At 46.7% G+C, this 72,089-nt stretch overlaps 3 protein-coding genes across 4 annotated transcripts; 1 reads left to right on the top strand and 2 right to left on the bottom strand.

Annotated features, from left to right (window-relative positions):
- Positions 1-14,364: 14,364 nt before the first annotated feature.
- On the top strand, positions 14,365-19,407 carry LOC122371149 (nose resistant to fluoxetine protein 6-like). The gene is made up of 2 exons (XM_043347281.1): positions 14,365-14,672; positions 16,595-19,407. The coding sequence occupies exons 1-2, from the start codon at positions 14,405-14,407 to the stop codon at positions 18,853-18,855; spliced, it is 2,529 nt and encodes an 842-aa protein (XP_043203216.1). The 5' UTR covers positions 14,365-14,404; the 3' UTR covers positions 18,856-19,407.
- Positions 19,408-33,587: 14,180 nt separating this feature from the next.
- Positions 33,588-60,536, bottom strand: LOC122371150 (sodium-dependent dopamine transporter-like). Of its 2 annotated transcripts, none has more exons than XM_043347282.1 (12): positions 60,360-60,536; positions 49,801-49,965; positions 49,250-49,583; positions 45,572-45,705; positions 44,878-45,017; positions 44,066-44,169; positions 42,866-42,990; positions 40,784-40,896; positions 39,337-39,477; positions 38,002-38,202; positions 37,386-37,556; positions 33,588-35,108 (listed from the first exon to the last, which is right to left on the bottom strand). In XM_043347282.1, the coding sequence occupies exons 1-12, from the start codon at positions 60,481-60,483 to the stop codon at positions 35,010-35,012; spliced, it is 1,851 nt and encodes a 616-aa protein (XP_043203217.1). In that variant the 5' UTR covers positions 60,484-60,536; the 3' UTR covers positions 33,588-35,009. The 2 variants fall into 2 exon arrangements, with proteins under 2 accessions (XP_043203217.1, XP_043203218.1); XM_043347283.1 differs by lacking the exon at positions 60,360-60,536 and adding an exon at positions 53,803-54,170.
- Positions 60,537-66,272: 5,736 nt separating this feature from the next.
- On the bottom strand, positions 66,273-70,404 carry LOC122371144. The gene has a single exon (XM_043347275.1). It carries the CDS (start codon positions 70,347-70,349, stop codon positions 66,486-66,488), a length of 3,864 nt encoding a protein of 1,287 aa, XP_043203210.1. The 5' UTR covers positions 70,350-70,404; the 3' UTR covers positions 66,273-66,485.
- Between the last annotated feature and the right edge of the window lie 1,685 nt (positions 70,405-72,089).

Genomic DNA, 72,089 nt, shown 5'->3' with positions numbered 1-72,089 from the left:
TGGAATTGAACAATGATATGAATGAATTCCATGGGTAGGGTTTTTGAAAATTCTGAAATTTTTTGAAAGAAATTCGGCATTAAGTGAGAAATACAGAAAAACCACAAATTAAGTTATACGAAAAGCACCCCTACCTGCAACTTAACATGGTTGAAGTTATAAAAAATTTGCAACCAAATCTACCGTAACTATCGTTTTACTTATGGGCTAATCACATTTTACATGAAGACATTATAGTTAGCGGTAGTGACAATTGTGTAACCCGATGTCTCAGAATCCCGATGATACCCACCTCGTCAAATCTCAACGTATACCGATGATTGTGATGCCAAGGCCCAAAAAACAGGTGATGTGATGCATCCTAAAGACTTATCGCCATCTGCCTAAGGTGTATCAAACGTTCGACCTGAGGAACACCGATAAATCGGCCATGGGTTCATGGTACTTTTAGCAACAAGCAATATTTACACATTGTAATTTAATACGACCATCCAGTTTGTGACCATACCTATTAGTTACCTTTATGAATAGTATGTGCAATGTGCATAGAATGTGTTTCATCAGTCACTGAAGTGGTCGGTAATCGACCCATGTCTACTCTGGTTGACCATAAGCACCATTGAAGGTTATTTATCATACATACTTACTGTTGGGTGAGCCTTCAGTATGCGTACTTGATGCAGTGCGGTAACCGGCCATTCGATACAACATGCAGTGATCTAGGAAAATCGGTTTAAAATCACAACCGTTTGACCTTTTTCTGTTATTTCTTCACAGGTTGTTGTGCAATGGAACAAACGATCATGCATATCATTCATTCAACCATTTTGAAAACTGTTTTCCCTTTTTTAATGCATTACGATGCGTTTAATGTAGTAGCGAGCGTGTCTCAAATAGCCCCACAACTTTCAACCTATCTGTTTGACGCCGCCAGATATAAACACAACGACTTTATTTGAAAATTTCACTATCGTTTACATAGAAATAGTCCTAGATAGTCATCCTGTGATTTTTAGAGCTTAGGATCACATCATATTATGACAGCCCTAGCATAAAGTAATGCAATTTTTAGCAGACCGAAATGCTATATCCAGCGAAAAACGAAAAAAATTTGATTATAAGGGTTATATAACTGTAGTTGAAAGAAATACTTTTGCCAGAAGTATCCAAATTTAATTTCCAATCGCATGGCATTAAAAGAATTATCCCTAGCTTGACCAATTTTCTTCAATTTCCTTGCAACTAAAACTGTCTCAAATAGCCCCACACTATGGGGCTATTTGAAACAGGCTTCACTAAGAAAAATAACTTTATTTATGGTTACTAGCTGAACCAAAATTGACTTATCTGAAAGCGGTTACCGAGAACTACGTTTTTGCAATTTACATGGTATAGGAAATATCAACCGTTTTGAAGGGAGAGGCCAAAAACAGTAAAATCCGTTTCAAATAGCCCCACTTTACGGTACCTATATAGTTAGGGATCGGTTAATGGGGTGCCGTGCAAAAGTCAGTTGGGACCCATCTTGCACGTGCACTGCACACGTGCAGGGTGCCGCTTCCAGATCTTGAGAACGGCTGGGCCGATTGTGCTCAAATTTGGCACATCGCTAGTGACCGGTTAGTAGGGTGCCGTGCACAAGTCAGTTGGAGGTACCCCTCGAAATTTCGCACGTGCAAGGCCCACCCTCCCGCTCGCTCCGTTAGTCGCCCCTAGAGGCGTTATGGTATTGTTAAGTTGAAATGGTGTGGAGACGTTTCATGACCTGAGATGACCCGTCAGGGGGATAAAAGGGGTCACAAGTACAATTGTACGGCTCAGTGTGTCATGTTCAACTGTGTCCCGATGTGTGAGGGTGTTTTCGGCCAAAAGAAGAGAATTTCATCTTCACCCATTGACTTATAATGGAGAGGTCCCAAAATTGACCTGACTTTAGGTCACCATTATTAAAATTCCGAGAGACGCAAATTGTTGGTACTGATTTCCTCATGCAATAGCCTGAGTTTCAAACTGCTGGGATATTAACTGTAGGAATGACTAAATCAAAAGTGTTTTTTTTTCTAAGAGGCATGGCCACTTAACTTGACCTGGTGACCTGAGCTTATGTGACCTGGGGGCAAAAATTATACACGTGATGCGAAATTGATGGATCATAAGCTATACAAAGCTGTCTTCTTTTTAGCAAAAAGTTGGCAGGTGTGGCCAAAAATGTCCCCTCCCCCCCCCCCCCCACACACACACACACAGTCGCGGGTGAATGTTGATTTCGAACTGATAAATAAACTTATTAGAAATACTCATTCCCTTGTTAAGTTTTACCTATTTTTACTTGTAAATATGACGAAATTGTAGATATTGACGAAATTCTCCTCCGCCGGAAAGCTTTTTGCCATCGTTCTGCTAAGGGGTTTTGTCATAGTTGGTCATTGAGAGCCGGTCCCTCACGGGTTTTCGCGATTGCTTGGAATGCGCTGGCCATAGGAAGCTGATAGGTGACATGCCTGGCCACATTTTATGACACCAACTGTATTTTTCGGTCAAGTCAAGTCACTGACCTTTGACGTCATAAGCGAACATCTGCATGGTCATAAAATGCTGCAACTTTGCAGTGCCCTTCTTGATCCAGGGGATCATTCACTGGAGATTCGGTAACCTCCTGAGTCCTCAAAGTTGCATATACCAGATTTTTCCTAAGTGTCACCTGAGTTCGGTAACGTGTTTTCTGATGCTTCTCCGTTTCATTGTTGACCTTACGTGACATCATATACGACTTTTTAATCGATTTGGATCAATCAATTTTGACTATCATATGCAGCTTCCCTGAAGTCATCTGAACTATTTACAAATAATTTCCTATCAAACTGACCAAGCAAGTCGTGACAAGCCACCAATGGACTCAGGAAGACCGGCTAAATCAAATTATATGTGACATCATGAAATTATTCGACTAAATTCGTGACCGTGAGGTTGTGACCTGATCTTGACCTGAGGGCTGAGGCTGACACCCAAAATTAGACATTTCCTTACAATAAATAGGGGAGACCCGGGAGGTATGGGCCCCCTGGAGGTATGGGCCATCGCAGTTTTGAAGAAGTGTTGCGTGTTTTTACACATTTGACGGCGTTAACTGGTAGCAGCCATTCCATTATACAACCCACGTGATTTTCAAAATCTTCCTCAATCTTCTTTGGCAATGAGCGGTGATAAACTGTTTTTGCCCTCTTCGAGTTAAATACGGTACATACAGAAAATTCATGATAAATTTGAACCAGGCTCGTTTTATGATGTCAGACCATCGCTAACATAAAGTTTAAAGTATGGAAATTATGACTGGATAGACAATTTGAAGCTTTCTAGCAAGATTATGAGCTGAGATGCTACGAACATTCTGGCGTCCTAACCGGGAGGTTCGGACCACCCACCCCGTTGATCCTAAATAAATAAAAAAAAATGCTTTCATTGAATGTCCCAGTCAATAGGTTTTAGTTTTGTCGCGCAAGGTCGAAAATTTAGTTTCAAATTTCATTCGAACAGAAAAAAATATTATTCATCTTATTTCATGGTGCATGATTGAGTTAACCAAAATACATATGTGCCCAAGTGACCTTCATGAAGTAAGCTGTTGGCTGCTTATGCGGTCCCTGGGCTCTAAGAGAGATCAAGGTAGATAACAGCAACGAGTATTGTTCTCATTATCGAGAAAAGAATATGCAACATGGCGTCGGCCCATACCTCCCGAGCCATGGCCCATACCTCCCGGTGTATTTTGATGGATCGAAAAAGCACATGATGTATTGAAAGTTATTTCGAGACAAAATAGTTGATCCCCGATGCCTAATATCAGGCACACGTTGCAAGCGGAAGGCAATTTCACGTACACAGAGTGAAAAACCGGGTCTAGCCACTGCCCACTGGAAGAAAATTGTCTTTTCACAAAACCGGCCCATACCTCCCGGGTCTCCCCTATATATTTTTCGACGCGCCCAGTCATAACAAATACGATGGTGCCAAAATTGGGGCTCCTGAATCATTATAAGTAATCGATAAATAAAAACCGAACCCCTGCCTTGGGGCGTTTGACCTGAAATTAGAGGTCAGTGATTGGTCTGAGAGGTTGAAGTCGGGTGTCATTCGCTGCATCTCAAGATGGCTCACGTGCTCGTTTTTTCTGCAAAAGGCAAATTTCCTTAAAATTTGTGATGACCTCTAGATGACCTCAGGTCAACCGAATTTTCAAAACTGGGATCAATGATCGCACTCAGTGAGCTAAGCATATCTTGCAAGTTTGAATCAAATCAATGAAGAACTCTAGTTTTCATGAACAAAATAGTGCATTGTTAGTGCTATTCTGACAATGTACCGGTTTTTGTGACATTGTGACCTGACCTCAGGTCACTGGAACCTAAAACTCCCAGATCAAGTGACAAATAGATGCCCCAAGTCGTGTCTGAAATTTGGTAGCGCTATCTGCCATAGCACTCACGCTATCAACGAAAAACTCTGGCATTCAGTTGGCGCTAAACTAGTCCAAATTTGTCCTGACCTTGTACCGGTTTTTTGTGACCTAGTGACCTGACCCGAAAAGACTGAGACCTGAAATTTTCAGGATAGGTGCTAAAAGCTTGCCACAGAGGGTATGCCAAATTTGGCCCCTCGCCGGGCGAGGGTTAAGGGAGAAACGGCGAGCGACGTCAACCAACTACATAGGAAAAGGTGAGAGAATTATTCCAACAAATGAATCTTTCTCTCCCCAAGGCTCACTCGGCCGGGGCATTTGTAGAGGACTGATAGTCCCGAGACTTGGGGAGCCTGCTCAGTGCTCACTGCTCAGTGGATTTGAGTGGAATATGCACTGTGCGTGTGTGAAGGGTGGAAAGATTAGGTAACGAAAATGGATGGAGCCAACTCATTAGGAGACTGCTTTTAAAGTTCTGACCAATTAAAAAAACATAATTCTATGATCGGTGCACCACTGCTTGGTATGAATCTGTGTCTCAGTCCATATAGAAAATCTGGGTTTGGTGTCACTTTCAAAGGGACACTTTTGGTAACGTTGGTGAAGTGTGTAGGGTGGGTATATGAACCCATCTGTCGGGTCGCCCCTTCCAATGAGTGGCACTTGGCAGAAAAAGCTCTTTATGAAGTGGGCCCGGGTCGCTAAACCGGTCTGCTATAATGCCGTCATCTTTATCACCTGTTCCGTAAAGACTAGCCGCACTTCTAAGGCGTCATCTATAGACAGCTCACGTTCACAAAATCGTACCTAGACGGCGCTAGTGCTGGGTATTGTCTACCCACAGCCGATCGCCCGATCTCCTATCGAGGGATTCGAGGGATTGACTCTGGAAGTTTTACGGAACGAGCTCGATGACTATTCCGGGAATGCTAACGGACCGTATGCTCACAGCTGTTCGTATCGGGCGTATCACTTTTTGGCGCGTTTTGCACAAATTGTTCTGATACAACTTGTCCGGCTCACCCTAATCGCCCTAGTCCCTAACCTATAAGGTAGGGTGGGTGGGGCAAAGCGCCCACCCTAACTTTCCAGCCTCAGTATTTCATTATCTTACAAATTTGAAGAGCAGCACTCGTTGCTTAAAATGGAAGCCGAAAAAGAGTATAAAAGTGTTGTAAAACGACACTCTTTTCAGAGGTTTGAGTCGAAGTGGGGCACTGTCGCGAACATTGTTTCAGGAACAGGGCCCTAAAACTAACGGCATATTCTTCCCGGAACCTTCTCCCATCCTACCCACAAGTCTACGTGCATGCGAGGCATCCCGGTCGTCGTGGGCCTCCGGCTGGGGCCCGGCGGCTGGCGCGGCGTTGCGACTGTCACCCGGTAGCTTCTCGGTCCTGCCCGCTCGTCGTGGGGGTGCCCGGTGGTGCTGCCGCCCGCTCCGCCGGCAGTGCCTTCGCTCTTTTTTTCTTGCTATTTTTCTTCTTCTTTTTGTTTCTATTATATATGGCGTTTTTCGTTTCCTGCGATACCTGTTAGAGTTGGCTGGAGCTGCCGGGAGCGCGCGAGGGGCACGAGTGTGCGACGTGCTGTGGCCTGTTACGTACATGTGTTTGTGTATGGTTGTCGTGACTCGTGTGAATTATGAAATAAATTGAGAAAAAGAAAAAAATTGAAGAGCAGTCAGGTAGCTGCTCTTCAAATTTGATCTAGGTAATGATCTAGGTAATGATAATGATAGGTAATGATCTAATAGCTTATTACCTTAGCTTTCTTCGAATAACGCATCAGAAACGTGTGGCATGCACAGTTTTTGAGATATGCCGTCCGATTTGAGAGGACTACAGTTCGGGCGTTTTGCCCCACCCGTGGGGCATAATGCCCATATGAGTGGGGCATAACGCCCAGTCCTGAACGTTTCATCACAATTTTGATACTCTGGCAAAATAATGTAGCATTCATCCATTCCTCATTGCGTTAGACCTCCACTAGACAGATTGCATCATTAAAAACATCTTAACCCTCGCCCGCACATGGGGGGGGGGGGGTGGTTGCCACCCCCCAGATAGTCTTTCTGCTCTGCACTCAACATTTTTAGAGCTAGAAGGCTGATTTTTCGTATACCTGCTCCTCTATCCTTTCTTGATGTCCACTGAAAATTTCATGTTTCTGTGGTTTTTGGTTTCGGAGATATGACCTTGTTTTTCAGGTCATGTCATGACCCAAATGGCCAATTCTCAACATCTTGCGTTGGCTATGGGCCTTGTGAGCTTTTAACACCTTGATTTCGGCCTTTTATACCAATCCTACCTCCCACCTATCATGAAACATGTTGTTCGACGATGTACAGAGGTCAAGGTCAGGGTCAAGGTCAACCTAGGTCATCTAAGATAATTGCGTTTTAGGCAAGCTGAATTTACTTTTTTTAAATTTTTTGACTACATTTTTGGTAAAAGCTTCTCAGATCATGATTTCATGTAATATGGACACATAAACAATCGGTGCACACATCAGTATAAACACAGACACACACAGACATACAAACACATATTATTGACCTTGACCTAACTTGACCTGAGATGACCTCAGCAGCAAAAACCTGGTCGGGTAGTGTGACAAAGAGGTTCTAGCTGGCTTGGCACCAGAAAACGGCATCGTCATCGGTATATGACAAGCAGCGCGCTTGATATCCAACGGTGACCTAAAACAGCAACATTTTTTAGTTTGACCTGACCTGGAAGGTCAATGACTGACCTGAGAAGGTAAAACTGGGTATCATTGGATTCGTCTCTTCCCAAAGAATCTTTTTGGTCCTTACCGCTAAGCTCTATCTCCAACAGGAACGAAATGGCGCGGGGGGTGGCAACCCCTCCCCCCATGTGCGTTCTAGGATGGGAAAATGGCATGTGCGGGCGAGGGTTAAACACTGCTGTCGCCACCCCAGCCCTTATTCAGTCAACGCAGCTCACTGCCTTGAGGAGCAGAGATCAAGTCTTGCAAATAAATCGTTCTAGGACAATCCTAACCAGCAAATTTAATATTTAAGAACAATCCTGAGCATTAGAATCGTACCCGTCCTCACTTTGAGCCCAAAATGCTCGCAATTGCCCGTGCTGTATAATTCCCATTGGCCCATGATGGGCGCTTTGCCCCACACCAAAGTGGACGTATTACCGCAACAGCATATTCAAAACAAAATTTACCAAAATTAAGCCTGTCACAATGGTGTTGCAAGCAAATAAATGCTCAAGCCTCAAAGCATAACTTCAATCTGCAGGTTCGAAATAGCTAAATTGTATTGCCTTCTTCAATCTCTATCACTTATCAGACAAAAATTTAGCGCTAATAAAGTCTGTACGAGTCTCGTAATTCGTTAAAAAAACGTCAGAAATATACCAATTTTTATCTTACATCCAGAAAATCCCACTTATGGAACCAAAAAAAGGGAGTACAAGCAGATTCTTGCGTGTTCTTGAAAATGGCTGTCAAGAATTCTTGGAAAAGTCGAGCATTTCACAAAAAAAGACAGGTGGGCTTTTTATCTATTATTATCAAGTGTATTATCAAGTATCAAGTAGTATTATCAAGTGTAGAAAGTTTAGTTCATTCACCCGGTGAAGTGGCGCGCAACTTACGCTATGACTTATGCTGTCATGACAAATTAATAATGCGTCACTCGTAAAACCGAGTAGCCCATAAAAGGCTCTCGTGCCCCGATTGACGACAAATGCTATTTTTGCCCAGCCGAACATGAGTCACTCCTACACGTCAGCTAGGCTAACTACGTGAAACGTATTGCCTCTTCTAATGCAGATAAGGGATATCAGAGCCTGTGACGTATGGTGCAATGCTCTTGAGTCAAGAGCATTGCACCATACGTCACAGCAAGCTCGTGCATGTAGGTATGCGTAAAAAATTGTGCTCAGCCTATGCAGCGAAAGCACTGTTCACTTAATAACCTGAATTTTCATGCCCTGCAGTGGTGGAGGATGAATAGAACACCCATTCTAACTCCGCTCAGACCGCGCATAGCAACACGCGGGATAGGCGACGTAAACCTTCGCCCAAGTTGGGAGAGAGGGGGCATATGTTACCATGTACTGTCGCGTTTTTTGCGTTTGAATAAAAAAAAAACTGGGGCGCGTAGCGCCGCGACGCTTGGGGTAGCTTTTTGAACATCAATTTTGGACAATTGTGAAATTTTGGACCCCAGGTCATGTCAGGTCTGGTCACCAGGTCAAGTTAACTGACCAAGCCTAAAAAAGTTTGCAATCATGTCCAGCCTGCAGTATTTGTCAGAGAGGTTTTGAACTTTGTGGATTGGATGATGTTATGGGCACCTATAATTTGTATACCTATCTCGGATTTTATATCCTAAGATCAGGACAGTGGCGTGACCTTTCCATTACAAGTCAATGGAGAAAAATGAAAATGCCTCTAGATCCGTGTGTACGCATAGGAACAGTCCAAATATTTCAGAATCACAATGATTTGGACTACCCGTGACGACCAAGGTGTCTTTTTTGCTGATAGCCTCTAGAAAGGTCATCCGAGGTCATTTGAGGCTCCAAACAGATTTTTGTCAATAACTCTCGATTGGAAAGAGATAGAACGCTGAGGATGGCTTCATTGTGTTTGTCTTCTCGAGACGCATCGAAGGATGTGCAATGTGCAACATGACCTATTTGGGTCACCACGTGACCTTGACCTGAGGTCGAAATTTGACCTTGACCTTTCCAGGTAAAAAATATATGTTTCGAAGCGACTAAAGGAAAGAAACACGATAGTGCCATTGCCAATTATTCATCTTTGCTGGTTCAAAAGTTATTCGTTAAAAAGTTTTATCCAAAAACAGCGGTTTTCACAATATTTGTCCTATGGAGGCTTAACCGTTGACCTGAGGTCAATTTTGATGATACCTTATCAAAAGCAGAGTTCAAAAGCTATCGATTGCTTTTCCATGCCTTTTCTAGCTAACATAGTTACTGAGATAACGGCATGTTTTCTGAAAAATGTAATGACATTTGGCAAATTTTGACCTTTGATGACCTCTGGTGACCCCAATATTGCTCTAAGATGAAAATGGCCGAAATACTTTCAAACGCACCGTTAGGCGGCACGGGCGGACATCGATAGCAGCGCCTCTATCGGTCACTAGGGAAAGCTTGGCTGTAGGCGACGAAATACCGGCTGAGTTGTCACACGTTGAATAGGTTTATAGACATCCGTCTTGTGAAAAAGTTGAACTTTTGCCTTCAATATTTCTACAGGCAATTTTAGAAGTGTCTTCACATAGATTACAAAACCATTTAGATTATTCTATTCACTTCAAGCCTTTCCTATTGTTCTTGACGAGATGCGGGAACTATTTCTAATTAGTGTTTTTAGCTTAGTAAAAGAACATATTATGCAAACGATGAAAAAAGCATAAATGAAAGATTTTATATGCAATTTTCTCTAACAATTAATGGTAAATTATCTACATATCAAGGAAAAGATGCATGCTAACTGATAATTTAAAGTTCTTGGGGCCAGTTGTTTTCCTCTTTTCTTACGTCGCCCCAATGGCCGCGAATACACTAGTGATAACGCCTATCGCGCATTGAGAGCTATCGACTGCTTTTTACCGCGTCTTTCTAGCCCTCTTAAGAGGTGGGTGGTAACATATGACCCCCCCCCCCCCCCCACTATGGCGAAGTTGGCTGAGACCGCCACTGGGCCGTGGGTTAAGGCGGCGGCGTTTGAAAGAGCGTAAAAAATCATATAAAATCTGCTCCGGTCATTTCTGAGGTGATGTCACCACAGTTTATGCAAGGTTAACCCGCGCCCCGCTGGGGGGGGGGCAGAATCTGCCCCCCTCCCGTTTTTCGCCAATAACTTCTAAACGCGTAACGCCAGCAACGTCAAACTTTCAGTACCTTATTATACATCAATTTGACACGTTCCCTGAAAATTTGAGCGAAATCCGTCGGAAATTTTTTGAGAAATTGACGTTTTAGCGACGTCATGTTCGCCATTTTCGCCTCAAAAACGGTAAAATTTCAAACGCCGCTAACATCTTCATTTTTTAAGGAATCAAGACGTAACAAAAAAGGTTATACGTGATGCTACTTTGTCTATCAAATGGCTATCTCGGTTTTTGAAAATTTTGGATTTTGGCCCAATTTTTTTTCTTCAAAAAACTGACTTTTTTGGGAAAATAACTATAAAATCCAAAATTTTGAGTTTATCGAAAAAACCGGAATATATGTCAGAGAAGTGGTCTATGTGCACCTACATACCAATTTTTAGAAGAATCGGTTCAAAAATGTGGGAGTTATTCAAAATTTTATGACGTCACGACATACAAAAATTTTGAAAAATGATTTTTTTTGGAAGTTCTAGACCTCGTACGGGAACAAAAATAGCACCATTCGATTCGCCGTGAAAAACTGCATCAGATAGACACCTTTTTAGGCCTTAACAACCAACTTCAAAATTTGACCTCACTTGACCTGACCTTGACCTGACCTCGACCTGAAATTCATCCAGAAGTGGTCCATATCACTTATTGATTGTGCCTTTTGAGTTCTATGAGTAAAATGACCCATAAAACATGTGTCGCACATGCCCTTTCCTATATTTTGTTTTTGGTGACCTGACCTGACCTGACCTGACCTTGACCTTGACCTTTGAATGACATTGTATGCAACGAATATTGTTTTGGTAGTCTAAGGACACGTTTTGGGCAATCAGGCACAGTCCATTCTTCGGCAACTACGGTGCAAGGCCGATACTGTAGAAGCTTGCATTTTGTACCCTTGACCTGACCTTGACCTGACCTCTGACCTACTTAAGCAAAAAATTTTGGGCTCTTAAGATCCGCCTTGTTAAGAGCTTTCGATTGCCGTTTTCCCCGTCTTTCTACGACCATCGGTTCGGAAGTTAGACAGGGGGGGGGGGGCAGAATCTGCCCCCCCCCCCCCCAGCAGGGCGCGTATGGCTGAATAGCCCAGCGGGGCGCGGGTTAAATTTAGAATATTTGACAATATCAACAAATCAGAGCATTGCTCAAATAAGCATTGAGCATTCAAATAAGCATTCAAATAAGCAAATAAGCTCAAATAAGCATTAGGGCTACAGAGCCACTAACTAGAAATGGCACCCGGTAGCTCTTTTTAATTCCTTCCGCCACGTGTCTTCAGATTTGATGTAAGGTCAACGGGCAAAGGGCAAAGACTCCGAAGTGCAGCACTTCAAAATTGATGTTTTGAGGAAAACGCGGTTTCCCACAAAAACTAATTAAAGCTTACTAAGTCATTGCTTTTACGGTCAACACGTACCCCTCGTCGAGACATGTCGAATAAACTATTATTTGACATTACCCGGCAGGCGGTGGGCCTCCCGGTCACCTTCCGCGCGGTGGGGGGGGGGGGGAGGGGGGCATTTTTTGCCCCCCCCCCGTATCTCCGAAACTACCAGACGGATCCGTAAAATTCAAACGGCGTTCGATAGCCCTGTCAAATTTGTTGAAAAAAAAATCAAATTTCATTGACCTCAAGGTCACTGATGACGTCACAGGTCAGGTCAAAGATAAAATGTTTCACCGTTCACGGGTCTTCTTGGGAATGCACTATAACACCGAGTAAAACGCTTTTTGTCGAAAATCAGCGATAGGGCGTCAGTTGACTAGTATAGTACACATGATGCTATTAGAGGTCACTGATAATACCAGGTTAGGTCACAGGTCAGGTCACCAAAGGTCAGCACATGGACCCAACTTTACTAAGGTTGTGCGATGCATGTTTTATGGCCAATTTTTCATTTCCAACTCTATGGTGTTGGTTATAAGGCCATCAGGTACGGTTTAGGTCACTTTCTGGTGGAGGTCAGGTCAAGGTCAGGTAAAAATGGTCAAATTTCAAAGTTGATAGTTTTGCACAAAATTGGTATTGATTCGATGCAACTCGTCACGGGGAGCCTAATGGTGGTCTTTGTTTTGCGCCACGAGGTCTAGAGTGGCTAAAAATTGAGTTTGAAACGTCATCGTCATCAATTTTGAACAGTTTTTCGCTATAACTTGGCCAAAACAGAGGTATCGATCTCAAATTTGATATGTGCATGAAAAGCGATAGGGACGATCACATATATTTCTTTTGTTGAAGTTCAAAAAACTTTTGGATTTTTTGGCTGTTAAATTCAAAAACTCCATTTTTTATTTTTGGGGGTCAAAATCCAAAAAAATTGAAAATCCGAGATAGCAGTCTTGTAGCCCTGTTAATTCTACACCTTTTATGTCCTAAATATTTTTCTGTATCTCTAAAGCTGTAGGCCTGACAGCTCTTTCCGCGAAACCTTTTTTTGGGTCGAAAATGGCAGAAATGGCGTCACTCCGACGGCATTAGCGGCCAACCTATCATCATAGCCTTTAGAAAAATGTTGGTCACAATGAGCAATAGCTGTTCACGGGAGGGTACTGAAATTTTGGTGACGATCGGCGAAGCAGTTCTGGAGATATCGAAAAACTAAAGGGGGGCAAAAAAATCCCCCCTCCCCCACCGCCTGGAAGGTTAACCCTCGGTCGTATGCGGGAGGGGGTCGAACGGACCCCCTCCTTTCGGTTTTTCGCAAATAACTCGCGCAAAAAGCGGCCGATCGCGACGAACTTTTCAGTACCCTCGTGTTAATCAATTTTACACTTACCCTTAAAATTTCATGACCCTGACCCAAATGACCATTGACCTGTGACCTACTTTTCGAGACCATGTTTGGCCGGAATCGCGATTCGGCGTATGTGGGCTCGCATAAGCCGCGCGTTTGCAGTCTTTTCGTGGTTTCATGCCTTCAAACATGATATATAATGTAGCTCCCATGCATTAGGGTGGGTGTCAAGGTCACCTGAAAGTCAGGCCAGGTCATTGGCCTATGATGACCTCGCTTTTATTTTTCGAGTTTTACATGTTTCCATGCTAGTTTTTTTAGCGGAATTCAAATTTAGCAACCATATGAACATTTACGAAGTAGTTTTGGTGCCTTCGTAACGTATCATGTTACGAAGCTGTCGGAGGTGGTTGACACCTAACAGGTCCGACGTTCTAACAGGTCCCAATTTTCCCGACTTTTGGGTCATTGGACCTGGAAGGTCAACCGATGACCTAGGACCTAGGACCTTGTTAGCGACAGAGGGCTCTCTGTCGACCTTGGAAGGTCCTTTTACCTCCCTGTTCCCTGTTCGTCTCTTGGGCTCAATGGGCCCTCTGGTTGTCTCAGAGGGCCTCTAGTTGCCTCCAAGGGGCTTTCTTAGCATCATATGGTTCCTGGTGACCTAGAAAAGGTCCTTTTTAGCTTGAACAAAGCTTGTTGATAAGTGGCCAAACGGGCCCTCGAAGCCATTTTGATTTTTCAAATAGAAAACATAGAAAATATGCACCAGGGGGATGCCAGGATCCAGAAGATCCCCCTTGGATGCGCCACTGATGTGTTGCCGTAGGCATTCCGTATCTGAGGCTGGCCCTGGTCGCATAAAGTATACATTCTTGGGCCAGCGTCACACGTCATAACTTTACGGACCCAAGAAACAAAAACCACACGCCAATGTAACGGAGACCTGTTACCATGTAGCTACGATAACTTCTTTCAGAAAAGCTCATTATTACTACCGAAGGAATGCTCGATGAATGTTTGTGAAATGAAGACAGCATCTGAACTTTAAATTTACATGAGAAAAAAAGAGCCGAAGCTTAACAATGCCTAAATTTTATCACATTTGATGGAAGCTCCATCAGCCCTAATGTCTATTCCCAGAACAAGCGCGTGCGAACGAAGATAACGAAGGTACCAACAAGTGCTGCGAGATATCGCGCTGTCTCCTCCCATACTGCGTTATGATAACAGAAAAAAAACTGTGTAAAAAGCGCGGTGACGCCTCTCGCCCGGTCACTAGCGGCAGTGCCGGGAGCAGCGGCAGACATGACGGCAGCAGCCAGCACCGCACGGCCTCGGAGCCTGCTGCTCCTGCTGGCACCACTGCTGCTGGCCTCCCTCCTGACGCCCAGTCTGGCCGTCTCAGACCACGGGGTACCTCAGACCACAGTCCCAGTCGGCGCCGACTGGGACTGGGAGTTCCTGAACCTGTGGCCCAGACTGCTGCACATCCGTCGCCAGTTTGACCGCGACGGATTTCCGCTGCAGACGGACGGAGAGCCACCAGCGGTGACAGGCACCGGCAATAAGTCAGGTGAGGCTTCATTAGGCAGTTTGTGTGCTGATATTTTAGTCAGTGAGTCGGTGCGGCTTGAGAATAAGTCAGGTGGGATTTTAATAGCCAGTTACTTAATGCTGAGTCGTGCTCAGTACATTTTTATTTTTTAACACGCGCACCGACGGGGGGGCGGATATCAGCCCCCCCCCCCTGAGGTTTTTCGCGAATAGCGGGAAAACCGCGTACGCGCCGCGAAATTTGGTACGACTATTCTCTCATCAATTTTACACATGGTGTGCAAGTTTGAACCTCCTAACTTTTAAGGTCAGGTCACCAGGTCACTTTGAATGACCCAACCTCAAGTCACTTTTTTGCAACTTTGTCACCGTGCCAGAGCTACAGTAGATGTCGGAGGCCTTTGAAAGTCGCAGGATGTTATAAGGTCATCAATAGCTACAATTTGTATATCTCGGAATTTTGATGTCGGTGACCTAAGGTCAGGTCAATTTCGCGACCTCCCCATTTTAAGTCAATGGGGGGAAAATCAACTTCCTGTTTTTACCACTAAAACGGGTCGGAATGGCCCCATATACCATACATGACTTCATATACGATCAACCTTCACTACCTTGAGGTCAGTTTTGCTGTTGGGCAGCTGTAAGGTCATGTGACGTCATCAAAGGTTACCAAAGGTTTTTTGCCAATAACTCCGTACAGGAACAAGATACAGCCGCGCGGATGGGATGGTCTCATTGTGTTCAGCTCGTCAAGACGCATCGAATGATATACATGATGACCTCGAGGTCACGTGACCTGAGGTTAATCTTTGACCTTGACCTTTCGAGGTCAACATACATATCATTCGATGCGGATTGACGAGAGGATCACGATGATGCTCTTAGTTTGTTCCGATCTTGACTAATTCGAAAGTTATTCGAGAAAAACTCTCCATATCTAGCGCCGCCATTTTGACTTTTTGACCCCTGTGACGTCATATTTGACCTGACCTGAAAATGACCTTTGTAAAAATTGTAGACCTTGTCCGTGCGTATCCGATGCCGTTTACCGCTTGTCGCTATCTTGCTTCGTTCTTGAGATCTCAGGGGGGCGTTCATCCGCCCCCCCCCCCCGTCAGTACGAAGTTGGCGCAGACCCCCGTCGGTGCGAGTGTTAAAGGAAACATTCCACAACTTTCTAGCTTGAGCTGCAACTAACACAAGGGCTTTTACGGCCCAGCGATCACCCTAGGCAAAGATAGTCCATTTTTCGTTCCGAAATCATTCTCTTACAAAGGAATTTTTTACTTGCGGAAGAATGCCAGGAATGCAGCCGCCTGTGGTCGAGACCAGCCTCAGCCAATCAGAGCGCAGTTGATTTGAACTAGGGAAAATAATTGATCAAAGCGTAATAAGCTTCTGCTGTAAGTTGTAACGCTATCTTGCCTCTTTTAAAGATGGAAATAATTATTTGAAAATATTTGAAATTCCTTTCTACAAATAGTTAATATTTTGTTTTCTTATCATTTTAAGCATAAACAATAATAAAACTCTTGCAAAAAAACTGATTCAAGGAGGGTGGCATATTTCCTCCATTCATGCAATTTGTATTAGAGTCCAGACGTTGCACACAAAAACCAACGGCACTGTCGTGTTTTGATCGAATGTTTGTGTTCGACAGCTAAAAGCACTTAAATAAAATTGCGTTTTCAATTTGAAATAAATCTGAGTTCCCGCACGTTCTTGCAAAAGCTTTGTAAATCAGTTCCGGATGTACAGTTTTATTCAGTACATATGTAACTTAACGGTGTAGTTTCATTTCTAAGCCAAGTTCCTTACTGGAATTTTTAAGAAGGCTGGATGTCGAGTTACGAAATGGGTAAGTGTTGGTTTGACCTGAGACAAGAAATTTCCTGTTACTTGTCCGTACTGTAAGAATCATCCCATGCCGTTTGTTCACAGGTGTGCTGAGGACACTAGAGCTGGAAGATGAGGACGGCGGCTACCAGACAGCAGCCGTCGCCCACCGGCGCCCTCACAGTGACGGGCCCACACCGCGAGACGAGGCCGTCGCCCGCACGCTCGGACCGCTTATAACACCGATCGCCAACACCCAGCTCAGTGCCGAATGCTACAGAGACAGCCAGAAGTATATCCAAAGCATCTTCACTGAGCTGTGGGCGCTGCGCATGTTTGACGCTACTGGAAAGCTACCGGACGGTGTACTGATCGGCAACGTGTTTCCGTGGGGAAACTGGGATGAGTGTCTGAACACGACGGCGCACTACACCACAACCAATCCCATCACTAAAGAAAAAACTGAGCACAGTTTTGCTGGGAAATATTGTACAGTATATCTTTTCAAAATTACAAAAGAACAACTTTCTGACAGACCTTCAGCACCTTCAAGAGGTCGCGTCGGCTTAGCACCTCTTATTCCACTCATTCAAACACCGTTCCAGCCCACGGTAGGCGTTTGCATACCTTCTAGTTGTTCAAGTACGGAGCTGATGATTGGCCTTAATGGGGCATTGATTAGCCAGGGAGTTGCTGCTTACATCAATGATGACATGTGCTACACGCAAGACCAGAAGACTGAACTCTCCCCGGAAGCTATCGTCATGATAACCATTCTATCGATAGTCGGATTTTTTATGTTGGTGGGAACAGTATTTGACGTGCTGATGTCCAAGTTTGCCGATTGGACACCTAGTGTTTGGGTGAAACGCATGCCTGTCACGCTTCGCAAGGTCTTCACTGCTTTCTCAGTGTACACAAACGGACGGAAACTGCTAGACACTTCATCCACCAAGGAAACCTTGGGCTGCTTGCACGGGATTCGCTTCTTCTCCATGACGTGGGTCATTCTGGGACACACGTACTTCTTCTGTGTGTTTTTTGAACATCAGAATACCTTAAAGCTGTACACGTACTACGGAGATTGGTTTTTCCAAACTATTGGCAATGCCACGGTATCCGTTGACTCCTTTTTCTTTCTGAGCGGACTCCTCGTGGCATACATAGCCATGCGCAACATCGAAAGAGCGCACGGTAAGCTGAACATAGTGATGTACTACGTTCACCGGTACATCAGACTCACGCCAGTCATGATGGCCATAATCGGTTGCGTGGCCACGCTGGAAATGTATCTAGGTTCAGGACCCTGGTGGAGCTTTGCGTCTTCCGAAGACAGTGGTGCTCAACTCTGCCGTGAGAACTGGTGGAAAAACATGCTTTACATCAACAACCTGGTAGACATGAACCGACAGTGTATCAGTCAGACCTGGTACCTCGCTAACGACATGCAAATGTTCCTGTTCTCGCCTCTTGTGCTCCTTCCGCTCTACCATTGGCCTGTGTTTGGACAACTGTGGATCATCTTTCTCGTCTGCTTCTTCACTGGCATCAATGCCATGGTAACAGCTATCCACAAGCTGGGCCCTAGTAGTTCGCTGCCGGGTGGCGACGATTTAAATCTTCGCTACATGAAGCCCTGGACGCGGGCAGGTCCTTACCTGGTCGGACTCTACATGGGCTGGATTCTACACAAAATCCGCGGCCGCAAGATCGTTCTTCCGGCGCCCGTGGTGGCCATCGGTTGGCTGACTTCGTCGCTCACAGCCTGTCTGATCGTGTATGGGCTCTACGGCCAGCCGGCTGTGCCGCCCCAGACGACCAACATCATCTACCCCATGCTCAACCGCACTGCCTGGAGCGTCTGCCTGGCCTGGGTGGTGTTCGCTTGTGTCACTGGCTACGGCGGTGTTGTCAACTCCATACTGTCGTGGAAGGCGCTCATTCCGCTCAGCCGCCTCACATACACGTCATACCTCGTCTCCATAGACGTGCAGGTCGTCTACTGGCTGGGTAACAAGGCGCCGCAATACTTGGATCACCTGGTGATCGTGTACCAGTTCCTTGGGTCGTTGCCAGTCATATTCACCGTCGCCACAATGTTCTCGCTGGCGTTCGAGTCTCCAATGCTGGCTTTGGAGAAGTTGATATTTCCTCAACCGTCTCAAGCGGCACCAGCTGCAGCCGCCTCCAAAGGACCGACTGCCGACGACGCGCTGCTGAAGACCACTGAGCCGGGACCGGTGAGAGGGCTGGAGCACGTCAACAAGGCCTTCGAAGGGGAGGGAGACGGCCCGCCAGCGTCAGCCGAGCTGCATCATGACGAGCCTGGTACCGCGGCCACTGCAGGAACTGAGGTGAAGGGGTGATGTTGGACCTCGTGTTGGTTAGAGTTAATTACAGGCAAGAGTAAGGCAAATATTTTAAGGTTCAGTGGTCGTGTATCAGGCTTCTGGCCTTTGTCTGACAGAATATGGATTAGGACCAATAGAGACAGAGAACTTATATTGTGATTATTGCATAGGATACGTGTGGCTGTGTCCAATTTTCATGTACTGACGTACCGTTTAGTCCAACGGCTTCAAGAATGGCTAGAGGCTTTCTGGAGATTGCTTTCGTTAGCATGGTCGCTTTACGGTAGACGTTCCTTGTGCACTTGTAATCTTGAGCGTTGCCATAGCTGGAGAGAAATACAACAATGACTTATTATGATATCATCAAGGTGAAAATAAATACTAAACTGAACTTGTAAATAACTCGAGATTTAGTTCTGAACGTCCAGCGGATGTGCAGTGGAAACTGTGGTGTAGGTGATGACAATGTACACTGTATAGGGTGTCCCAAAAGTTAAGGTTATCATTTGTTTTGATCACATCTCCGAAAATGTGCGATGGATAGAAATAAAAAAGATATCATATGAAGGGACAGTTTGTAAAATTTGATTGTGATATAACCTTGGCCGGCCGAGGGGGAGGGTGAGTGCCCCCTCCCTAGATTTTTTCGCGATAGCTCGGAACACGCCAGAGATAGAAAGCTGAAACCTGGCATGACCTGGTGACCTGGCAGACCTGGTGAATCGAATGATATGCGATATGACCTCTTTCAACCAACTTCGCGACTTGATAGGCTCTGACCTGACCTTGGTCCGAGGAGGTTAGCACTTTAAGTTGACCTCAGCCGAACAAAAAGTAGTTAGAATATGTCTGAAAAGTAGGTACTGCCGTCTGCCTATGCCTTGCTCTCCAATTTTAGAAAATTCAGTTAAAATGTAGGAGGCATTCAAATTTTAATGACGTCAAGAGGCAACAAAGAAAAAAGTATTTTTGAAGCTCTACATAGAGCTCGAACGCGAGCGGGAGCGAAAATTGAACCATTGGATCCGTTGTAAAATAAACAGAATCAGCTATACAACTTAAAGGGTTTTAACCCTCGCCGGCCGAGGAGGGGGGCCGGTGCCGCCGCCCCCTCCCACCCCCCCACCCCCCCAAGGGGTTTTCGCGATAGCACTCAACACACTGGTGATAGAGAACTGAAACTTGGCATACCTGACTTGTGATCCAAGCCACATCTTGTGACACAAACCTGCATTTTTAGGTCAGGTCAAGTCACTGTTCTGTGACAGCACAAGTGAACCTCTGCACGGTCTTCAGAGGTCGCAACTTCGCAACCCCCTGAGTACCAGAGGAGCTTTCACAGGGAGATGAAACTTTCGGGATGCAGCATCCTCGAGAGGTGTCACAACTTGTATATCTCGGAGTTTTCCTAAACGTCACATGAGGTCAGGTCGGTCACTTAACCTCACCATCATACTCGTAAGTCTGGGGAAACATGAAAACTGCTATTTTAGCGCCGGGAACGATCTCAAAATATTTCAAGCAGTAAGCGCAAGGAATCGTGAAATCCTGCACTCCTTGCAAGTTCCGATGCTTCACTGTTGCATTGTTGACCTTGCGTGACGTCATTTATGACGTCACTTGGGTCACAACAGTTTTCGTCAATAACTCCCGATCAAATTGAGATAGCGAGTAGGGAAAGCCACCAATGGACTCAGGAAGACCTGCCGAATCTAATGGTATGCGAAATACTCTCCTTCGATCAACTTCGTGGCCTGGGGGGCGCTCACCTGACCTTGTGACCCGAGGTCAAGACCTCAAGTTGACCTCACCCAAACAAAATGCATACCATTCGACGCGCCTGAGCGAGGGGAACACGATGATGCCAGTCACGACTCTGCGACCGTTTTTTTTTTTTGCGAAATTATCTATGAAAAACTGAACCCGTGCCCTCGGTCACCTGGCCTGACCTCAGAGGTCACCGGTTGACCTGAGGCCTTAAAATCGGGTACTAGTCGCTGCGTCTCGTAACGGCGCACATGCTCGTTTTCCGAAACGCTCTAGCTCCATCAGGGACGAAACGGCGAAGGGGGTCGCACCAACCCCCCTCGGCCGGTGCGTATGTAGAAAACCAACAGGTCCGGCGAGGGTTAACTCTCGCCACCATCAGTTCGTCGCCAACCCTTCCAACCATCGGTTCGTAAGTTAGACGGAGGCAGAATCCCTCCCTCCCGGGAATGCGTATGGCTGAATATTATAAGGCAGGTCGGCTCCAACTCCGACCCAGACTCCTGCTCCGGGTCACTGTTTCAAAATAGGGTCAACGCTCCGACACCTTTTGTGGTAGCCAGCTGAAATTATCAGTAAAGTAATGGACTCTCCTTTCCGGTATCGAATATATTCGAATGCATTTGTAATAATTTGTTTATTATTTACATCATCATCCATGTAGCCATAGCGCCATTAAAGAAACAACATTGCAATTGAAATGAGTAATAACTGACTGAAGGGCACTACGGAAAGTCAAGTTTCGAAGTGAACTATTTGGGGTCAGACGTTGCCCAGGGGTCATTGTATACCACGGTCCAATAGCTGATGGATATCGCCGATGAATCCAAAGGTCAAGGTGATGTGTGCCTCTTACCTTTATCAGATGAGACGATTATAGTTTACGCAGCTGAAGTTGATAGGGGTGACTCATGGTCAGCATAGATAATATCAGACGTCAATCGAAGCACTAGAACCTTTTTCAGAGATCACGTGTAAAGATGTTGTTATGTCATATGTGTGACCTTTGAAAGGCCTTCACATTCACAAATCAATTTATCATGACGCTATGAACACATGAGCTGTATGTAATAATGCATTATATGCTTTGGTAATTGTCCTCAACAGCTCGCTCATTAAACTATGCATTATATTACTCCTCGCCATATACATTCTACGTCCGTTGTCTAAGGCCTGCCGCAAATATTTATAAAAATGAAACGGTGGTGATAGCCTGTCTCTTAAAGGGACCCTCCCACCTTCAAAAAAGTTAATGAATTGGCATGAAAGTGATGTCGCTCGGTTCAGAAAGTGCAAAAACGAATATCTACCAAATTTCATCGAAAAATATTCACCGGTTTTCAAGATAGGTATTAGACATCTACTTTTGTTTACTTTTTGGGATCTCCGCTGTTCCTAGCGACTTTATTTGAAAGTGCGGCATTTGTTGCGCGCAAAGCAGCATATACCACCGCGTGCTATAAAACGTTTTAGTCAAACATTTAACGGACGTTCGAAAGCCTGATGACGTCATCAGATTTCCGTAATGGTTAAGAGATAGGGACCACGCTGGTCCCACCCTGCAAGTAAAGGGAAGAAATTTCTTGAACACCATAAAGCTGCGGGGGTTGCGACCAGGATAAATGGTGGTTTCTGAGCCTGGCCGCAAACTTGGCTATCTCAACTCAAAACTAATGTTGAGGTGGGAGGGTCCCTTTAATATCTCAACCTTTCCCCATGCATCGTGAAAATCCCGGGGGCTCAAAGTCGTGGACACCAGTAGCCTTTCTCATAAAGCTTTGTCTAGTAAAAAGTAATAGTAAAAAGCACGATTTTACTGTTGACCAGTAAAATTTTGTTTCATAAAGCAAAAATTACTTTTACCTGGAGTTGCAAATTTACTAGGTTACTATAGCGCAGTTTTACTGGTGACCAGTAGGAAGATCCTGGGTTGTGTTTCATAAAAGCACGTGCCGTAGTAAAAAAGTCGAATGACGTTTGCTTTCGTTCTGTCAATAGGGTTGGGACCTATCTGCATGCTCTGTATGTTTTGGTAAAATAAAAAAGCTCAGAATTTTTAATGATTTAATTTAAAATCACTTTGTTATAAAAATGCCTAGTTAGTTCAGAAATTAATTATTTGTGGCTGAAAACAACTTGCTTCTGATTGGTCCGGCTAATCATGACGTCACATGTAGGTATATAACTGTCTGTATATTTGGCGCAGTTGAGACATACATTTTCTATGTATTTTCCTATGGTAAATCGGAGTGATTGGTCGTGTTTTCAGTGTCTCTTTATTTTGCGCTGGTATTGCGTGGCTAAGAAGTTTTATCAAGAATGGCATATACTAAAATGTTCCTTTAATAATGGAGCTTCAATATCTGTGAGTTTTATTGGCAAGCGAAAACTGATTTCGCTGTTATTTTATCTGGAAATTACTCATTTTTTTAGGTCAATATTCAAAATATTTTACGGGAACAAGTTGGCACTTTTCTTGATTTTTGCACTCAAATCGCGTGCGATTTAACTGTATTGGAACTTGCAAAGAAGCTTGGTGATTAATTAACTGTGTTGTTATGGCACTGTTTGCAAAGCATGGATAATGAAACTCTGCCAAAGACTTAGCTACATAGCAATGCCTCAAGTAATACGCAGGAGGGACAGAATTCAGAGTCCGATCGAGAAGAATCGGTGCAAATGCTACGAAGACCAGGCAGCTCTGATACAATAGCTAGTCGTCTCACTACTCTCACTCCATTAGACCAGCTGATTCCTGACAGCACCGACTCGGATGCAAAGATGGAGCTCATCTTCCAAGCCAGAAACCAGTTCTTTGATGGAAGATGTGATGCTGCTTCTGTCTCTGCTTTGTTGGCCACTTTGGACGGGGCGGAGCTCCGCTCCTTGCGTGAGCGGTTATTCGCCTGTCATCCAGAAATAGTTCCTTCGTTTGCTGGCCGTTCCCTGATTAGGTGCAATACGGGGAGCTGTAATCAGGGAAGTAACTTTCCATATGAAAGGGGTGCAGGTGCACCCCCGTCCCCCATCCACTAGAAGTGCACCCCCATAGGATAAGCGGCGCCCCACACGCCGCCCCACACGATTAGCTCTAGAGCAGATGGCGAGGGTGATTTCTCGGCTACATTCCATCTCGGCGTCGTGATGCTTGTGGGCTTGGAAAGCGTCCAGTCGTAGGTATGTAGGGTAGTGTAGGGGTAGGGTTGAGTTCAATAAGGTCCTTACATTTGAAAGGTTTGAACAACCCGCAATCAGCACAACATACCACAAGTTAAATAAAAAACTACCAAACTCCGCCCAACTAATATTAATAAACATTACAGCCAAACTAATGGCCTAAATAAAGATATATCTCAAATCCTAACAGTAATCGCGGGTGATGGCGCCATGAGTTGCTACTTGCTATTATCCAAAACAGATGCAAATAAACATGTTTGTATGTCCTATGTATGTTTGTTTTGAAAACGTTGCAGCGGCGCTGGGAACTGCAGTCTTAGATCTGGGTATGTTTGGCATCTGCAACTCTTCATATACACATTAACCCTATTTCGGACGGGGAGACCTTTCAGGATTTTCTTGTACAATTGCCAAACGCCGCGAGACATTCAGCTCATATTTGGTGACTTTTCCTAAATGCTCATTGCGCACATCTCAGCAAAAAAAAAAAATGCCGGGTCAGGTCAGGTCAGGTAACCAGAGCGGGTTTGTTGAACCCACCTCAGAAAAGTTTGCAAACACGTCAGAGCTTGAGTTTTTCACGAAGTTATTTCCTCTCAGGTATTGACGAAGTGTCATTTTTAATCTTCCTCAGGTAAATGATAGTAATTCGTATTCGTTTCGGGCTACACTGAGGTAAAAAATTGTAAAAATTGTAACAATTTTTTACCTCAGTGTAGCCCGAAACGAATACGAATTACTATTTCCTCTCATCAAGTCTTCAAAACAGTACCTGCAGCATGTGTCGTTTGTATATCTCAGAATTTTTGATCTGTGACCTGAGGTTAGGTCAGAGTCGTGACCTTTACATTGCAAGCCTATGGAAAAGTATTGAAATGCGACCTGTACCTCGAGTAAACGAGTCAAAACCACCCAATTCTTTAAGAATTATGACAAATTATCTTATCTGTAATGATCCAGGTGCCATTTACTGACAGGGACACCGGAGAGGGTTATCTGAGCCGAGATCATGTGAGGTGATGTCTACCATACATCAATGCTCACAATACTTACAATATTGACAATGCTTTTGCTTACAACACTTACAATACTTACGATGAGACCAGCAAGCACTCTGCCGTTACAGTTCTAACTTCTGTTTCGAAAAACGACGTTACACACATTCGCTGCCAGCATAACATGTATTGTTTGACAGGAACAAAATACAATTGACATCTGAACCCCAAACGGACCGCCATCCACTCAAATTTTATAACCCTGACCGGTCAGGGGGCGAATGGAGGTCATTTCCTGGGCATTACACTCAGCCCTTGCACAAAATATCTCACCTCACAGTGATCATTACAACAATAGCACCGACTTGATAGTGGATTTCAAAGTACTTGCATCAGCTCTTCCTGCTATTGCAGACGATCATCTCCTCAGGGTAATGTTGTTTGGGACATGAACGAAGATCGTTTTCGGAGTTTCATAAGTGCTACTGCAACAGCCTGGCACAAAACAGGACTTGTACGCTCTTCTCTGCACTTTGCCCTTCAGTATATCACAAAAGAATTGTTTAGAATCCATCTTACGCTTCTTTCACAGTCTCCCTTGTCACCGTAGGGCGTAGATAGATTGCTGTTGCTGGTAAGTTAAGGCACGGTAGATAGAAATTACCTCGATTCTCAACGCCTTAAGTTATTTTCATAAAAAAGAACAAATAAATGATCAATAAGATGACAGGAATGTAAACATTTTAATCGTAAAGTAGTCCAAATATTGGAATGAGCTTTTGCTTTTCAGCATCCTCCGATTCATCATCTTTATCATTTGAAAATTCGAGGTACATAAAATGTTTATCACGCGCTCATGTTAAGTGGGAATATAGTACACGGCAGACACATCAATTTTTGACACTGAACATTTCATCCGTAAATGTTTTAGCATAATTTAAAGTTAAAAACAGCGCGAATGGCAGAGTGAAGCAAACAACATCTTTCACCCATTGATATAACATGTAATCTGTGGTGCGCCAGATGCGCCATTATTTGTCAACCGCAGAAGGTGACATGTGACGTAACAGCATCAAGAGCATCTTTTTCAAGAACTTTTCAAAACAAGTTTCCTATCTTTCTTCCCCCATTTCTCTCAGCTTATTGATTTTATGAGGCAATGGTATGCACCATAAATTCTGTGAAAATAGTTTGATCATTTTCATGCATTCTTAAAAAATCGAGTTCCCAACCCCATTTCACCGAATTTCACCCTTGCTCTACCTTGCAGTAAAACAGCTTAGGAGTTTTGCTTTTAGCTTTAATTGTACTTTATGTCTTAATGCATGCCCTGAGTTTTCGGCATAAGCCTTTATTGACAAATAACAAACTTCATTTTTTCTTTAAAAACATCTATTGTTGCTAAAACCTCACGATAAATCACATGAAAAGTTGGCTCTCCATCCTGGCAAACTGAACGAGGTCAAGCGTATTTCTAGCAAGCTAATGTGAAGTGGAGATATGTTCAAAACGTTCAAAATGTGAACTGCGATGGATTTTCATTGAAGGAGAGACATTAATTGAAAAAGGACAAGACACACGGACAACGGGCTATCACTGAAACATAATAAAGGAAGACCCAGTAACCGAAGCATTTTCGATGTCGGCATAGAATAAACCTATAGAGCCTTGGAATAAACGCAAGTCCAACATTATCCTACTACTTGAACCTGAACCTGAAGTGAAAGAAACGTAATTGGTCTTGTGAGTACAAAACAAATACGACGCTGAATACTTTGTGGGTGCTGAACACTTAGATGCAACTTGAAGCAAAATAGCGCTCACCGCCGTGACCATTGATGGTTCAAGGGGCACGTTGGAGTATTTGTCCCCCTCTGCAGCGCCCAAAGGTACGAACTTACGCATTTTTCCTCGCATTGAGAGGGAAATCAACAACTTTTATAAGAAGTTTGATTTAAACAGCACAAATAGGCATAATCACAATACGAGAAATTTTTGAAAAAGCAAAAATGAAGCACATTATTGGGGAGCATGCCTCCCCCAGCATATCAAATAACTTCTGGATCTTCTAATGACTTTACCGGTTGGTCGGACGGAGTCATGCATTACATCAGTGATGCCATCCACTGGGGCTATTGTGTGCGACGTTCTCGTATGCCCACCTACAAGCAGCGTTGTAGGTAAGTGACGGTCAGCTACGAGCGGGATCTGCCGGCTATCGAAGTCATGTGCCTAACCGTGCACACTGCACAGTGTGAAGGAGAAGGCCGACGAGCAAATAGCAACTTTGACCGCGGCGCGGGAGCGCCCGTACGAGCTCATATTGGGCCGTACTGGCGGCACGTGGGAGATCTGTTTTCTCGCCAATGTGTTGTAGATACGTAAGTGTCTGTGTGCGGTTGTGGCTTGTGCGTTTGTAATCTTTGATATAACCATGTGAATATGTAGCTACAACAAAATACATGCAACTGAAATGTGATGGGCATTTTTTTAAAGCCACGTACAGATTTGGTACGGACTAGGCTAGCCGAGGCAGGGAAATCCAACCCAGGGAAAGTCATAGTCCAATCCAGTGCCCGGGTCTGGGGGTGTTTCCCTTTCCTTTGCATTGCTCTGTAAATGAAGCAGCTACCGAAAATGAAATTTTAGTGACCAGACGAAAGGTCGCAACAAAATAAATCTCCACATTAAAAATTGAGCTCTAGCCAATTTAGGTCAAAATTCAAAGCCAACTTGATTGCAGGATCCTTAACTTAATGGCAAGAAGCGCACGGAATGCTGAAATATTTTAAAAGTGGGTGTGCCGTGGGGGCCTGCTTTAAAAACTCTGACCCCCTTCCATCGAAAACAATATCTAGTTGCGTCAGCTATCTCTAAATCGCATGATTCATCAAACATTCGCCGGTTCCTTCATGGCATAAACCGATGTTATTTGATAGCTCGTCAATTATCGATACGTGGATGCTGGTCCCGTGCCGATCATTGGTCTAGCTACCAAGATATATAGCCAGAACTGCAACGGTGTCTACCGCATTTCGACGGTCAAAATAAAATTAAAAAGATATCTTCCACACGGAGGTCCCATGACTCGTTTTCAAGCGTTACTGAGCTTCGGAATCTTACTCTTTTACTAATTACTTTTCACTATTGTTTATGAGACAGAGGGCAACAGTGATTAGTAAACTTGAAATCACTATTCTACTATACACCAGTTATAGTAAAAAATGTTTAGGTATGAGAAAGGCTACAGGTCGAACTTGCCTGTAAGCATTCGTACGAACTCACTGCGTACCCTATAGCTGCATTGATTAACCCGCGCACCGACGGGGGTCTGCGCCAACTTCGTACCGACGGGGGGGGGGGGGCGGATGACCGCCCCCCCCCTGAGATCTCGAGAACGAAGCAAGATAGCGACAAGCGGTAAACGGCAAGGGATACGCACGGACAAGGTCTACAATTTTTACACAGGTCATTTTCAGGTCAGGTCAAAGATGACGTCACAGGGGTCAAAAAAGTCAAAATGGCGGCGTTAGGTATAGGGAGAGTTTTTCTCGAATAACTTTCGAACTAGTCAATATAGGAACAAACTAAGGGCATCATCGTGATCCTCTCGTCAATCCGCGTCGAATGATATATATGTTGACCTCGAAAGGTCAAGGTCAAAGGTTGACCTCAGGTCACGTGACCTCGAGGTCATCATGTATATCATTCGCTGCGCCTTGACGAGCTGAACACAATGAGACCATCCGCGCGGCTGTATCTTGTTCCTGTACGGAGTTATTGTCAAAAAAACCGCTGGTGACCTTTGATGACGTCACATGACCTTACAGCTGCCCAACAGCAAAACAGACCTCAAGTTAGTGAAGGTTGATCGTATATGAGGTCATGTATGGTTTATGGGGCCATTCCGACCCGTTTTAGTGGTAAAAACAGGGAGTTGATTTTTCCCCCATTGACTTATAATGGGGAGGTCGAGAAATTGACCTGACCTTAGGTCATTGATATCAAAATTCCGGGACAAACAACTTGTAGCTACTATTGACCTTATAACATCCTGCGATTTTCAAAGGCTTCCGACATCTACTGTAGCTCTGGCACGGTGACAAAGTTGCAAAAAAGTAACTTGAGGTTGGGTCATTCAAAGTGACCTGGTGACCTGACCTTAAAACTTAGGAGGTTCAAACTTGCACAACATGTGTAAAATTGATAAGAAAATAGTCGTACCAAATTTCACGGCGCTACGCGCCGCGGTTTTTCCGCTATTTGCGAAAAACCTCAGGGGGGCGGATATCCGCCCCCCCCGTCGGTGCGCGTGTTAAATTGTGAAACAATGCGTTTAGTTTAGAGATTAATGAAGTCTACATGATTTATGTAGCTATGTATCTCGGATTTCGATGCCAGTCAGTGGCTTATCGGGAATTAACCCGCGCCCCACTGGGGTCTGTGTATAACACGCCCTACTGGGGGGGGGGGGGGGCTATTCATAGCCCCCCTCCTAACTCCGAAACTACTGGGCCGATCGTCAAAATTCAAACGGCGTCTGATAGCCCCGGAAAAACTGTCGAGCGAAACCTAATTTCATTGACCTCAAGGTCACCGATGACGTCACAGGTCAGGTCAAAGTAAAAATTATTAGCACTTTGGCTTGTTCACATTTTGGGCTCTGGCCGCCGTCTTACAAGTCAGATCAGGCTCATTTTTGGTTTCCACACTCGTGAACAGATGCTCTAGATACCTTGAGGGTACCAAACTTGTACCTTGATTTTCAGGTCAGGGTCAGGTCATCACAGGTCGCGAAAATATTATATCATGCGTCGGTCACGTGACACATGTTTTATGGTCCATTTAGGCCATAGATTTCGAATTTGATGTCGTGTGTGTCATTCGAGGTCATTTTGAGTCGAATTTAGCTTAGGTCAGGTCACTTTCAGGCCGCCGCGCGTGTGCAGCGGCGCGCTGTCACTGCGCCCGGCCACGCTGCCAGAGCTGTCGGCGGCGCTGCAGCGGATGAGCTCTTCGGGCGCTAGTGGAGCAGATGGGATCACGGTTAGCCTCCTCAGAGCTACGTTTCCCGTTGTTGGTCCCCACTTACTCCGCGTTATAAACAGTTCCATCGTAACGTGTGAAGTACCGCCCCAATGGAAGTCGGCAACAGTGATCCCTTTGTTGAAGAAGGGTGACCCCAGTGATCCATGTAATTACAGACCAATATCTATTCTCCCTACTGTAGCCAAGCTATGCGAACGTGTGGTGTGTGACCAGCTGATGGACTATTTGTTATCACACAATATCTTGTGTCCTCAGCAGTTCGGTTTCCGTCCCGGCCAATGGCACTGAGTCGGCTATGCTAGATGCCGTCATGTACGTGTCTGATAACATGGATCGTGGCTTGGTTACGTCGCTTGTCACCGCTGACACATCGAAGGCATTCGATAGTGTTGAGCACGACCGACTGTTAGATAAACTAGGGTGGTATGGCATAGACGATAAGTGGTTTGGCGCATGGTTGCGGGGTCGCACACAGTCGCTGCGTGGCGGGACTAGTACTCTGAATGTGACGCACGGCGTGGTCCAAGGTTCAATTCTGGGCCCTGTACTTTTTTTGGTGTTTACCAACGACTTGGCTCAAAGTATTCCTCACGGGAAACTGATAATGTACGCTGACGATGCCCAGTTTCTTGACGCTGACCTGCCTCAAAACACTTCAGATCTTCAGACTCGCATTGAACAAAACTTGGCCATTGCTGTAGATTGGTTTTCTCAAAACAGCCTCAAAATCAACCCCATTAAAACAGAGCTAGTTCTCATTAAGTCGCGGCGGCTCGCCACCAACGCGCAGTTCTCGGTCAACTTCGATGGCAGCTTTATAAGACCGTCACACAGCGCCAAGATCCTGGGCGTCGCGGTGGACTCATGTCTGTCGTGGGAGCCACACATTTCAGCCATTGTGCGCCGCTGCTACAGCTTTTTGATCGGATTCGCCAGAATGAGGTACCGTCTCCCCGCTGAAACCAAGCGACTGCTGATCGAAGCCTTTGTATTCCCTCATGTACGGTACTGTCTGTCTGTGTGGGGAAGCTGCACTGCTACCCAGAGGCGTCGTGTGCAGAAGGCTTTGAATTTTGCCGCGCGCATTGTCAGTAACGTTGGCTACCGCGAGCGAGTGTCACCGGTGTTACACGAGCTTAAATGGCTGAAAGTTGACGACCTTATCTATGAACATGATGTCTTGTTAGTACGAGCACTCCTCATGGACGATCGAGCACCGGAGCCTCTGCGCGAACGAGTTGTTCGTCGCTCTGACGTATCCTGCCGCATCACCCGCTCGAGCATGGAAACACTGCTGGAACTGCCGCGTGTCCGCACTGAGTTTGGCCGCCGCTGTTTCTGGCCTCGTGCGTGTAGAGCCTGGAACGATTTGCCCACGGACTTACGAGCGTCGGCCGCAGGTAGCAGCGGCGCTTTCAAAGCCGCTTTGAGGTCATACCTGTTGGCTAGATGAGGCCCACCGAAGTAGTACCTGTCGTTTATGTGCCGTGTCTTTTATGTGCGTTTTAAATCTTGCCCTGCTCTTGTCATACGCATTTTAAACCTGTATTTATGTTAACTGACGTGAATGCTCGAAAACCCACCATGTGGAAGCACCTAAATACATACATACATACATACATACAAAAAAGGTCAAATTTTGAAGTTAAAATTTTTCAACAAAAAAGGTGTCTATTGGATGCAGTTTGAGCTCAGGAACACGATGGTGCCATTTATATTGGTGTACGATGTCAAATGCGTACTGAAAAATTGATTTGAAAAATTAATAATTGTATTTTTTGCAATAATGCGTATAACTTGGCCATTTTTGAAGATATTTAGCTAAAACTGGCTAGAGTTAGTCATAATCATGCGTTCTGTCACATATATTCCGGTTTTTTCGAAAAGTCAAAAACGTTTTGAAAAAAATATAAAGATATAAATTTTGAATATTATTATATAAAATTTTCGTAATTTTCAAAATTTTGAAAATTCGAGATAGCAGTTTGATAGCGCGGTCAATTCTAAGTCCTTTCATGCAAAGAAATTGGATCTAGCTTAAAAACTGAGCTCTTGGGAGCGATTGCCGTGGTTCAATGTTTTGCGTCGAAATCGGACGAACATGACGTCACTCTGACGTCATTTCCAGCCGACCTATAGTAGCTACGAAGTTCAAATTTTGACACAAGGTGTCAAATTGATGCAGCCGAAGGTACTGAAAGTTTGGCGTCGATCCGTCAAGCGGTTTGGAAGTTATTGCAGAAAAACGGGAGGGGGGCTATAAATAGCCCCCCCCAGTGGGGCGCGGGTTAACTGGGGACTATAGGATAAGTTTTCTTTAGACCTGGTAAGGCCCAACCGAGCCCTGCCGATTACATCAAAATTTTACCGTCTATGGCTTTTCATCTTATGGAAGACGAATGAAATAAACCGTTAGAGTCTTACTAATAAATTTCGTTAAATAGCGCCAGTGATTGCGACCTTTTCATTTTAACCCGCGCCCGGCTGGGGGTCCTGGATTTGCACGCCCTGCTGGGGGGGTGTTTGAACACCCCCCTTCTAACTCGGCTCCTGGGCCACGTAGCGATACGCGGAAGGCGGCGTTCGAAAGAGCGTCAAAAATAATGAGGAAATCACTTCGGTCAATTTTTTGGTCAGGTCAAAGGTCAGGTCACCAGAGGTCATTGAAGGCAAAATTTCGCCGATTTCCAGGTCGAATGTCGAAAATTTCCAAGAAGCCAACGCATAACTCGGGAACCAATAGAGCTACAGCGCCGCGGAAAAGCGCATTCGATAGCCCTATTAACGCCCTTTCTAAGTAATTCTCTCAGATTTGACCTAACGTCAACGGTTTTGCCTGCAGGAAGCAAAAACTGCAAAAATAGCCGATTTTTTTCGGAAACAGTTTTTCTGCAATAACTTTTGACTCAAGCCTTTTACGAGCTTACTTTTACCGGCATCGTGTTCCTCTTGTCAAGACGCATCGAATGAACTATAACTTGACCTTGAAAGGTCAACTTGAAAATTTGACCTCAGGTCAAGGTCATGACCTGACCGGAAAGGGTCATGTTGCATATCAGTCGATCCGTATCGTCGAGCTGAACACATCTAAGGCGTTTTCATCGCTCTAGCATGCCTCTATCAAAAGTTATTTGCGAAAAACTGTTAGATACCATTCGTGACCTAAGATGACCTCAGGGCATAAACAGGGGTCACGGACACCATTTTCATGTTCAGTGTGTCTAAACCACTTGTAATTCAGTGTTTGGGAGTGTTTATAATGTATTTCGTCCAAAAGAGGCGCATTTCAGTTTTCTCCCATTGACTTATAATGGGGAGGTCGCAAAATTGACCTGACCTTAGGTCATCGATATCAAAATTCTGAGATCTACATTTTGTACATGCTATTGCTCTTAGCAATCGCTGAAAGTTTCAAAGCGATCGGTCACTTGGTGTAGCTATGACAGACATTGAAACTTTTTATGAGGTGAGGTCACTTCAAGTGACCTGGTGACCTGACCTTGAATGACCTTGGTCTGAAATTTTCACAACATGTGTAGAATTGATGTATGATAAGGTGTACCAAAAACGGCGGTGCTCCGCGCCGCCGTTTTTGAGATATTTGCGAAAAACCACAAGGGGGGTGTTCAAACACCCCCCCCCCAGCAGGGCGCGGGTTAAACGAATGGAAGAAAATAAATGTGTTTCTTTGGCGCCGCTCAAAGTCCCAAGCTGCCTTCATATATTCGGTGCCACTAACCGCATTCTCGCCAAACCGGATACAAAGAGCTGCCTGTATTTTCGCAAAGCATACATCGAACAGCAACGCGTCGACTCATCACAGGACACAGAGGACACACGCAGCCGAAACAACAGCGGCCCCACACGATGGCCGCGGACACCTCACACAGCACGTGTCCGCCCGTCTCCGTGGCCGTAATCCCACCACGCGCTGGTGTGAGACGGCGCATCTGCTCCTCCTGATAGCTCTTTGAATCCTTTCCTCCATATAACTAACACTTAACGACACACGAGCCTCCAAAGAGACGTAACAGTAAGTACGTTTCGACGCCACTTTGCGACACATCAGCACATTGAGACAACAGAGAGAAGCGGACAACTGGACATCCGACAACTACTCCACGGCGGGCTCACCACGGGCTGCGTAAAGCGCACTTCACACCGCTGCACAGCGCCTTAGCAGCAAAAAGCGGGGAATACGAGCGGCATGGTCCCTTTACTGCGCAATGTGCAGGTTCTTGTGCGTACTGAAGTGCCGCTTGGCACGAATGTCGGGACCTACAGGGATAGGCGTTGCCTCTCACACGGTTTCTATAGTTTTCAGCCGCAGCTGACCGATACTGAAAGTGAACGTTTAATGGTTTGGCCGAATGGACACGAGTATTTCAGTTATCCCTGGTACACGAAAATAATATGCGTAGGTACTTATGAGACGAAAGTACCTACTTATGAGACGAAAGTAAGCGCTTATCTTAGGAGGCTCTTCAGAATTCAATTCATATTACAAATACGAAGCCATATGAGGATTTACACATAGCCCGTCGCTCATTGGGAAAGTTCAAAATACCTATGTAACACTTTCAACTATTCTTTGTTCTACAATAAATCATACAAATAAAATGGTCATTGACCTGTACCTACAGATCAGCTTCATGAGACAAGGATCAGTCACACTGCTAGCGTAACAGGGCAGGTACCGGGCACAACACAACGGCGGCAAAGCTCCGACAATAAGAGCCGAGGTTACGGTTTTAGCTCTCAGCCGAGACGCATAAGAAGTGAATAACCCTGTATGTCGCAGCCCACAACGCTGGAACGCGCGAGTGTGTCCCGCACTTGGCAACTCTGTTCGATTTGCTCGGACCTGCAGGCTGCAGTCCACTCCGCTAGAGATCTGGTCCCGTTCAAATGCGAGCAAAGTGGCCCTGCATCAGCCGTTACCTACTGGCTCCAAGCCACTTGTCTAGCCACGAGTGACGACTGATTGGCAACAGACCGGCCGGAGAGGGACTGACTTTCGACTATTATTCTCAGCTGCAGTGACCTCTACTTATCTGGGGACTGGGGTCACACATAGGGTCTCTCTCTCTCTCTCTCTCTCTCTCTCTCTCTCTCTCTCTCTCTCTCTCTCTCTCTCTCTCTCTCTCTCTCTCTCTCTCTCTCTCTCTCTCTCTTCATTTCTTAAATGCTCAGCCAGTGTCTCCAATTGAATCTCACTGGTCGCTCGCCGTCTTTGATGGCCTTGTGCTCCACCTCTGGAGAGATGCTGAGTGCAATGGCCTGCAACAATGCAAACAGCATGGTGATAGTGATGAAACATGAGAAATTAAAAAGAAACAACATAAATATGACTGCAGAGGTGCGACATTTCAATTAGCTATGTTTACCAAGGCAATACCAGAGGCACTATGATTAACAATATAACAATGCGATGCAAAAACAATATTTGAAGCTTTGTAAACTCGACGCAAAGCTCTTAGGCCCAAGAGCCTTAAAGAGCATGGCCAGAGTCCAACGAAGGGCAACTTTGTAACAGATCAAACAACTGAATGAACACTTTCTAAGAAGCATCATGTTACCACAATTGGGGTCGACATCGGCTGTGCAGTACTCATTAGAAGTATGACGTGTTTTCCATTGCCATATTCGGACGTGAACACATGAACGATATGATCCACTTCCTACAAGCCTCGGCGCGGCGCCTATCACATCTGACCGAGCCATTGTGTCTTTGAGAGGTGCTCCGATAGTGGGCTCTCAAGGCCACGTGGGCGGCTCTGACTAACTCTAGTCTGAACTACCCAGCGCCGACCGGAGCACCGATCTCCAAATTCAGTCATCCTTGGCGCCTATCTGCCAGTGTCATTCACGTGCTCAGGTGCTATCAAGTATCAGCCCAAGAGGGCAAACATGTCCTTCATCCGCCCACGCCTACGGTGGTTTCAAGGAAACGCTCGCCACAGTGTTTGTCTTTGATTTAGAAAAGTTTGGGGAATTCAAGCTGAGATCATTGTTCCGATAACATTAATTAGAATCGTTATAAAGGCTGATCGCCCACGACATGACCCTTTCATTTTTCTTAACATAAGTCGATAAGTGCGAAAACGGTGACATACGTGTATAGGCCCTCGCCGGCCGAGAAGGAGGACGGCTGCCGCCCCCCCCCCCTTTTCGCGATAGCTCCGTACATGCCCGCGATAGAGCTGAATGTTGGCATACCTGATTTTTCATTCAAGCCAGACCTTGTGACACCAACCGATTTTCAGGTCAGGTCGGGTCACTGACCTATGACGTCATAAGTGAACCTCTGCACGGTCCTCATGTCGCAACTTTGCCACGCCCTCAGTGCCAGAGGAACTTTCACAAGGAGGTCCAACTTACAGGACATAGTATGCTCCAGAGGTCTCACAACTTGTATATCTCTGATTTTTCCAGTTTCCTTAAGGTCACATGAGGTCAGGTCAATCACGTTTATAAGTCGTTATAAGACTTACGATTATAAGTCAATGGGAAAAAATGAAAACTGTTATTTTAGCGCCGGGAACTATCTCAAACTATCTCAAGCACACGAAATCGTGATTTCATGCACTCCTTGCAGGGTCTGTTGCTTCACTTTTGCATTGATGACTTTTCATGACGTCATTTATGACGTCACCAGGGTCATAAGACTTTTTCGTTAATAACTCCCGATCAAATTTATAGCGAGTCAGGAAAGCCACCAATGGACTCGGGAAAACCTGCCAAATCGGATGATATGCGATATGACTTTCTTTTACCAAGTTCGTGACCTGGGAGCTCTGACCTGACCTTGACCCGAGGTCAATACCTCAAGTTGACCTCACTCGACCAAAAAGTATACCATTCGACGCGCCTGAGCGAGGCGAACTCAATGATCCCAAAATCGCGGCTCTGCGATGGTTTTTGGCGAAGTTATGCATCACAACCGAACCCGTGCCTTGGCCACTTGACCTAACCTCAGAGGCCACCAGGCACCAGTTAACCTGATACCTTAAAATCGGTTACCAGCCACTGCGCCTCGTAACGGTACACACCCTCGTTTTATTCGGCGAGGCTTTAGCTTCATCAGGGGCGAAATGGCGAGGGGGTCGCGCCAACATAACTCCCCCCCCCCCCCACCCGGCCAGCGCGTATGTGGAATACCAGTAGCTCCGACCAGAGTTCAAAGGGAAGGATGACAGGAATTAAGGGAAGATTTTGGTCTGGACAGACACTCTAGAGAGTCACCGGGGCTGAGCCCGTCCAAATGGACAGACCGATCAGCCCCCCCCCCCCCCCAGCACTCTCTGCACCCGGCTACAGGGTGCACTCCCTCGGGAGCAGCGGTGCCGCTCCAAGGGAGCAGCCCGCATGAGATAAATCATAAAGGTGCCTGTTCGGTCCTGAGTGGGTGTTGCAGCGTGGAGGGGAAATATTTCAGTATCTTGAGGATGGAAACGACGGAACGGAGGTGACTGGTGAGCGTGCCATTAATTACATCGTCAGATACTGCGCCAGAGCCAGAGTCACCTGCTATTGCTGAGAGCGGTAGGCCTTTACCTGTGTCACTCCGTGGCCCCTGTGCTTCCAGATGGTCTTCAGTGCCATGGCAGGCACGAAGAGTGCCGGCACAGAGGCGTACGTCCAGCCCACCGCTGTCGCCCACGTCGGGTAGGTGAAGCCCTCGTAGGATATCGGGCCCGAGTAGACAATGCCCAGCACCAGCACCGTCTGGGGGCGATGAAGTGAACGTCAGCTGTCTATAGATGACGCCTCAGTAGCACTACGATCGTAGCGAGAGACGATAAAAAGGATGTTGCTGCGACTTGGGCTCTACACAAAAGTATGGTAATTTCAGATCAGTTTCGAGTTTTAACCGGACTAATCTCGAATATGGTAATGCTCAAGAGAACCTTTGGTTTCCTAAGTTTGGGCCGATCTGAGCAGAATCAATTAGCCTGAGTGAGAGCTGAGCTAGACAAATTACAGGTGAGGTAACCACACCAAAGCTATGTTATGAAGAGCGTAATGACTTCACAATGGGTTACGCTGGTCTGGCACAAAGCTTAATTGGCAATGATGCTCGCACTTCGAAACCCGACGAATCGCATGAAAAAGAACCAATGGAGACCATCCATGCCTCAAACGTCTACAAACTTTATCGCGAGAAACTCACCCCGAGGAAGAGTGGCGATATGAATTTCCAGCAGCATCTCCAGAACAATGCCGGCGTGTGGCCAGTCATCTGGTGAATGTCTTTGGCCAGAACGTGGCTGCCGTACACCCAGCCGACTGCCAGAGCCTCAAACAGCGCCGAGCAGAGCAGCGCAAGGCCGGCGGTGTACGTATCCAGCCAGGTGAACACGTAAATCCCGCCCTGCGGGGGACATCGGCCAGGTGAACACGTAAATCCCGCCCTGTGGGGAGCATATGTAGGTCAGGTGAACACGTAAATCCCGCCCTGCGAGAAACATGGGTCAGGTGAATACGTAAATTCCGTCCTGTAAGAAACAGGGGTCAGGTGAACAGATGGATATTTGTAGGAGCACGCTGCAGTGGCCAAGTGAACACGTAAATCCCGCCCTGGGGGAACATGGGTCAGGTGAATACGTAAATCCCGCCATGGGGGAGCATGGGACAGGTGAACACGTAAACCCCGCCCTGCAGGGACATAGGTCAGGTGAACACGTGAATTCCGCCCTGAGCTGGGGAAACATGGGTCAGGTGAACAGATGGATATTTCTAGAGGAGCCGCTGCAGTGGCCAAGAAAACACGTCAATGCCGCGCCCTGGGCTGGGGGAACATGGGCCAGATGAGCATGGTATAGATAGTTTACAGGTAGCACGTCACAGTATTTACTATTTACTGTCAGGTGAGGGCAAGTTAGATCTACCATGGGGTACAAACGAAATGGTGGAAAGATTTATTCCAGCTTGAATACTCATTGACAAAAAAATACACATAATGAGAACGGCTGACTCGGACTTACATAACACCACTGAACCGCACTGGTATATACCAGTAATACCCGCAGTTCCATGTCCAACAATGGACAGGCACGCCGCCTAACCTAATTAACTTGACACTGAGGCCGCGGCGTGGCAACACTGATCGTCGTTCCGGCTTGGTGCGACGCCTCTTCATACTGCCGCTAATGGGGTTCCCTGGGGGAGGCTGCTACCCCACCATGCCGAGCCGTCCCTTAATACTGCCAATTGGCCATGCACGCGCACAAACACGGTTCTCCCCCGGGACCCCGGAGTCCCAGCGGCCGGGAGACTGAATAGCAGGGGTTAGTGGGGACTGGAGATTGCGGATCGAGACGGTGATGTCTCCCTACTTTCTTGTTGGCACCTTGGAGGCAGCAACACAGACAATCCTTTCTGTCGCCCCAATAATGAAAAAAAAAATGTTTTCAGTGGCACGTAACGTCCCATGAGTAACCGGAGGTCAGAAGGGTGGATGGTACGGAACTGTGTGAGAGCCTCTGCCCACGAAATGACGTATTACCGGTGTGAGTGACGTCAGAGCCACCAGGAATGACGACACCACGATCAGAAGGGTGACGAGCCGACGGCTCAGGTGCCAGCGCTTGAAGCTGTCTCCGAACTCGTCCACGATGCCGGTGATGACGCACTCCAGACCTCCCATCTGTAAAGAAATGGAAGCAGAAAGACGATATGAATTGCTTACCTACCTACTTATTCAAATTTTCTTACGAGCATTATGTCAGCAATGTGCTAATCACATACTTATAACATAATGGATATAATGATGAAAAAAATCACCGCCATCATACGTGATCGTACCATTGTTTTTGTGTTCCCCTCTATAAAATAACCATTTAAAAAGTAGACATGTCTCAACATATCCAATAAAAACACTCAACCAATTCGCGAATCAGGGATTGTGAACAAAATGCATTAAATCGATTTTAGTGACCGGAAGAAATCGAATTTTGAATCAAAAGAGATTCTTACGACCCAACCGCTCAAGAAGCTTCCCCATTTCCATCGTCCTGGTTTTTGGACTTTTAACTGTTTTAGTTTAATAACAGAAAATGAACGTTCATCTAACCACTCTTGCCCATAGCAGAATGATTTTGGTTTTGCTCATTAATGTCAGCCCTGATAAATGTCAACGCTTATCAAGAATGTTTAATCATTTTCAGTAGTTAAATATTCCGTGCTATCCATTATGTACATAAGGTGATATAAGCTTTTAGTATACAACCTCTAATGAAAATTGCATATCTAAACCGACAACTCATAGGGCTAACAAACTTGAAGCTAAGGTTCGGTGTATAGGTATGTACACCTATAGGTACCATGGCAGTAAGGTATATCCTTTTACATTTCCATTATGGCACCCGGACGTGCCAGGATATTTATGGCATGTCTCTGACATGGCCGTCATAGAGCGCGTAACTAAATCCCGGAACTTTTTTCATAGCGAACAGGATGCATTGGAAATATAGTAAGTAGGTTTACATGTTTGTTACATTCATCCATGATTGTTACAAAGGTAAGCATAAGGGAAATATGCAGGACGTGACTCGTGAGTCCACGTCCAATAGATTCTCAACAGAAGGTATTAATTAAAACAATTAATTAAATTAATTGATATTTGATTAAGGTAAGCATTAAAAACAATAAAACATACCTATGATAAACACCATGCCTATGCACATTTTCATACGTCTCGCAAGTGCGCAATAAGCAAGCCCCACATGACTGTCGAACCATGGCGAGTATAGGGAAGTTATAGCTATGAACTTAACAGCACCTTTCGTTTCATGGCTCTATCTTGATTCACATCAGGTTACTGATTTCGTCACGTTTCCCCCGATGCCGTCACTCTTCCGTACCTTTTATTACTTTTTACGCAAAATCCACCTAACTCAGTTACTTAGCAATGCATAGCTCACGAGAATATCGTTAAATCACATCATACTCACGCCGCTGTCGATGCCGAGCATGATGAGCATGCTGAAGAAGAGGACGGCCCAGAGCTGTGGATAGGGCAGCGTGGCAATGGCCTCTGGATAGACCTGGAACACCAGGCCGGGACCTGGACCCGACGGGGAACCCGTCAGTGGGGGTAGAGGCTGGGACATCTGGACAACAGTGGGAGTGTACTTCCAGGCTGATAAGTGATGGGGCAGCACGGCGGGGGAGGTGAGACAGCTGACGGCTCGAAAAATCGTAAAGTAATTAATTATGTATTTGAAATTAATGATGTGAAGTGCTTTTGCGAGGATCATAGGGAGTATAAATATGTGAAGAATCATTGACCTTTTCCTCGAACAAAGAAAATCAAAGCCAAAAGCAGTATTGGATACAGTGCGTTAATTAACCGCGCCCTGATGGGGGGGCCATTTTTGACCCCCCCCCCCCTGTGGTTTTTCTTAAATAGCAAGAATCATCGATGCAGCTCCGCCAAATTTTGGGTACCTTACCGGGCATCAATTTGACACCTTCACACAAAATTTCAAGTCACAGGTCACCTCAGGTCAGGAGTTATTGAGGTCAAACGGAGGTCATGTTCGAGCAAAAATGAGCAAAAAACATGACATCTTGAAACGCTCACCAATTCTACAGTTAACAAGCAATTTTAAAGTTCTTTATGTGGTTGTGTAGAGAAAAGACGGCGCTACAAAACTGCTATCTCGGATTTTCGAAATTTTGGAATTTTGACCCCCAAAAATAAAAAAAATTGATTTTTTAGAAAAACTCAAAAAAATTCCCAAAAAAATTTGAATTTCGAAAAAACGGAATATATGTGATAGTCCTGCGCTCTCCGATATACATACAAAATTTTAGATCGATACCTCTTTTTTTTGGCCAAGTTATAGCGAAAAAACTCTTACAAATTGATGACGTCAAATTTTTGAACTCATTTTTTTTTAACAATTCTAGACCTCGTAGCGCAAAACGGAGACCACCATTGAACTCCCCGTGACGAGCTGCATCGAATCGATACCCATTTTATGCAAAAATATCAACTTTGAAATTTGACCTAATTTGACCTGACCTTGACCTGACCTTGACCTGACCTTGACCAAAACGTGACCTAAGCTGGCCCTAAAGTCTGTCTGACCCACATAATCGCATTTGTCATGCAAAATGGACCATAAAACATGTATCACACGACACTTTCATATTGTGACCCCCCCAGTGACCTGACCTCTGTGACCTGACCTGGTATCAGTGACCTCAAATAGCAAAATATGTGTTTGAAGAACATTTCTCCATCGATGATTTTCAATGAAATGCATTTTACTCGATTTTACAACGCATTTCTTGAAATGCCTGTAAACGGTGAAAATTCGACCTTTGACCTGACCTGTGACGTCATCGGTTTGACCGAGGTCAATGAAATTGGGTCACAAGGAAGTTCCCCGTTGGGGCTATCCAACACCGTTTACCGCTTGTCGCTATGTTGCGTGGTTCTCGAGATCTGAGGGGGGGCCAAAATGGCCCCCCCCATCAGACCGCGTTGCTCGGCAGACCCCATCTGGGCGCGGGTTAAATACTGTAATACCGTACATATTCAAGGAAACTTTTGGCTTCGATTTTATTTGTTCGAGGAAAAGGTCAATAATTCTTCACACATTTATAATTACGGTAAGAATTATGTGTTATGTATTTCTTTTGTGTATTTGATAATATCCACCAGAACATGATTATTTTCCATAGTTTTTTTTTTAACTATCAAATTATACAATATTCACATCGCGTTAAATCTACCGACGTTCTACATGGCAGGAACAATTGTTACGGGTTATCGGTTAAGCTTATGTGTGAACTGTGACATCTTAGTTGTGTGCTGGCCGCAGAGCAAGTACCGGTAAGATAATCCGATCGCGTACTGACACTAAAAAGACCGGTCGTGAAGAGATTCACAAAAAAAAAACGGTTCAGAGGCATATAGCGTGAATTCTCATGACATTTCGCACAAAAGTAGAGAGTCGCCACAGGTTACAGCTTTCTCTAAAAAGTCCACTGGACAACTTTAGTCGCATTTCGAGGTAACTGACCTTCGGTAGCCACCTGGTCGATTGGAATGCCCCGTTGGTGGCTCATGAAGCCCAGGTAGATGAAGATGACAAAACCCGACAGAAATGACGTCATTGAATTCACCACTGTTGCAATAAGACAATCCCTGAAACGGAAACAGCTAACGTCAGACTCTAGGACATGTCGGTAAGCTGCATGTTCTCCTTACGATTCATACAATTGTCAAAAAAATGCCGAACGATAAAGCGCCATACATAAGTGCTTTAGCGCAAAAGGTTAAGTGTATATCCCCTACTCGGTAAAAATTAGAATGGTAGCCTTCACGCAGCGTGTGTGTGTCCTGGACTTTTCCCATCTGACCTGTAGCAGTTGCTGTTGAACTGTGTGTCCTGGACTTTTCCCATCTGACCTGTAGCAGTTGTTGTTGAACTGTGTGTCCTGGACTTTTCCCATCTGACCTGTAGCAGTTGTTGAACTGTGTGTCCTGGACTTTTCCCATCTGACCTGTAGCAGTTGTTGTTGAACTGTGTGTCCTGGACTTTTCCCATCTGACCTGTAACAGTTGTTGTTGAACTGTGTGTCCTGGACTGTTCCCATCTGACCTGTAGCAGTTGTTGTTGAACTGCGTGTCCTGGACTTTTCCCATCTGACCTGTAGCAGTTGTTGTTGAACTGTGTGTCCTGGACTTTTCCCATCTGACCTGTAGCAGTTGTTGTTGAACTGTATGTCCTGGACTTTTCCCATCTGACCTGTAGCAGTTGTTGTTGAACTGTGTGTTCTAGACTTTTCCCATCTGACTTGTAACAGTTGTTGTTGAACTGTGTGTCCTGGACTGTTCCCATCTGACCTGTAGCAGTTGTTGTTGAACTGTGTGTCCTGGACTTTTCCCATCTGACCTGTAGCAGTTGTTGTTGAACTGTGTGTCCTGGACTTTTCCCATCTGACCTGTAGCAGTTGTTGTTGAACTGTATGTCCTGGACTTTTCCCATCTGACCTGTAGCAGTTGTTGTTGAACTGTGTGTCCTGGACTTTTCCCATCTGACCTGTAGCAGTTGTTGTTGAACTGTGTGTCCTGGACTTAGTTGTTGTTGAACTGTGTGTCCTGGACTTTTCCCATCTGACCTGTAGCAGTTGTTGTTGAACTGCGTGTCCTGGACTTTTCCCATCTGACCTGTAGCAGTTGTTGTTGAACTGTGTGTCCTGGACTTTTCCCATCTGACCTGTAGCAGTTGTTGTTGAACTCGTTGTAGCTGGCGTACGTGAGGTGAACTCCGAATCCGGCCCCAACCGAGAACAGAATCTGAACGGCCGCGTCATACCACACCTGTGGAAAGACCGTAGAGGGCAGTTGACATGATTGAGCGCTTAATAATCTGGATTTGAGCTCAAATCAGTGAGAACTAATCGACTCTGCCAATGCAAGCTTCGGGAATAAGCGTAGTTTATTGCATTATCATTTCACACAATTATGAGCGAGATACGATAGTGTCATTAAATGCTAAATAAGACCACAAATCCTGACGTGAGTGTGTGTCACCTCATAGCAAAAAGCCATTTGTAACGCTGTACCGAAGTGAAAGGTATCACTATTCGGCGGCACGACTCTCAGGCCTGGGAAACATGACCTGTCGTAATACGGTCGGAAAAACGGTGTAAAACGGCTCGAGTTTGCTTGGCGGCTAGTGCCACTTGCTGAGGCACGCACACGACGGTCCAATCGGGTCATGGAGGTCATCGGGGTCATGGAGGTCATGTGTCTCATATGACGTTCAAGAACGGCCGAAACACCTTCAAGTGCTCGACCTCACATGCTCTAAGAAGGCTTAGTCGTGCGGGCTGAAAATGAAGTTTTCCGCAAATCCATTCATAAATCAGCTTTGAAGGAAGTTCTTTATTTGTCGCCGAGTCTATCTCAAACCAAATGGCTTTGAGGTTCGTCTTGTTCATCTTTTTAATGCGAAAATGTGGGTAATAGTTATTAGTTATGTATAAAAAATCATGCGTGTTGTGGCCTGTGGGTCTCAGTCCTGACCTCTGTTTTTCCGAGCCTGCTGAGGTCAGGCTCCAGGTAGAACCGGACTCCGTCAGCAGCTCCATCAAGCAGCACGCCGCGCACGAGCAGGATGATGATGATGACGTACGGCATCAGCGCCGTGATCCACACCACCTTTCCTGCAGCACGTTCAGGGACCTCACATCACACCACTTTGCTCGTAAAGGACGTTCAGGGAACTCGCATCACACAACCTTCCCTGTACTCGTATGGGGTGTTCGGGGAGCTCACAGCACCACATCATCACTTCGGAGGGCAGCTTGCACACAGTCACTGACACAGTAAAGACAGGACACAAACCAGATATCAAGGCAGTCACCGATGAAAAAAATAGATATCTACTAGAGCTATTTGGGCTATTTGTTTCAAATGAAATAAGTAAAAAAAAAAAAGACTTTACAAAAGAGTAAATGGAAGTGCCGTACCTACAGAGATACAGATTATGCCTACCTACCTCACTGAACATTGAGGCTAGCCCGAGCACATGATAATCCTGTTTTTGTCTGTCGGGGCTTGGTGACCTCATTTGATGACCAGTCAGGTCTGATGGATGTTGACCAGTGACCACTCGTTATGCATGGCGGTCTGACCAGCTCCATGTCCAGCCTGACAGTCTGACGGCATTACCTTGCAAGTTTTCCGGTAAATGACAGTTTGTCTGTCTCTGTCTCACCTGACGACTTGATGCCTTTGAAGAGGCATCCGTAGAGCACCGTGTAGACGATAGCCACACAGAGGACCAGCTGCGGCTGAGGCGGGCCCAGCAGGTCGTAGTCGTCGGACCTGTGTGTGCCCAGCACGGCCCGACTGCGGGCAGCACGGGGCACCCCCGAACGCCGTCAGTTAAACAAAATGGTCACCGAATAATCGTCAGAAGTCAGTACTGAGTACATATTCGTGAAAGGAATGTGTGAAATAGTTTGGCAATGCTAGGCTCTTAGCCAATTTATAGCTTACTTCTGTGAGGTCCAGGCACACTGAGACGTTTCAAGCGCATGTGATTATTTGTTTATTCGCCGTATATGCAATCACTGCCCGGTGCCTCCCCGCATGCCACTATGAAAGACACCACGTACTGCCTCGATAGGACCGACCGACAGAAGCCTCGGCATAATGCCGGCTCTAGAAACGAGCTCAATATGAGGCCCGACCTTCAGCGAGGCCCACTTCCTCTGTGCGTCGCGAATTGAGCTGGGCACAAGGCGCATTTCCTCGCGCACAGGGCTCAACAGCCGGGACATGTGAGCGGAATACCGGAACGCCATTAATACGGATTGCGAGAGCCGATTCCGTAAACAAACGGTGCGCCGTGAGCGGCCGTTTACCGGCGGCCGGTGGGGGTCCGTCGTCACCCCGCGAGGGGGGGGGGGGTGCTGGGCAACTAGGTCATCGCCACGGTGCGCGGGGAGGGGGGGGAGAAGGAGCCACGATCGCCAGCGGTGGGTCATGGGCCGCGGAATGCTGGCTCATATGGCCGGCGAGTACCGGTGGCCGGCGCGATTGCCGCCTTGCCGGTCCTCGGCCGAGCCGCGGCATTCCTACACGACACCAATCTCGCGGAGATGAGCGGCGCGCGGCCGGACGGCCGGTCAGGCACCAGGTGACCGACCCCCCCCCCCCTCTATCCGGTCCTAGCTCCCCGATTTTTCCCGAACTGTGCCGCTGGGCTGCTCCTCCAAGGTAGCTCGGTGCGGGGCACAACTTTCCGGGTAGCGTCGCCAACGGCCAACGCAATTCATAACCAAAAACACTTTGCCGTCCTTTTATCTGTATCAACTAGCTTCATTCGTTTTCATCTAACTCGAGTTTTTTTCCTATCCACTATCAAACACGTTTGAATTTGGAAAATACCTAGTTCCAAATGTGGCTTGGAGATCAATGACAGGGGCAAAAAAGTAATTCGCCCTGCTTTTCAATGGACTAGGTACCTCAATATGAACGCGTGGGTTCATGCAACTAGACAAGAACGGCGTAAGACGACGTAAGGGATCTCCATGTGCGACTCACGAAACGGAAACATCGCTTACACGGTTGACAGACTTGTCAGGCATAATGAGCATGAGCAGAGGCGGATCCAGCTCAGAGTTTTTTTTTGGGGGGGGGGGGCAAACCATAACAATTTATCGATTCTTTCCATGTCTCGTCCATAGGCGTAATGTTAAAATTATGCCGTTTGGGAGGGGCAAATGCCCATTTTGCCCCCCCCCCCCTGGATCCGCCACTGAACCTGAGAACATGTGCATTGTGCAATGTGCATGCTCATAGCTCACCCTCAATATTGACTTAATCTTGGCACTCCCAATGCCTGGATAGACGAAGATTTATATACTTCATTCGTAAATGCTTAGACTGAGGCAACTGTTTAGTTCAACCGTACACGTTCTTACTGCTGTTTGCCATGGTGCCGCGCCGGAGTCCTGCACTGATGACATCAGGCAGTTTCTGAATGACGTCACAAGTTTCTCGGACCACACCCAGTTTAGTCAGCGGTCATCGGCATTCGACACCCTTGGCGGTCTCCTGTATTTATAAACTGCAGCTGCAGACTCGAGCATATGGGTCAATGTCAACCTATCTAGACTGTGACGAAAGCCTTCAGTGCAACGATTAGCGGACGGAACACCGAATGGTTCTGGCGGAACTTCACACTGCAGGCATTGACCAGAACAAAATATCGCACATAAATAGTAACTCCCCATGGCGGTCGGAAAACAGCTAGTTGTTATCGTCGAAGAATGACAGTGCGACGTTTCCGTCGTTTCGGAATGCAATCTTTCAATTATTCAAATATCATTTATACAATTTGCAGTCCTCCAAAGGTCTGTCTACCAGGTAATGCGATCGTTATGTTTCACCAATGCTAGTGGAAATTTGAATCAAATATGATAAACATGGCCAATCAGCGGATTGTAAAAAATAACAATTTATGCTAGCGAATGGTAATCAATTGTCCGTGGTGATTCGTCCACGACCAATGACGTCACGCTCATGCTAATGTCCCGCTAATGTGTATTTAATGCAGTTATTGTGCGCTGCGCGCCAGATAATGTCTCTGGGTAGCTGACTGTCGCTATTGACATCAACATCCGACTCTTGGGACGTTAAACGCTAAACAATATAATCCGGAAACGTTAAACGTCCTGCTCTGTGGGCGTTAAACGTACTGATCCAATAATTTCACAGTATAGTCGACTACAGAATGATGTTCCACTTTTCACAGGCAATTACTTGCCTGCAGTGGTAGGCTGTGCCGCGTCACACGGGCTGAGTTTACAAATTATAGCTTTGTCCCAATGCTCACAATCGACACGCTGAATTGCGTGATAAACGGCACAACTTTAGCGCTCCGGTCAACTGATAGCTTCTGAGGAATGGAACATCATTCTGTAGTCAACTATACAAGAGACGTCGAATGACACTGACGGAAGTAAAAAGTGTCCCGATTGCATTATTGGAATCATAGCCTGTTAGTCAAAAATAAATGGTGTCGTTATATGAGACTGAAGTGCTGTGACAAGAGTGTTATTTTTAGTTTACTTTCAGCCTTGTTTATTCGGTACTGATTTACGATGTTAGCTGCAAGGTCTTTTTCACATTTGAAAATACTTTAGTTCTCCGCCTCATAAGCTTACTTATAAGTAAAGGATAGGGTTTGTTAAATTAGTTTGATTAATTGATGAGTTAAGATCAATGCAATTTATAAATGCGGCCACCAGTAACTGATCGCAGCAATTAATCGACAAGAATTATTGGAAATATAGGTTGCAGTGACGATGAACAGCTTACATTTCGGCCAATGATCACTGCAACCGCGATGCGCATTAGAAATTAAGCTAGTTAATTGTGACTATTCGTCTCAGTTGCAATCAACGCTTGGCCTCGAATAAGGTTATCCAATTAATATTTGATATTATGCATTAGAATATGCAATTGTAATGGTTTGTTGGGGCGTTGCGTGATACGGGCATTTCAAAGATGCCTTTTTCTGACATATTGACGCGATGCTCTTCGCTGAGTGTACCTATTAGTCATTTAGTGGTGTTGTCAACTGCCACAGCCTGAAGATTGCATATTGCACAACCTTTTAAAGCGCTCTCACAACTTAATTTCTGGCCTCACCTGACGAGCTCCTATGAACCCTAAACTCACCTGAAGAGAAGCTCTGTGAAGGACTCTAAAATCACTCGAAGAGCTCCATAGACCTAAAGGAGAGACTCTGCAGAACCCTTGCCGATGACTTTGAGACACCTGAAAAACGCCTGCGGTGACTTTGTATGACTCACCTGAAGAGCTCCTGCCGAGTGACTCTGGATTCACATGAAGAACACTTGCCCAGCGACTCTGGACTCACCTGAAGAACTCCTGCGACGGGCTCTGTCTAGAGGTGATGTTGGCCGTCACAGAGCAGTTGTCCGTGTTCCACTCGTGGTTGCAGTCCTTCCACGGCAGCGTCGACGAGAAGCTCCAGTAGATGAAGTACACCGACCAGCCGATGATAACGTTGTAGTAGAATGAGACGAAGTAGGAGACGGCCACCGCGCAGAAGCCCACACCCTTGAAGATGGGACAGATCCTCCACACGGTGATGGGCCCCTGCCGGTTGAACTGACCCAGCGCCAGTTCCATGAAGAAAAGAGGCAGGGCGCCGAACACCAGCAGCAGAAGGTACGGCACCAGAAACGCGCCTGAAGAAGAGAACCAGAACTTATCAAGGTTCACGCCCACTGATCAATCTGTAATGACACATTGGATGAGCTTGCATGTAAGTAGCATATAATATGCAATTTTTAGACATGTATCATCATCATCATCATCATCATCATCATCATCATCATCATCATCATCATCATCATCATCATCATCATCATCATCATCATCATCATCATCATCATCCTCTCTCACCTCCGCCGTTCTTGTAACAGAGGTAGGGGAAGCGCCAGACGTTGGCCAGGTCCACAGCAAAGCCGATAATGGAGAGGAGGAAGTCCATCCTCTTGTTCCAGTGTTCGCGCACCTCTGGCTGAACAGGACGGCCGTCGGCGTCCGACTTGGCCTCCACGTGCACCACTGCAGCAACATGAAGGTGTTGGTGAATGGTGAGGGTCGTAAGGATAGCGCCGTGCTGGAGACGGTGATGGAGATTGTGAACATGCTGGATATGGCTGTGGTAACGGTTGAGGTGACTGTACTGGCAATAATTGTGGTCATGCGTGGCGACAATGATGGTGAACGTAAATCTGGTGCTGGTAAAGGCTGGAATGATGTTAAAGATGATAAGCCGAATGCGTAAGTGTAAAGTCGGCTATCTTCGGTACCCTTTTACGTGAGAAGCGAAGCAAAACAAATTACAAAGACTGAAAAAAGCGGTCGAGTTGGATATTTTAGACTATTGTTTTTCTCAACGTCGTCCCGTAAGTCCAAAGAGGAAGAGCGTAGAGAGGCTGTAGTGTTTAGGTAATGGTTATTACCATTTTCTGCTAGGGAAATAGTCATATTTTAATATCATTGATGATCAGTGTTTGTTACTGATGTGTTACTGCTAATCACACTCTTGTTTTCAGAGTTCAGACGAATGTATGACGCATGGATCGTAGAAAATGAACCTAGGATCCGATCCCAAGGATATCTATTAATGTTATCGAATCCGTATAAAATGACAAAAGCAGCAATACCATTTTGTCGTGAGATCCATATAGACCATAGAGCATTGTTAATATTTGCCTATAAACCCAGTGAGATCAAGATCCCTGCTCCATTTCTGTCGACATGCCAAATTATTTGTTCTATTTAAGAAACACTTACTAACGATGCGCATATGCGTTACGATTCGCATTGCGCAATGGTTCTGTTTTATGAACCCGTGCAATCCTACATATCATAGTCTGCACTTTTTTTGCTCTGATATGAAACCACCTGAGACCATGGCTTTACAGGTTGCGAGCTGTGGGATCCACACGATTCATATATCCTGCTCTTGGTTCATGGCAAGATCATACATGGGTTATTCTTACCATACAGGATCCAATGGCATTATAAATATCAACTTTCAGTTTGCCATGGTATCCACTGAGATTACAGATCCGTCGCTCGAATACACGGACATGTTTGGCTATTTTTTATCCGTACCATTGATCATAGCCGCTGCGCGCTGGCGCAAACCATAAAAGGCATTGCTTGCATATATATCAAAGCGTGATTATGTAAATAACCAGTTTGATATCTCTCTTGCAGAACCACTGGCGGTCGCAGCCGCTAGCAAAAGGGGGGGGGGGGGCCAAACTTACACTCGCGGGACATAACATTTATCCGTCACTGGAGGGGGGGGGGGGTGATCGGCTAATTTTTACGTCCACGAGGCGCCGCGCAGTTGGCACTAATTATGCTTCATCCATGTCATTCTTGCGTGGAATCTGTAAGCACAATTTAAGGCAAAATCACCAGTTCCATTTCCCGACCCACGGTGTTTCCACCAGTCGGGCCACTGCACCATGGCGACGGATCGGTGTAGCATATACTGGAAGGTCGGGCACGCGGATTTATGACCTTACCACTATAAAACAATTCGGAAAAGTACAGATACCTACCTCTTGCTTTGAACAAGCATGTGAAACCCAGAGAGCATTTTCAGACTATGACATTTACCCATATAGTTGTGTGGCGGCGGGAGAGAGTAGGTACACCGACCTCTGGAGACCAAAGGTTCCTGGCTTTCAAAATTGACATCTGAGGGCCGCGTGCGACTCCTGCGGGCTTCGTAACGGCTCTATTGGGGCTCACTCAACCTGCCTAGTTCTCATGCTGAAAAGACTGGCCCTGAGCCCTGAGGATTTCATCAGTCTCTGCCAGCCCCAAGACCCACAACGGCTCATGGGGTCCCGATGTCGAAATATGAGGGAATCTACGCGGGACCATCAGGACGTAAAGTGATCTCAATCAGGACCAACGTAAGGCTGTACAGGAGTCTGCGTAATCCCTCTGATCTTCAGAAGTCCACCCATGTATGTTTTCATTTAGAGGCCAGATTAGGGCCCTCAGAGACCAGTACAGGGCCTGCAAACTGCAAAGGCCAGTAGTTTGAGACCATCAGAGACCGAGTTGGGCTCTCAGAGGCTAATGTGGCTCCTTACTCATTACAGGCCAACATGGGGCCCTCAGATGTCAGCGTGGGGCTCTAAAAGACCGGCATGAGCCGTCGTTGGACCCCAGAGGCCAGCAGAGGGCCCTCAAAGGCCAAGATGGGCCCTCCTCAGAGGCCAATGCAGGCCCTTAGAGGCCGGCATCGGGTCTTTAGCAGCCAGTGCGGGGCCCTCGTTGGCACCTAAAGGTTCGTCTTAGGACACCAGAGACAGAAATAAGGCCACCAGAGACCGGTGTGAGACGCTCAGACGCCGGTTGGGGCCCCTGAGACCGGTTAGGGGCCCTCATAGGCCAGATGTGGGGCTTAAGAGGTCGATGTGGGCTCTTAGCGGCCAACGTGGGCGCTTGACCGCCACTGAAGTTCCCTCAGAGGTCAGTGTAGGACGCTCAAAGACCGGTGTGGGAGCTATATTAATAGCTTGGAGTGGGTTTTTTGAGCCTCGTGACGATCGAATAAGGGCCAGGGCCCCATACACCTATGGAGGCCCATCGGTTGTTTGAGGGGGGAGGGGGCAAATGATATGATGGCCCCCTTTATTGGCCTTTGGGGGGCATGGCCCTGATGCCCCCCCCCCCCACGCGACCGCCACTGTGTACACATTACACACAGGCCTCTGAGATTGCATACTAGCTCATGCAAACTCTATGCAGGTCCCGGAGGTCCCACGCTAATCCTTAAGAAACCAAGCCGGCATACGGCGTCACCACCGGGCTTCTGAGGTGCACAGCACCAACCCATGAAGTCTTACTTTAGTGTCGTAGAGCCACGCTCATTTGGCAGGGCCCACCCGCCACTGCCGAAGAGGGTCTCATGCCAGCCATTGCTGAGCCTACGAGAGCCTCAAGTAAACCCACGCTGATATTCCATATAAGATCCGGCCTTACTCGTGAACCGGTGCCAGCGACGCTGACCGCCAAATTGACAGAATGCGAAGCTGAGCCCACTCATGAGTAAAATTTACGTCCTTTGATGGCGCAAGAAAGAAAATGAAACAAACAAAAAGCTTTCTAGGACTTTTGTTCGATATGAAAGGTGGGGCCAAAAGATAGTATGGCCCCACCTTTCAGCACCAAAGGGCCCCCGTGGCCCCCGTGGCCCCCCCCCCCCTGGGACCGCCTATGTGCAGAACCTAACAACAATTTCAGTAAAGGCATAGCGTGTATATCCCTACAGACAATAGTGATAATTTTGATGCCGTATGCCACTGTCATCGTTGAATGGCGTGTCTTGTTTCCCGATTTCCTCTAAATGCACAAATGCGGGAATGATTTCGCATTTCCACTCTCATGATTGTTTGAGGATGACTAACCAAAACCTGTTTCCATTTATAAATCGGGACTAGATTATGCGGCCGCACTAAAAATAGCATTAACGATTGTTCGGTGCATAACTGCATAACGACGTGAGCATGCGAGCACGGGTGACACTTATCCCAACGATGGGGAAACGGTTCGTTGCTTATGTATGCAGGGTTGCTGGAATCGACTTGAACAGGATGTAGAAAAACGAAAGGTGGTGCTGAGTGGAGAGAGGAAGAGAGAGAGAGAGAGAGAGAGAGAGAGAGAGAGAGAGAGGGGTGACAGAAAGACAGAAAAAGAAAAAAAGTATTTTTTCTGGAAGCGGTTAGATTAATTGTAACGAAACGTTTCAAGCAATTTTGCACTAAGTTCTATGAAGTCCGAAATGAGCTTGTGTTCCACACTTAATCATTTTCAATACGGATTGTCATCCAATTTATGCGTTGTGAAGTCAGCTTGACGTCTTACCATCATTGTGTCGAGCGGTAGGCACCGTATTGTGTCGAGCAGCAGGCACCGTATCAGTATCCTCCGCAATCCCACAAAACGCGGGATTCTCCATCACTCGCAGCCAGACAGCGTCACTCACGTCAGTTGCTCGCTCACTGATATCCCTCACGTCAGTCACATATACCTACCACTATCTAAGATCTCCAACATCAGCACACAAATCCATAACGTCACTCACACCAACCCGCCGCTCTACCCGCGACATCACACACATCACTCGGAGTGACCTCACGTCAGTGACATCAGCTCCACACCCCTCCATGTGATGCTGTGCACATCAGCTCGACGTGCACACCAGCCGCGCGTCACTGCAGTCGCCGCACTGCGGAGTGCGGACCGGTGCGGGCACGGCCGGGCGCCGCGGCGGCAGCATCCAGCAGGTAGCGGCGAGCGCAGTTTGACCTTGGTCGGCACGACCCGCCCAGGTATAGCTTATGCAGTACAGCGGGAGCATCGCCTCCCGGCATAAAGAGCAGCGACGACGGGGAAGGACACACTGCAGGTGGGGAATATTGTGTGTGTGGAGGGGGGGGGGGGTTTGGCCGAGTTAATTAAGTGAGTTAGGTCTGAGAGGTCAAGCGGTAGGGGAATTTGGGGCAATGCCGGAGTTGGGGCAAAGCCGAAATTCGAGATATTTCGAAAACCGTAAGACATGGATGCCACCTGTCAGTGATGCTCTGAAGCTTAAGTGACTACAATTATCGCATGTTTGTTACGAGTCGTCATTCGGAATGCTTCGACTGTGAGGGCGCCAAGAGCGTTTTCAAGGTACGTTTCCCTTGTACTACATGCGCCTTTGAAGCTGCATTTCTTACTCATTATGCTACCATTTGTCTGGCCTATTCGGTCAAGTAATCTTTAGCATGTCTTTGCATAAGTGTGCTGCCTATTTGAAATTTATACAGCACGTTGAAAAGTTATGGGCCTGCAAATGAAAGTATGGCAGGCTGGGGTAATGCCGAAAACGTGCGATTACGCACGTGTTAAAAGCACGCTACGTGGACTTTACTGCTGTAGAATAGCAACGCGTATTTTTAGTCACACAAATTACACTTTCAACCGACACAACGGCCTGTTACCTATAAGGAATGATTTACCTGGCATGTTCTTATTATATCACACAATTATAACTTCCAGTGTGCACCGCGTCCTCAAGCTCTTAAAACGCGTGTCAGCTTTGATGAATTCTGGATAAAGTTTGAGATAAAATGGCAAAACATCAATGTCGGCATTCCCCGTAGATCATTTCTCCCATTTTCGGCTTTCCCCGCAGTCCGGGGCAACGCCGAAAAAGTCACTTCTTTGATATTTTTAGTTTGTGCGCTTAACGGTATGCGAATTCATCAAATGCGCCTGGTATGTTTGAAAGGCAAAAGACTGGCCTCTCGAATGACGCCAACAAGAATAGCTTATGTTGTCTACCTTGCGTGCTACGGGCGTCAGAAAAAAAGTCTTCGGCGTTCCCCCAACTTCCCCTAGTGACGGTATAATGCAAAGGGACTAAGGTCAGTCTCTCCCTGGGTCGTGAGCAATGAGCATTCTGAGGATTGTTCGCACGTGAATGGCACGTGATGAGAGTGAGAGCACGAGCACATGGATGACTGCTAACAGCGCCAAATCCGCCGTGATGCGAGGAATTTCGGACAAGATGACATGCACTGTATGAGCTGTCCTCCCATATCATTCAGGCATGCTGTCGCTGCCGAGATATGCTCCGCGGCGCACGGTGTATTGATGCTATCAGAAATGTTTCCTACTTGTTACATATAACTGTGTGCACACTGCACAGCGACCCATAATCTCAAGATGTTTCTGCTCGCGCCTTGCGATTCCAGTGCGCGGATAGCTTGTCACTGGTCTGTATGACTGAATTACATAGTCAGACATCACTGCAGTGAGGAGCGGCACTCCGGCGTGATATCTTACTTAGCCTCTAACGGAGCTCCTGTCGTTTCCATAATATAACCGTTGCAAACGGTGCGTGATCACAAGCGGGAGGTTGGGTGTGCACTTGTGCAGTGTCCATGGCGTGAGTCGAGTTTTGGGGAGGCGGGAGCGCATCAAAATCGCATAGTTTTAACGTTAGACGCCGTGACGTAGTGTAGGTAATGTAGGCAGCTGACACTTGTTGAGTGGATGTTGAGTTTGACACGTGACTGCTGAAATGGTCGGATCCCATTACTATGGAGCGGAGAGAATACCGTGACGCCGATGCCTATCTCAAGGCCTGTTCGAATCGCCGCGGATCAGACCAGACAGATAGATGGACTGGTAGGCAGTGCCGGATGATTTCCTGCGCCTCATATCTGATACCTATCTGTATCCATCTGCTAACGCACCACAACGAGTTGTTTGTGACTTTAGCATTTGCAGGGCTGGGTGACACGGTGGCAGTCCGGGCCTCAGTGCCTGGGACGTTATCCTAAAAGCGAAAGCCGACCTATTATAGGTCATTGACCTGACCTTTGATATACCGATTGACCTGAAAATATATTAAGTACGTAAGACTCTCATAGCATTTACATAGTGGTTGGTTAGCCGACGTGTTTTGGAAATAATAACTTTGATTGGCAGTGACTCCAGTAAAATGACTAAAAAGAAATGAGAAGAGGCTTGGCGCGGACGCTGCGGCAATGTTTATCAGTAGCCATATTGACGTATTTATCAATACTGATCGATTAAGTTGCTACCGAGCACATATAAAAGCATCGTGGCGGGAAATTAGCCTCGCAACTTCAGCATTTTTTTTCTCATTCTTTTAAGGAAGGGGTGGGACGCAAAACGATGAACGGGTTCATAAACCCCTCTCTTAGGTCAGGTGTATCAATACAAATTCGCTAGGTCTTGCGAAGGCTGAAGCAGTACTTGCAACTGCGCAAATGCATGAGCAGCGCGTTTCATCAACTTCAGTTTGTTATTGAATTGATGGCAGTTGTCGTATGTGTAATAGAGTGTGTGTTGAGATAATTGATGATGTCTTTGCATTAGCCTCAATCAAAATAAACAACTGGGCAGAACACCATCAATCACTCTTCTCCATGACGGAATATGCGCCTTCAGATCATAATGTTCTGAGCTTTGCCAGCAAGAATTCGCCGATCGCAAGGTGGCGAGGGATATCCTGATCATTATGGATCTTTACATAAAACAATACCTGCAATGCGTTGTCATTACTGAGCATTGTAAAAAGCGCTTTGACGCACTCCAGTCTTCTCGCTCGCAATTGTTATCTTCACTGTTCTAGACAAATCAACCTCGGCGCAGCGCATCTTCCAGGAGTTGAGGACGCCGCCTAATGGTTTGTTTCGTGACGTCATCAATGGGCCATTAGCGAGCGAGCGTCACGGGCCGTCACCTCTGTCACGGACGGCATCACTGATGACGGTGACCGAAGTCAGGAGGCGCACACTGAGCGCAGGCCGAGCGCCCGCTTTATTAGCCGACTGGGAGAACTGTGTGTTGTATGATGAGAGGATTCGTGGAATGCTTGCTGCCGCTGACAAGGAAGAAAAACGTCGATATGGAGCGCCTTGTCGTGGCAACTGGATCGGAAGGAGGAGAAGGAAGTAGGGGAAGTTGGGGCAATGCCGGAGTTGGGGCAAAGCCGAAATTCGAGATATTTCGAAAACCGTAAGACATGGATGCCACCTGTCAGTGATGCTCTGAAGCTTAAGTGACTACAATTATCGCATGTTTGTTACGAGTCGTCATTCGGAATACTTCGACTGTGAGGGCGCCAAGAGCGTTTTCAAGATACGTTTCCCTTGTACTACATGCGCCTTTGAAGCTGCATTTCTTACTCATTATGCTACCGTTTGTCTGGCCAATTCGGTCAAGTAATCTTTAGCATGTCTTTGCATAAGTGTGCTGCCTATTTGAAATTTATACAGCACGTTGAAAAGTTATGGGCCTGCAAATGAAAGTATGGCAGGCTGGGGTAATGCCGAAAACGTGCGATTACGCACGTGTTAAAAGCACGCTACGTGGACTTTACTGCTGTAGAATAGCAACGCGTATTTTTAGTCACACAACTTACACTTTCAACCGACACAACGGCCTGTTACCTATAAGGAATGATTTACCTGGCATGTTCTTATTATATCACACAATTATAACTTGCAGTGTGCACCGCGTCCTCAAGCTCTTAAAACGCGTGTCAGCTTTGATCAATTCTGGATAAAGTTTGAGATAAAATGGCAAAACATCAATGTCGGCATTCCCCGTAGATCATTTCTCCCATTTTCGGCTTTCCCCGCAGTCCGGGGCAACGCCGAAAAAGTCACTTCTTTGATATTTTTAGTTTGTGCGCTTAACGGTATGCGAATTCATCAAATGCGCCTGGTATGTTTGAAAGGCAAAAGACTGGCCTCTCGAATGACGCCAACAAGAATAGCTTATGTTGTCTACCTTGCGTGCTACGGGCGTCAGAAAAAAAGTCTTCGGCGTTCCCCCAACTTCCCCTAGGCACTTGTCGTATGTGAGTTAAAAGCTTCACCCATCGGCTGCTGTCGACAGTTGGAGGCAAAAACCTTCAGCTTTCTCGACATTTACGACGGCAAACGCCGGTTGCTACGGAGAAATGCGATAGGAAGATACACAACAAAACTACCTGCGTATGTAATATAATTTGCAAGGTGTGATCAAAATATATTAGCCAGGCGCTGAGGCGTATACAAATCAAGTTGTAAAATAAGACATAAAAACAAAAACAAAGCAGAAGCTATTGAATAACCAGTAACTGATCAGTGACCAAAACCTTTATGAAAACTTGTTATTGTAGTGTATGTTGGAGTTGGGAGTAAGTTGTTGGACTGTAAGCTCGGGGAAACTTTAATCACCTAACCATTGCACTTATAAGGGTCGGGTGAACCTTCCACGTTTTTGCACAAATAATTCGCGTAAAAAGCGGCGCATCGCATGACGAAACTTAGTAGATAGATAGATAGATAGATAAGTAGATAGATAGATAGATGTATAGATAGATAACTGCACGGGTGGAGAATTAGGGGTTTTGGGGGTGCTTGATCACCCCTTGAAATTCAAAGGTCACGGATCACCATATAATAGTGCTCCAGTTGGTGCTTAGATTACGACTGAGACACAAACTGCTTTGCGTACGTCGCGAGAAGAGTGATGCTGATGGGAAAGCGTATACTTATATGTGCTTTTCACGCAAAAATGTGTCGCTTCCATTCGCCAGGTGCTGAAAAGCACCCCCTGAAAGTATGACAATTCTCCGCCCCTGGATAAGCTTTATTTCAGACTCTGCAGGTCCATACTTTTAACATACTGATGATTTTAACCAGTGGTCAAACGACCAACTGTCACGCATGCATTCATTCGTGCCTGGTTCAACACTCGCGTAGAGCTATGTGCTAAAATGAAGATATAGTTTTACACCTAACATACAGTTTTAACATACAGTTTTACACCTACACCTACCTAACTCTAAGTTAGGTGTAAATCTGCTGAGTAGGTACTGACGGATTATTTATTTTTCAAATAACCTTGAAATTGCATTTAGTAAAGCCAAATGATTTTTGACCAATGATCTCCATCTCACGACCATGTAAGGCCTGAATGGCAATTCGATTCATGATTGTACAGCATCTGTGCGTTTTCATAAAGACTTTTGTGATATGAAACGTGCCAACACGTGAAATGTTTGTCATACGAATTTAAATGGGTTTGCAAGGTCACATGAGGATTAGGCCTAGGTCTTTAACCTTTGGTGACCTTAACTCACTCTTTTAAATTTTACAGCTTTTCGGAAGTGGCTTCTGGAGCGGATTTCGAGTAGGTATACCTACATATAACATTCTTTTGAGCATTTATGAACTAGTTTTTTTTTTAGCCAATGTCACGTGTTGCAAGACTTTTGGTATGTAGGTAGTGGTAAACACCTGCTAAAGACCCGGCGGAATGCGTACTTATTGCGTAAAGTGGTTGACCAGACCTGACAAGAATTACCCGAAATGCACAAATGCCTTATTATTGAAAAACATGAGTACGAAATTCAGAAGCAGCATCCAACTTAGGTACGTTTAAAGAAGCTCACTCTATGAAGTTAAATCAGGACCCCAAGCTCCACTGACCAATAACCTAGGACTTTGAAAATTAGGTTATTCCTATCATCTTGTAACGAGCTGTACTGCTCGATAATCGAAATGCACAGAAAATTAAGTTTAAAAGAAGATGCCATTTTAAAAAGTACCTACTAATAATCGAGCCGTCACCAAATCAGTCCCGTGAAATTCATGATATGCACCGAAACGCAAGGGAAGTGAGACACACCGTTCCCCACATTAACTATCAGTAAAGGGTCAAAATGTTGGACGACGAAACCAAACTAAAAGCTGTACGACCTGGCTGAATTTCTTTCGTACGACGTAAAAAGTCCGCAATAACCCTTCCATTCCGTTCCTTTCCGTTTCTTGCTTCTTCGCTCCGTTTCTGTTACGCCCCCCCACACACACACACCTGTTCTGCCACCCCTCCGCTGACCGGCTACTGACCTGCGTGCTCATGAAGGCTGCTGCTTGACGAACAATAGCCGTCGTCTCGAATCGTCATCCAGAAGTTCTTGGGCCGCTTCAGGCGCGTGCCGGTGCCGACGGGTGGCGGCTTGGTGACCGGCATGGTGTCCGATTCGCTGCTCGCCAGGCTGTCTGACTTGTCTGATCGGATGGATGGACTGTCCGTTGGCTGTCTGAATTGTCTGCTAGGCTGTCCGGGCTGGCTGCCTAGACTGGGTCCGTATGACAGGTCTGGTTATATGAACCGTCTCTCCGCCCTCTGCCGAGCTGTCCGAGCTGTCTAACTGACTGTCGTCTATCCTCCCGTCCTCTCGTCCTCCGGTCAGATAATCTGACCGGCCGGCTGGCCAGTGTGGAAGCTGTGACAGCCCGACTCGGAGAGGACCGCGCCGTGCCGGTCCCCACCCGAGCGCCACCTACCGACCGCCAGGGGCGCTAGTGTCGCTCCGATGATTGCCGACCGTTCACAGAAGAATGGGCCGGCCGGCCAGCGCGGCAATGAAGCCCGCTGATAAATACGCGGTCGGAATGCAATCTGAGGCGTATGACCGAGCATACAGACGGGGGCGGCGGCGGGGCGGCCGACGACAGCGGCCGATGGAGGTGGCAACGGCGCCGGACTATAGGGTGAAGCCAGTGACCGCCGCAGAGCCGGCAATGGTGGGAGGGGATCTCTGCATGGCCGGCATATTCAGAGCGAGTTCCGACGCTGCTGAGGTTTCATCGAGCTATGTGGATTATTGGCGTTGGAGCGAGCGTCGCCGCTTCTACATAAACGCCGCATAATGCTCCTTCACAGAAATGATTACAACACGAAAAAATTGTCAGTGTTCACAGCAACCAGGCCGGTCATTTTCTATCGTTTATTAACCCGCGCGGGGCTGGGGTCTCCAGCCGAACGCGCGGGGCTGGGGGGGGGTAAATTTTACCCCCCCCCCTGTTATCTCCCGAACTAATGGTCCGATTTGGAAAATTCAAACGCCAATCGAAAGATCTCATCACGAACAACTAAAAACATATACTTAATTTTAAGTTTGAGGTCAAGGTCAAGGTCAGGTCAAGGGTACAAATTGCAAGTTCCTACAGTATCGGCCTTGCACCGTAGTTGCCGAAGAATGGAGTCATGGACTGAGATTGATCGCCCAAAACGTGTTCTTAGGCTACCAAGACAATATTCGTTGCATACAATATCATTCAGAGGTCAAGGTCAAGGTCAGGTCAGGTCAGGTCAGGTCACCAAAAACAAAATATAGAAAAGGGCATGTGCGACACATGTTTTATGGGTCATTTTACTCATAGAATTCAATAAGCACACTCAATAAGTGATATGGACCACCTCTGGATGAATTTCAGGTCGAGGTCAGGTCAAGGTCAGGTCAAGTGAGGTCAAATTTTGAAGTTGGTTGTTAAGGCCTAAAAAGGTGTCTATCTGATGCAGTTTTTTCACGGCGAATCGAATGGTGCTATTTTTGTTTCCGTACGAGGTCTAGAACTTCCCAAAAAGTCATTTTTCGAAATTTTTGTGTGTCGTGACGTCATACAATTTTGAATAACTCCCACATTTTTGAACCGATTCTTCTAAAACTTGGTATGTAGGTGCACATAGACCACTTCTCTTACATATATTCCGGTTTTGTCGATACACTCAAAATTTTGGATTTTATAGCTATTTTCCAAAAAAAGTTAGTTTTTTGAAAAAAATTGGGCCAAAATCCAAAATTTTCCAAAAACCGAGATAGCCATTTGATAGACAAAGTAGAATCACGTATATCCTTTTTTGTTACGTCTTGATTCCTTTAAAAATGAAGATGTTAGCAGCGTTTGAACTTTTGCCGTTTTTGAGGCGAAAATGGCGAACATGACGTCACTAAAACGTCAATTTCTCAAAAAAATTCCGACGGATTTCGCTCAAATTTTCAGGAAACGTGTCAAATTGATGTGAGAAAAGGTACTGAAAGTTTGGCGGCGCTGCGCGCCGCCGTTTTTGAGATATTGCAAAAATTCGCGAGGGGGGTAAAATTTACCCCCCCCCCCCCAGCCCCGCGCGGGTTAAATAAGTAGCCGCCGAAAAAATGTTTATCATACATCAATTCTACACATCAGACATGTGCATGGATCCGAGTGATGGATCTATGATCTCAGTGGATCTCGAAGCAAATTACAGGTTGCGATCTATGATCCCACCGGATCCGGCGGTGAAAAATACATCTTGGATCTATGATCTCACATGATCTGACGATAAATTAAGAACATGGATCTATGATCTGAGTGGATCCCACCATGCACCACATTTGAAACCATGTTTTAAAGGGTTTCTATGCCAATAATTGCTACAAAACTATGGGTTATGACGTGCGATCACATAGAATCACTAAAACAGGACGTTTGTGAGTTGAAACATGTGCTTTTTTGGGGATATATGTGTTGACAAAAATAAGTGAGGATCTATGATCTCACTGGATCTCAAGCAAAAAATGAGACTCGGATCTGTGATCCCTAAGGATCTCTCGACAAATTACAGAGCTGAATCTATGATCCCGTTGGATCCGAGATCAGGATCCGTGGGATCAGATCCCAGATCCATTTTCTCGGATCCACGCACATGTCTGCTACACATGTTGTAAAAATTTCAGACCAAGGTCATTCAAGGTCAGGTCACCAGGTCACTTGAAGTGACCTCACCTCATAAAAAGTTTCAAATTCAATGTCTGCCATAGCTACACGGAGTAACCGATCGCTTTGAAACTTTCAGCGATTGATAAAAGCAATAGCATGTATAAAATGTTTATCTCAGAATTTCGATAGCGATGACCTAAGGTCAGGTCAAATTTGCGACCTCCCCATTAGGTATACCTAAGTAAATGGGAGAAAATTGAAATGCGCCTCTTTTGGACGAAACACATTATAAACACTCTTAAACACTGAATTACAAGTGGTTTAGACACAATGAACATGAAAACTGGTGTCCGTGACCCCCTGTTTATGCCCCTGAGGTCATCTCAGGTCACGAATGGTATGTAACAGTTTTTCGCAAATAACTTTTGATAGAGGCATGCTAGAGCGATGAAAACGCCTTAGATGTGTTCAGCTCGACGATACGGATCGACTGATATGCAACATGACCCTTTCCGGTCAGGTCATGACCTTGACCTGAGGTCAAATTTTCAAGCCTTTCAAGTTGACCTTTCAAGGTCAAGTTATAGTTCATTCGATGCGTCTTGACGAGAAGAGCACGATGCCGGTAAAAGTAAGCTCGTACAAGGCTTGGGTCAAAAGTTTTTTGCAGAAAACTGTTTCCGAAAAAAAATCGGTTATTTTTGCAGTTTTTGCCCCCTGCAGGCAAAACCGTTGACGGTAGGTCAAATCTGAGGGAATTATTCAAAAAGGGCGTTAATAGGGCTATCGAATGCGCTTTTCCGCGGCTCTGTAGCTCTATTGGTTCCCGAGTTATGCGTTGTCTTCTTGGATGAATTGTCGATATTCGACCTGGAAATCGGCGAAATTTTGCCTTCAATGACCTCTGGTGACCTGACCTTTGACCTGACCAATAAGTGACCAAAGTGAGTTCGTCCTTATTTTTTGCGCTCTTTCGAACGCCGCCTTCTGCGTATCGCTACGTGGTCCAGGAGCCGAGTTAGAAGGGGGGTGTTCAAACAACCCCCCCCCCCCCACAGCAGGGCGTGGAAATCCAGGACCCCCAGCCGGGCGCGGGTTAACAAGTCTGGACGGTACTCTAGCTATATTCGTGACAACCTCCGGTATGCCGACGCTCGTTCGGCTGCACATATTTTATAAACAAACATATCATCGCATGTATCGCATGTACCCCTACAACAGTACCTGTAGGGACCACGTACTGTTGTACCTACACGCATTCTCATCAGTCACATCACCTGAGTCACATCATCCAAAGTCACCCGAGGTCAAGATTCAGCTTGAGCGGCTAATGCATGGAAAGGAGCACTTACATATTCGAAACGCCTTGAGGCAATTAATGTTTTGATCAGGACTGCGGAGTCGATGGATTTTAGGGTGACTACGACTCCAACTCCAGCTTTAAAAATCGACTCCGACTCCGACACCAACTCCGACTCCGAACGGTCCTAATAACCCAAAATGAATGACCTTTTCCTCGAATATAGAAAATTTAAATGTCGAAAATGATGTATTTAGGTGAATTTTCGACATTTAAACTTTCTATATTCAAGGAAAAGGTCATTCATTTTGAGTTATAACAATATGTTCCTCGCAAGAGCACTCAACACCATATCCGGACGGTCCTATTAAAATCAATATCATGATGTTGAAGTTCATAATGGAGATGTTTTTATCTTGCCTGAAACGATCCCTTGTGCGTTCCAAGGCTTTGCGTTGCAAAGATGCATTATAAATAACATGCATAATTAAAAATCAGCTCCTGGGGAATTTACCATCTTTTCTCCTTTACTTGAAGACGTTCGTTCAAAACAGCAAAATTGCATTTTTTTCAACAAAATCTGATTTCGAGCGCAGTTATATCGTCAACCAAACAGGTGCAGTGCATGACGTTAAACCATGCAGCGTTAACTCCGACTCCGTAGTCGAGTCGGTAATAGGTATTTTGGCGACTCCGGCTCCGACTCCGCAGCCCGGTTTCGATATTTACTCATTCCTTTATTTTTGCCTTAGTTATTCACCAAAACCACAGCTAACTTCATTAGTCGTTGCTTTGATCTTCTCTTTCCTTTTCTCGTTCGTTTTTCCCCGGAGCTCTGGATTAATCAGCGGTCAAACACGAATGGGGCAAACTCTCACTGCATCCTAACGTCGTTTTTACGGGTCTTTCTCCTATTAGTGCTATAAACAAACGGATTTCTACCTTACATTTATGAATTGTGAGTGACCTTTCCATGAAAAAATAATTCAGCTTACAACCATAAATCCTCAGGTTCCTTCGCCGAAGACGCAATTAACCCGCGAGTTGCTGGGGGGGGGCGTTAAACGCCCCCACTTTTTTCGCCGAGCCATAGCATAAAAACGGCGCGCCGCAGGCGCGCCAAATTTTGGGTACCTGTAGGGAATTGATTGAAGCTTATTGTGACAAAGTTTCAAAAAAATCGGTCGGAAAATTTTTGAGATATCGAGGTTTTAGTGACGTCATGATTTCTGAGTTTTCGACCAAAAACGGCATATGTTCAAAAAATCATATAAAATCACAGAATAGACATACAGACATGCCGTAAACGCCATTAGACTGCCAATACCATGAACAATCAAATGGCTATCTTCGATTGTTGATTATCGTTCCGCATTTTCCAAAATCTTGAAGTGAATCTTGGCAATTTCTCGTGACTACTTCACGACCATGATACATGCATTTCTTAAATTGAACTTTTTTAGCCAAACACGTACACATATGGTAAAATGAATGTCACCATCGTGTTCTACGCCCCAAATTACCCATAAAACATGTCTCACAGGCTGCGAATATCAGTTTTGATTTTCGGGAATATGTGCCTGCCCGGTTGACCTGACCTTGACCCTGACCTATGCTTGACTGACCCCTACATGGAGCTGACACTCTTGTAGGCCTTATATGATGGATTGTGCACCGTTTTGACAGAGTTTATGACGAGAGGCGCCCTTTGCGAAGTCCTGAAGACCATGCTACTGAAAGCCCGATTTCAGGTGTTTGACCTGACCTTGACCTGACCTGTGACGTCAAAATTCAACTTTTAAGTACTCATCTGAAGCGTCTCGTCGCGTTCTTTCGTTTGCCGCCTCGTGCGTTTCGCTGCGCCTATTGGTTCTCGAGTTATCGGCCTGGGACGTTTAACGCCCCCCCCCCCCCCCCCCAGCAAACGGTGGGTGGCGAAATACCCCAGCAACTGCCGGGTTAAATCGAGACTCACATCAACAATAAAATTTATTAAAAAATCAAAACAAACATTTACTGACTTCATCACGGTAAGTACGGCATAAAAAGCATAAAACAAACATGAAACACCGCTCAGAATACACATTCACTTGTAAAACGGCTAACATTTGAGTTATTGAATCAGGATTCAGGACCCCTGATTCGCACGGAACATTCAAGCCACTAAGCATATAACTGGAGGTATCTCATCAGATCGGCGTCCATCCGTCAAAGGACAATTTCGGGAACACCTCCGGAGCCGCGGCGGGCACGTGCTCACTCCTGTGGTGTGTCTGACCTGGCGAGGGAGCCCCGTAATGCGATCCCGGCCTGGGGGGACCATAGCCAGGCTTTGGCTTTGGTTTTGGCGGACCATAGTGGGATCCTGGTCTGGGAGGACCGTAGCTAGGCTTTGGCTTTGGTTTAGGAGGTCCGTAGTGGGATCCTGGTCTGGGAGGACCGTAGCTAGGCTTTGGCTTTGGTTTCGGTGGACCATAGTGGGATCCCGGTCTAGGTGGACCGTAGGAAGGTCGGGGTTTCGATTTCGGCGGACCGTAGCTTGGCCGTGGTTTTGGAGGACCATAGTGAGTGGTCGCAGAACTATGAAAGGTTATCGGCGGAGGACCGTAAACAGGACCAGGACCAGGGATAAACCGCTTCGGCTTCTTGGAAAACAGAGTCCATGGTTTAAGGAAGGAGAAGAGGTCGAATTTCCCCCTCGGCTGATAGGGGCTTCCGATGGTGACCTGAGTGTGCTGGTGACCACCACCGTGTCTGTAGTCCTGCTGACTGTGATGCTGGCCGTGTTGACCATGATGTTCTTGATGCTGCGCATGGTGCTCCTCGTGGTGACCGAAGTGCTCTCCGTGATGTTCCTCGTGTCCTTGACCGTGGCCTTCATGATACTCTCCATGAGCCTCGTGATGACCCTCGTGATGACCTTCGTGATGTCCTCCGTGATAGTCGCCATGATGTTCGTAGTCGTGATTGCCGTAGTCGCCGTGATCGGGGCTCGGTCTGGCGCACGGCAGCTGTTCAAACTCCACGTCAAAGCCGCCGGACACGGTGCCAACCACCTCAGACACAAACTCAACGTGCGCGACCGCTCCTTCAAAGGTGAAGCGACGCGCGTAGCCAGGCGGATGAGATCCACAGACTCGCTCCTGTAGCTGGCCGACCTGAAGGAACTGGACGGGACACACAGGCTCCTCAGGGGCCAGCTGGAAGTGACGCACGCGCATTTCCAGGGTGCACGAGGACGGTACGGTCCTCTTGATAACCAGAGAGCAGTGGGTGGCAGGCGGTGGGCCAGGGAAGTTGGGTGAAGTGAAGCGCACCAGAGCGCCATTGGAGCTCAGCTCGGCGCGACAGGTACCAGGAGTTGGTACCGGAGGCACAGGTACTCCGCAGTCAACCTGTCGCAGCTGCAGCAGGAACCGGCCTCCCGGGCCAACCACATCTGAGCGAAACAGCAGCTCGGCAGCGGCGTTCCGGAACGGAATGCGACGCACTTCGCCCGGCTCCGCCCTGCAGATTCGCTCTCCGCCGAACTCTATGAAGTCTCCTCGACATCCTTCGGCACCGAACGGGCCTGGGTCCAGCTGGAACACGTCAAAGCGTACCTCAAGCTCGCAAACGGACTCGTCGGCCTTCTGCAGAGAGTAGACGCACGAGACGCCGCCCGGGTACGGTCCGGGAAAGCCGGGACTGGATATCTCCACCTGTCGTCCGAACAGGGCGCCACCACAAGCTGAAGGGGGCGGCAGTGTGGGAGGAATCGGCGGGAACGGCCCAGGGCCGGGGTTGGGACCGGGGTTGGAGCAGCGCACCTGACGAAGGAGAAGGTCAAAACCCTGCCGTTGAGTGACGACGTCGGAGAGGAACGCCAGTGTCACCTGTTCTCCAGTGAACGTGATGTTGCGGACGAGTCCTGCCGGCTGCAGACCACAGAGCCGTTCACCACCCAACACGAAGCGGTCAGCCACGCAGCCCGGAGATTCCTCGAGGTCGAAGGTGCGTACGGTGATCTCAAGGGAGCAGATGTCAGGCAGGGCGCGGCGCACCTGGTACTGGCAGTCGGAGTCTGGAGGATAATCTAGCGGAAACCCTGGCGATGTCAGCTCAAACACGGGCGTTGTGATGACGAGATCGCAGGAGGGCCGAGGAGTGGGCCCAGGACCCGGCCCGCAGTTGAGCTGTTTCGCTCGGATCCTGTAGCCAGGTCCTGAGCCACGTTCGTCCGACTGGAACTGCGCTAGGAGCGTCGAAGCGCCGCCAAACGGCACGATTCTTGTCTGATCGGTCGGCAGCACACCGCAGATTCTCTCGCCGCCGATTTCGAAGAAGTCGAGAGCGCAGTCGGCTGCTGATTCTAGCGCGAAGACTTCAAAGGTCAGCTGAAGCTCGCAGACAGTTGGACCAGCGCGCTGAATTTCGTAGCGACAGCTGGTAGACACGGGGTACGGTGACGGGAAGTCGGGGCTCTCTATGGTGAACTCGGGTCCCACGAATACAGCATCACAGTCGCCACGCGGCTCGGGACCCGGTCCCGGAGGATCCACACACCGTAGCTGACGAGCCGTGATGTCAAAGCCAGAACGTTGGGTCTGATCGTCCGAGTGAAACTGAAGCTCCATGAAGGACTCCACAAAGTCGACGTAGACGATCTCACCGGGAGGTCGCAGTCCGCAGAGTCGCTGGTTACCGGCCTGGAGGAAGTCGAAGGGGCAGACCGACGTCGCGACGCCTTCGACATCGAAGGCGTTCAGAGTCAGCTCCAGTCGACAGATGTCACTGCCCGCACGGCGGACCTGGTACTGACAGATCGTATCCGGTGGGTAGTTGTTCGGATACCCTGGCGAACGGAACCGGAACGCAGTCTCGGAGAACTCCTGGAAACAGATTCCGGTCGGTGGAATGTCTGGTTCTCCAAGCAGCTGCGGCGCCGTCTGAGCTACACCAGCCCCGCTGCACGGCTCCTGACGAAAGCGTACCTCTGGAAGAGCCTCAGCAGCTGGTTCAATGAAAGCACCCTCCGAGCTGAGTGCTGAGCTCACCACTAGGTCCACCCCGCCGTGCCGCGGCTCAGTGTCCCTGGCGAGCTCCACGTCCAGCGTCATGGCATCGCTGGTGAAGTTTCTGACGACCTCGACAGCACTGGAGAGCTGTTCACAGAGAGGCTGCCCGTCCATTTCGAGTCGGGCGGTGTCACAGCTCAGGGAGCCGGGTTTGATCAGCTGCAGACGCACGGCGCAGTGGTCCGGCCGTCGCTGAAGACGGAACAGACACGGCGCTTCTTCAGTGGGCCGCAAGACGCCGTCCAGCTGATCCACGAGCACCACGCAGCTGCTAGAGACGTCGGGAAGGAACTGGCTGGTTTCGGCCGAAGTAGCGCCACGGCCTTCGATGGAAGAAGAGATGCCAATCTGGGAGCTTTGAGTATCACTGCCGTCGCTGTAGACTACTTCACTGATCTGGCCCGAAGTGATCATATCGTCTTGAACAAGACCGGAGGGAGTTTGTACATCGACAGACCGACCTTCGTCTTGGATAGCGCCGAAATCGCCAGTTGAACTGGATGATGACACGCTACCCTCAGAGCCAGAGACCAGGCCTTCTTCGCTTATGAGTTGATCGTTCTGCAGACTAAAATCACTATTGACTTCAGGTAACTCACTGGTCTGTGTTGATATCACATCACTGTCTTGACTCGAAGTCAGGTCATCCTGCTGGGTGAAGGCCAAGCTGCCCTGTTCTCCGCTGTTGAATACATCTAGCACACTTTCCTCCTGGGGCTGCTTCTGAAGGCTTGCCAGCTGCACTAGTGTTTCACTCGGTTCAGGAAACACCAGTAAAGGCGTGGTCGTTTCAATAACTGTCTCGGATTCTTGTTCTCCAGTCTTATTCGTCACTGCTGCGAAGAACGCGTCTAGGGACACCTCGCTTCGGTTCAGCTCCGCACTGACATCAGCACTGATGGCAGAGGTCAGTGAGGTCACGCAGGTCAGGTAGATGACAAGAGTGACCCTCACTGAGGTGACACAGCGCGGCGCGGCGATTCTTGACCCGGCCATCGAGCCGACCGGCGAGCCCTCGCGAGACCGTCCACCGCAGAGCACCGATCAGGTACGAGTCGTCAAAAAACGTCCAGCACCAGCAGTTTTATTGAGCCTATTTGTTCTCGGGGTTTCCGAACAAACCGTCGAGGAATTGGGTGAGTCAGCGCGCCTTCCAGGCACACCGTGCCGGCCGGGCGGTGGTGTTTGCTTTTGACGTACGGCGCCGCGCTGCTAGAGAAAGTGTCATTTCCGCAGCAGTTCAGCCTTCAGCCACAGGACCGCGGAGGGTGAGGGGGTGAGGGCGTGGAGGAGAGACCACCGGCTCAGCTCCTGCACGGCCGGAACCCGCCGGAACCGTCCGTGTGTGGATCGATTTCATGACGGAAACGGTGTTTGTAAAGCTGGCTGTTCGCAGTACGGGACAGAGTACGTGATGAGCGTTTAACGGCGACCGGGGCTGAAGGTGGAGGAGTGACGTCACCAGCCAGTGAGCAAATGAGACGTGACTTCGCCGCCTCATCGAGTCACTGGAGTTTACATTGTCAAGGTCATGGCCATCCAGACGGGGGAAAATCCGAGTGACAAATCTTGTCCAGTAAGGAGGGCTAGAATCCGGATCTTATCCCCAGCTGGGTCTTCGAACTGCGAGATAAGCAGAACTATGCCAAGTGTGTCGTGTGATAGAAATAGTTCCAACCTACCTGCTGTCTCAGGCCGAAACACGCATAGTTAACATTTTCGGTAGAACAAAGTCGATCAGGTAGCCTTCATTGACTATATTGGACCATACATACTAGGTCTTGAGCATGTAACGTGTAACATCAATAAAAACGCATAACTTATTTACCGTCTTCAACATGCGACTGATATTTATGCACCATGACCTTTTTCGGTCAGGACATGACCTTAATTTCAGATCAAATAGGTATTCGTGTTATTGTTTTACGGTAAAAAAAGTTGATTCATGTTCCACTCGACGAGAGAACCACGATGCAGCAAAAAAGATATGTCGTGCACGCATTTTTTAGTTTTGTATCGAAAGCTATTTCAATACAAGCATTTTTTGACACAGTTATTATAAGCATAATTAAGAAGTGAGGTCCTGCGAGTCGTTTGATGCCACTTACCACCACTGTTTAACTACAATTTGCAGTGAAAATTTGAGGATCGTGACTATTGTTGAGCTACCTAGGTCAAACGGACAAACGGCAATTAATGCCGTAGAGTGGTCTGGGTCACGTATTCGCTATATCAATAGCTCAGTTGTGTACTCGATATCAAGGTGTTAGGAATTCGTCCAAAATGCTGGCTAAATATGGGAAAAACTTGCTCTACATTGGATTCAATCATTCTGCCTTACAATTCACTTAGATTTAGATCGATTTAGATTGGCAGGTAATTTTGAGTTTCATCGCGCCCGTATTTTGAACAGGTTCTAAGAATAGTATGTAGTCTTTAGACACCGTTTCCCATTCATTGAACGACAACTCAGAACACTAATGACACGACATCTATGTACTTACTGTGCGTGACATTTTCGAAAGCACCCTGTTTACTTATTAGGTACATGACGAACCCTTAATTGAAATTTCCATATTCGTGAAGAATCGTCCCATCATATACCGAAGAAAGCTCGTATTATCCTCGCCGTGACGTTGCACTTCGCCAATCACCAAAATCAGGTGACGTGGGATGTTTCGTTATGCATTTTGCGAGTAAATCTAATAAAAGCTGCAATCATCTTATTATGATCGG

Source organism: Amphibalanus amphitrite, unplaced genomic scaffold (assembly GCF_019059575.1).
Source record: "Amphibalanus amphitrite isolate SeventyFive unplaced genomic scaffold, NRLGWU_Aamphi_draft 001210F_arrow, whole genome shotgun sequence".
NCBI classification, from domain to species: Eukaryota; Metazoa; Arthropoda; class Thecostraca; order Balanomorpha; family Balanidae; genus Amphibalanus; species Amphibalanus amphitrite.
The sequence above is the reverse complement of the archived record's forward strand: the minus strand, read 5'-3'. Positions and strand labels throughout refer to the sequence as shown.

What these genes read in the sequence shown, in the direction of transcription:
- LOC122371149 (XM_043347281.1), top strand. Translation starts at nt 14,405, where the DNA reads ATGACGGCAGCAGCCAGCACCGCACGGCCTCGGAGCCTGCTGCTCCTG. An exon ending in AGGCACCGGCAATAAGTCAG is followed by an intron (nt 14,673 to 16,594) that starts GTGAGGCTTCAT and finishes GTTTGTTCACAG; the next exon opens with GTGTGCTGAGGACACTAGAG.
- LOC122371150 (XM_043347282.1), bottom strand. Translation starts at nt 60,483, where the DNA reads ATGCCGGTCACCAAGCCGCCACCCGTCGGCACCGGCACGCGCCTGAAG. An exon ending in CAGCCTTCATGAGCACGCAG is followed by an intron (nt 49,966 to 60,359) that starts GTCAGTAGCCGG and finishes ATGTTGCTGCAG; the next exon opens with TGGTGCACGTGGAGGCCAAG. An exon ending in CAAAGGCATCAAGTCGTCAG is followed by an intron (nt 45,018 to 45,571) that starts GTGAGACAGAGA and finishes AACGTGCTGCAG; the next exon opens with GAAAGGTGGTGTGGATCACG.
- LOC122371144 (XM_043347275.1), bottom strand. Translation starts at nt 70,349, where the DNA reads ATGGCCGGGTCAAGAATCGCCGCGCCGCGCTGTGTCACCTCAGTGAGG.